Here is a 69,717-nt window from a genome sequence, read left to right on the forward strand (position 1 = left end):
TGCTTATGGGAGCGGGAAGACTCGTTACGTTCTTGTCGTGGGTTCTGGCTCTTTCTAGACCGACTGATTGGAGTCAGGGAAATGGGAGAGTCTAAGCACCATACTGAGACATGGTCTCAAGTGTGGGCTTGGAGTCTAAGTTTGGACAGAGACCTAGACCCTGTGACAGGAGTGAAATGGGTTGGTCTTGTTTGTGCCTGGGGTATAAACGAGACGTGTATTTCAAGGTACCCAGCTGGGATACATTGGTTCGTAAATCGCTGTTTCTATGAGACGGTACGACTTGACTATGGTCTAGCATCGTAGTAAGAACTGGAAGATGAAAGATGGTAAAATGGTTCTGATTGCTTAACCTTTGCTTGAAAGTAGAACATGTGCTTACCTAGAATGGTTAGCTAATGAAGTAATCATGACTGCTAATAAAATTTGACTATAAGTATGAACTATTAGTAATGTTTTTCGTAAACAAAAAGAAATCAACGAACCCATATTGCCTATCATATCCTTGAGAGCCGGGAAACTATTCCCACTAATCGGGTAAGTTTTGCGAGTACATTTAATACTCAGGTTATTTTACCCATGTGGTAGGTGCAGCTTGAGGAGTAGCTCTTGTGGGAGGATTCTCTGATTGGGCACAGACGGATCCATGTATCGTTTCCGCTAGATGTTTTATTTTCATTCCGCTGTTTAATTATCGCACTCTGAACTTTGGTATTGTAATAAATAATTTTCAAGAACTCTTGTTGTATTTAATGAACTAAGTATTTAAGTTTGTACTCATTATTGTATTCTGGATGTAAAACATGGATTGTTCGAGTTCTCCATTGGGTTTTGCTCGACGAAACTGTTCGATGTAGCTCACTTTTAAGGTGCTTAGTTTCTACTTAAGGACGAGCGCCTCTAAAAACGTGTTATTTCACTTCTGCCATATTTTGAATATGTGCCAAAACCGTCATCCTCTACCTTCTTTCATGCCTGTCCTTTGTGATGCTAGCTCCTGTGGAGTGGAGTTTCCTCGTGCCTCTTTCATTCATAAATGTGGTCTCGTTTTACGCTTAACAGCGAGCCATTCATTTCGCTTTTTCCTACTTTTCTTTGTGCTGCTGAATTGCTCCTTTGTTTTCCATTTCCGTCATTCGGTAGTTCCTAGAACAATTTGGACCGTATACATTCATCATCAGGATCGCAATCAAACCTCTAAAAAAAGAATCGCAATCAAATAATTTATCATGAATAGTACATTTACGTTGGCTAACCGATTGTGGGCACTTGCCACCTCGGTTCATTAGCAGCTTCCATTTGTCTGTCAGCAGTCAGCACCTTAACTACGCGCTTCAGAAATCAGACAGGCCAACGACCTTTCCATCGTCTGCACTGCACATGCAATGCAGGCCCTGCTGAAAGATTAAGCTTTTCGTGCTTTTACCCACCTTGATCATTGGCAAAACAAGCTCAGACAACATGCTCGATTTCCTTATGTTATCTCCTACTAGTCGCAAGGCCCCACACACACGCACAGGCACAGAGACGTTGGTTCAGCTATGCCCATCGCCCTTCAACTAAATCTCATCGAATTCGACGCCTTTCTGCAAAAAGATATACGGATCTCACCGAGCACCAATCCACCATGTTTCCCATCCGTCCTGGAAACCGCACAAGAGCAATTAGGCCAGAGTTACGCGCTATACCGCAAATTGCAGAGGAAAAGAGCATCTGAATTCAATCAGGCCGTCTTCCTTCCGTGCTTTCACTTTACTGAAGAAAGCATGATTATACCGGGCGGAAAGGGAGTTAGTAAACTGCCTCCCTTGCGCTATAAGTGTAGTCCAAGAGGGAGTGCTCGGATTCCCCCTCTTCTCTCCACCTCTCTTCTTGATTTCCTGATAGTCGCCGTATTAAATTGTTGTGAGTGGGAAACACTGTTCTGACTGCAGTCGTCTTCTCTACCTTCCTCGCCTATCCTGTGCTCCTCTCTAGCCACTGTACTCAAGCTAGCAGTACCTGAGCGGCACTCCTTCTACTTGTACGATAGCCTGTACCTGTACTGAGCTGACATTATATACAAGCCCTTCTTGCTCGTGCCAATTGCCATTGCCAACCACCTCGTAGAGCTGCATTGCTGTCTTCGAGGCCATGGGAATTGCAACAAGAGTTTGCTTCCTAGTTCTTGTTCTGGTCAGTACATTTCTCAGAGGTAACAATTCGATCGTTGAAGAGTACTTACTGTATTTGGCTGCTTTGGTGATTGTTTGACGGAATTCTTGTAAGGGGCGATGGTGAGAGCTGAATTGACGATGTCTTTGGGTTCTTGGTCGCAGAAGGGAGAGCCGCGACATTCACGTTCGTCAACAGGTGCACGGGGACGGTGTGGCCGGGCATCCAGTCGAACGCCGGGAGCTCTCGGCTGGACCCGACGGGCTTCGTCCTGCCGCCGGGGACGTCGCGCGCGGTACCGGCGCCGTCGGGGTGGTCCGGCCGGGCCTGGGCACGCACCGGCTGCGCGCAGGACGCGAGCGGAAAGGTGGTGTGCGCCACGGGCGACTGCGGGTCGGGCTCCCTGGAGTGCAACGGCCAGAACGCGGCGACGCCGGCGACGCTGGCCGAGTTCACGCTGGCCGGCGGCGGCGGCGACGACTTCTACGACGTGAGCCTCGTGGACGGCTACAACCTCCCGATCCTGGTGGAGCCCGCGGGCGGCGCCACGGGCGCCACGACGTGCGCCGCGGCCGGGTGCAGTGCGGACCTCAACGAGCGGTGCCCCGCGGAGCTGCGCACCGAGGGCGGCGCCGGCTGCCGCAGCGCCTGCGACGCCTTCGGCAAGCCCGAGTACTGCTGCAGCGGCGCGTACGGCAACCCCAACACCTGCCGCTCCACCGCCTACTCGCAGCTCTTCAAGTCGGCGTGCCCCAAGTCGTACAGCTACGCCTACGATGACCCCACCAGCACCTTCACCTGCGCCGGCGGCCGCGACTACACCATCACCTTCTGCCCCGTCGCCACCCCAAGGTACATCTTCGTCTTCGTCTTCATCTTCATCTTCCTTCCGAGCTCACACGCTACCCTCGTAGTAATTGACTTTTCCCATGCTTTGGCGTGCCTTCTTGATTAATGATTAGAACGTGGTTAGTCATAAATGCTCTCGAGATTTGCATGCAGAGTTAGTAGGCCCGCCGGGGCAATGAATTGGCGACGGCACACCATGGCCCGGTACACTTGCTGCACCTAGCAATCGTGCACCGGTAGCGGTTGGTGCATGATCAAGAGTGAGTGACCCAGCACTGAGCGCGCCATATCACCTTATCTGTCTTGTTTAAATGCATAGAAAACGAGTGCAGGTATGCCATATACTTCTAAAACTCTGGAATGGATTAGTACAATGGGACAGTGATGGCGAGAGGTTTGGAAGATTGCCGTGTGATGTAATGATTGGCCTGGATCAAGTACGCTTTGGCCCGTTCGCGTGCCCTTAAACCCGACTTGATCCGCTTCTTTTTTATCCGGAATAGCGTTTTCCTCTCATAAATTCCTCCAGAATTCCTCCAAACTGGCCCTGTTCGGATGGTATGGTTCTGGAGGAATTTGGATGGTTTGGAGGAATTCTGGAGGAATTTGTGAGAGAAAAACACTATTCTATCTTGCCATTTCAGTTGGCGCTTAGTGCTTCTTAACATTAGGATTAGCTTGCTGCAAGAGGTTTGACCCCTCGTGCCCGTGCGGACCTTTTTACCGCTGTCGGTTTACACGTCCACGTCATGGGCGGGCCAGGCCAGTCGGTTTCTTATCTCGTGTTGTCAGCGTACAACAAAGGGAGCGTAAACAACCACCACCCCTGCTAGCCTGCTATACTGTGCTACATCGCGACGTCAGTAGCAGTAAATATTTAACTCAGAAAGGATAGTAAAAAGCAAGCAGAAGGATCGTTTTCATCATTAGATTAATTCACCGGGCGTTCTTTTCACTAATTGCTGGTGTCCTTTTTGTGTGACGGAAAACGGTGCAGCCTGAAATCGTCGAGTGGCCCTGGAGCAACGACGGCGGCACCGACAGGCCCAACGCCGACGCTACCGGGGGCGACGCCGCGGTCGGCAGGTGGGCAAGGCGGCGGCCCCGACGGGCAGGGCGTGATGCTGGGCGACAACTCCTGGCTCGCCAGCCTCGCCACGGGCGACGCGCCGTCGGGGCCGCCGGCGCTCCGGGCCTCGCTCCTCGCGCCGCTCCTGCTCGGCGGCCTGCTGCTGCTGGTGCTATAGTACCAGCGGGAAACCCAGGCAACCGACCCCGTCACAGGTGTGTGAGGCGAAAGTTTCGGTCAAAGAAAGAAGCGGGCGCGCACGGGGCACTGGCGCAAAGCGAAGCGGTGCGCTCGGCTTGCCGCCGTGCCGACGCGGACGCCGACCGAGCTGCCCCGATGGGAAGGGGTGGTGGTTGGTGTTGCGCGCGGTGGGGCTGTCCGTCTGTCCGTGCTGGGTTTGTGCGCGGAGATGATATGATTTGATTTGACCAGGATCGCATCACGCCATTGTAAAATCCGACATTTTCTTCTTCTTCTTCTCCTCCTTATTGGGTTTGTACCGTTGTGTTCATCAACAAAAGAAAGAAATGTACAAGATTGTTTCGCAGATACCGAAAGACTAGAAGCAATGATTATGCACGCACTAAGTAAGTAGTCCGGCCGGCGTCCCGGCCATCAGAACACGCTAGTGGCGAACCAACTACTAACATTTGCGCACAACTTGTCAGGCTAACAAAGTGGAGTGATTAGCTTACATTATTCCGAACGAGCCGAACATATACGTACCTGCTACTGCGTTACAGGGTCTCCCTTCAAACTGCCCTGTCCAACAGACCTACAGTTTGCTCTAATGACCGAACAGCCGCTTTGAGAGACGTGGCAGGTGCACTGTCCTATCTCGGACAGCCTACGGAACGCTCCTGCTGCATTTGAAGCGTCTCCTAGTCATGGTGGTGCAGGCGTGCAGCAGATGATTTTGACGGCTAGCCGGACGCGTGCCCCCAATCAACAGCTAAAGGAAAAGTAAATGGCCTACTCATGGATGACGTGGCTGCAGCATGGACGGAGACACTAGAATACTAGTAGTGCTGATGGTGTAGTACTGCTGCCACTTTAAAGCAGTGTACATACAGACACTGTGCAGCTGATGACGCGTCCTCGGTGATTGTTGGCACATGGGACGGAGGAGAAGATGTCGCCATGCCATCTGATCTGTGCTCGCGGATCAATCAAATACTCCTACGTATATACAGGCGAGGGCGTGGTGGGGAGGACATGGGCGGGCGCGGTGATGAGATGATGCCCACTCATCTGGTCCTCTGCTTTTGAGTGAAGCCAAAGGAAGGAAGGATCGGTGCCGGGCGTTCCTGCCTGCCTGCCTATCATCGCTTCTGAGCTGCGTCGTATCACCCCAGGATCGCCTTTTAGTGCCAATGTAATGGCATGCTTTGTACTAAGGTTAGTTGATGCGATCTGCGGCTGAGCACGGTAGGGACCATACATCTGAATCTATTGCTGCTTCTCAGATTCATCCACATTCACTCGACCTGTCGATCATGCACTAATACACGTATTTCGCTCATTTCTTTCAAATGTCAATGCATCATGCATGTTTTCGGTTAGGTGCAGCGTGTACAGTCCCATCGCGAGATACTGTAGTACGAATGTGATGCGTACCTAGACCGTTTGACCTGCCGAATATATCAAATCACAGTCTCTGCTGGCCTCGTGATCTTGCTTAAGAAGTCAGTTAATGGCAGCTACTAGCTCCAGGGCAGCTCATACCAAACACCCTGTTCCTGCACTCAGGAATCACAAACCAAACGCCATTGCCGAACTCTCGCATAGAAACCTCTCCATCGGCTTTCGGGTCGATGCGACGCGACACGTACAGGATGCCTGCAGAAGAAAAGGATGTGACGGGCACGCGCAGCTTGGGGATCAGCAGTCTTTTCCATCCCAAACTGACCAGTTTCTGCTAGCAGCAGTGTAACAATGACAAGCATGTTCACCGTAACCGCCGGAGATTTGCCAAGTACCTGACGCGACGCCAAAGGGCGCATGTGACTTTCAGGTGATAGGCTCAGTCAATCAGCTAGACATAGATCGAGCTACAACCTTACATATAAGATGAAAACTTCATAGAACATGATCTAGAGAGAGGAAGGAAGATGAGATGTCACCGACTATCCGCGGGCTTGGAGGAAGAGCTCGACGTAGCCATGGCGAAGGTGATGCGGTCCGGGTCAGGGGAGTCGCGGTCAAGGCGTTGAGGTTGGTCGCACTGTAGTGGTGGCGCAGAGGCGGCGGTAAAGACGTCAGTGGAGCTTTCCGTCGCTTCAGCGCCTCCTATAGGTGGGAGAAAGGCGGCTCAGGTTGACCTCGTGACGCGAGCCCCGGCCTCCCACCTCTTTTATATTGCGGGGGCCAACAATCATGGAACGGTTGGGCACCCCCGATCAGAACGCGGAAAGGCCCCGACTCAATCGTTGGACCGAGCCGAGAGAAGATCAACCTATCATCATGCAGGCACCCATCAGGATCAAATGAAATGAGGTAGTAATGCCGGCCTCGGCACATGAGGTCTGTCCAGTCCAGTGACCGACTGACCGCGACGCTGATCGGCCACCCACCGGTCGTTTTCAGTTTTCTCCCTCACAACAGGGGAAGGTCCTGCCAGGGTGCCAATTCTGATACGCGACGGTGCCGCAGCCCTCAGGTCTTTGATTAGAATACAAGCACAGCTATGACAAGCATCTGGGCCTCAGTTAGCTAGTACCTAGTAGAAAAGATACGCCAGGGCACTGCATTGCCTGAAACAAAAGGGGCTTTCTGGTTTACGTATGATTCAGCATTAGTTGTAAGGCAGCAGGATTGTCGCTTTTCTGTTTATGTATGATTCAGCATTAGCTTTCTGGTTTATGTATGTATGCCATTGCTTCTGCTAGTGATTGTCCGTTGGGCACCGCAGTCCTCAGGACTGTGGTTGCCCGCCCGGTTGCACCCTCGTGAACCAAAGGTTTCACCTTTTCGTTGTCTGCTAGTCGCTTAGCAACTGAGGCTCTGGAGGTCGGACAGGTTTAGCTGTGATTTGGGTTGTTAAACCGGATGGAGGAATCTTGAGTCAAAAGTTGAGTGTACTGACAACAATCCTGCGAGAAAAGATGCTAAAAGAAAATCCTTTTAGGAACGCTGAGGGATGCTTGTAAAGAGGAAAGGTGAACCGAGAAGGGCGAAAAGGAATGGAACAGTTGGTACATGCCGACCACAGTTAGCAGAAGCTACCTTCGATTGGTGCATCGTTAAGGAATGGAACATGCCCTGCTGGCCTGCTCTGCATCGGTGTCCCACATGCTTAGCAATAGGCTACTACGGCAACTTTGCTCTTATTATTAGATTATGGATGTAATTAATTGTACTACAATGATAGGCTGATACACATATACGGCCATTTTCAGTGAATTCTGCGTTGCATAAATATGTAGGTTTGGGGGAGAAGAGAACACGAGTTGAAATTCAGAAACAAGACAAGAATCCTTTGTCACAACTTTAGCTGCTCCATGAACATTCTATTCTTTTGTAGAACAGTTCATCTTAAATTTTTATTAAGTTTCAGTTCAGAAAGATAAGGATATTTTACAGAGCATATTGATATATTTTTACAAGAAACAGTGTGATGATCATATTTTGGACAGCTCATATAAGCTCGCACGTGGCGTCAGCAACACACAGAAGAAAACGATTTTGTTGGAGGCTTTTCTTGTATTGGCGTACTCGCAATGGACGAACAAAAAAGGAGCTGCTGCTTTGGATAGTGTGAATATGTTCTTGGAAATATCACACACATACACATTCATCAAGAAAATATCCATTGATCCTACGGTAACCCTACAAGGTTCATAGATGGCGATTGACAAGAGCAATGCACCTAATGAGGTGGTTCATAAAGAAATGAATTAAAGCAAGTGCATACGATAGCATCAATGGAAAATGGACCGGACCACCCATCAAACTGACAAAAGGCTTTACTGGGACAACTACATCTTGGCAACCCTTCTAAAAGTTTATCAATTATCTCACCATATCTGGTATTGCTGATAGTTGTTCATGAGCATTCTGACATGCGCCTAGTTATCTGAACCAAGATAAGGTAGGGAAGTGAAAACTACTGCGCATCCACTCATGAAGAAACTCCAGATGCAGAAGAATATGCGGATCATGCACCTTGTTGGCATAGCAAAGTACAAGAGCATTATCAGCTATGAGTTATCCATGAAACCTTGCTAACATCTCCAAAAAGTGCTTTCATCCAGTCAGCAACCATGAAGATACCCAAACAGCCATTTGATAGGAACCAGTTGAACTAGAAAACTGTGAAGAAATTAGTCATACAGACAACAGTAACATCAGCTAATAAACCAATGTGGGTGCCATGATGCAGCAAACACTAGATTGAGATAACACAAGTCTTCAATCATCGTTTGTCAAGACGTCAGCTTATCAGTCGCTGTTAGTCAAGACGTCAGCCTAGCAGATGCAAAGTCATAGAAAGCGGCAACAAATAACATTACTTTCAACCTGCAACCAGTAATCTACTTAGATAAACAAGCAACGATTAAGCATAGATAGCTGTCAAAGCACCAAAGAAAATCAAATATATCCCACTGCCAACTTATGCATGCTACTCCAGTTGCAGTTGTTGAAACGCCAGATTCAAGGGTGCACTGCAAGCATCAATAGCCAATAGGCACTTGTACTGTGCAAAGCTTGATAGCTAGACAAGCTTGAGTGACAGTTCTATGGAAGGGGGTCTAATAATCAGCTTACTCAAAAGTTTGGCTACTAGAGGGATAGTAAATGATAATGTTTTAAGTTACAAGAAAAACATTTCAAAATTTGAATTATGTACAGCCATTAGTATTCATTGGCACAAGAAGTAAAGGTAATATATGTACCCACATCAGTTAAGACTTAAGATAATATAAACTTGAGTGACCATTTTGGATAAGGCAGCAGAAATGAGGGACCAAAAGTGCTAGTCATTGTCCAATTGCTAAGAAATCCAGGTTTATTCTTTCTGGAACACACATGAGAGATGGGCATCATTTTATTAAGAAGAAAAGGTTTATTAGATTACAAGCTAGCTTGTGAGTGCCCAGCCAATTGTTTGAAGATCATGAATCCCTAGGCCTCCATATTGAATCGGCAGGCAAACACAGGACCAAGAAACCAAACAATCATCCCCATTAGTTTTTCTCTACCTTCCCAAAGAAATCCACGTGTAATTTTGCCTATTTCCTTGATGATCCATTGCAATCATGAGATAGATAAGGGCAGCCTTAACCATAGTTAGTCTTCCAACTTTGTTCATAAGGGCAACCATCCATCTGGAGAGGTAACTACATATCTTATCAAGGAGAGTTCCACGGCTCCTTGGTTAGGCTTCCTAACCGACAATTGGAGTCACAGATAAATGCATGGAAATTCACCACACAAGACGTGTTCAGTGTTCATGAGTGACCGCTATGTCTTCTTCCTGGCATCGAATAGGAGGACCGAGCATTTAGACACATTGTTTTAAGGTCTGAAGCTAAACCAAAACAATGTAGCAACTCCTTAATGAATGCCAGATCCAAAGCTATGGGACAGAGGAACAGCACCATGTCATCCGCATAGATGGAAACCCGATGATTAAAACCAGATGTGTTGGATGGAAATCCGGTATACGTACGACATTCAGGATTTGGAAGAACAATAAAAGAGGTGTTGTAAGATCATCATAAGGAATTGAATACACTGCAACATAATGGCATATCATCTTATGAAAATAATGCATATTGTTCCATGTCACAGATGTGCTGTCATGGAAGCCTGTCAGACGAGGAAAGGCGAGTTTGCAAGTGAATGCCTTTGAACTGCCTAGTTGGTACTTCCATAGAAAAGGGAAGAACTGTCAGAATTGTTTAGCCAAGATCCACCTCCAGGTTTACAGATGGAATAGATAAAAAAAGGATATAGCTAATGCACATTATAAATGGATCATCCAAGATCAAACAGAATGTAAGAAAACTAGAACTCGCTAAAATAGCTAATTCTAACCAGAAGAGGGTAGCAATGCTCCTTGTCATAATTAGGCCAGGTTCTATCCTCACCAGCCACATATTTTTTGTGCAGATTCCATACAGTAGGATCATAATTCTCTATCAACTCACAACGCATACCATTCTCTTTAATAATTCCCAGGAATTTGTCTAGAGAATCACCTCTTTTGGGGCTCAGGAAGATGGCTTGTGAGGTTGCCGAATGCTTCAGCAAGGATTTGACTGTTCGGGCAAGGCCCTCATGGAATTGCTTGAAAAATGTGCTGCAAGGAAGGCAAAATGTGAATAAGAAAGTTCTAATGGAACTTATTGACCTGATGACAACTTTATTACTAGTAAAGATGCATGGTGTAATCAGAGTACATATGAAACCAACCAACAGCCACGAGACCTAGCTTTTGACTAAATAAAAAACACTTGCTGATTAAATGTGTTACTTAATGCCAAATACAAACCTCACAGCATATCATTGACACGTGACAAAACAGTAAGGAGGTACAGGATTGAAAAGATAATCAGTATTCAAGAACAGCAAAGAATCAAGAGGGTCAAACATACCAGTCACTTGCAACAATGATGTCAAAAGTATTCAATATTTCTGAAGCTTGCTCTTTGTCCCAATGCAGTATCATAGATTTAACCTTTGTCTCACCAAAAGTCTCTGCGTTGATGGATATGTTCTTCTGAATGTCTGCGGGTTAATGGTTTACAAAGGCCAAAGAATGTGTTTTTGAAATAATAAAAGTACAAAACAAAGCCATAAAGGGTTAAATTTTGGAATGATCTGATCTGTTTTTTTTCCTATTTACAATATTAGCAAACACTCCATTGTGCATACATTAAATTAAGAAGGATACACCCAGCTACTTGTGGGTTGCCATCAGAAATAACAACCTCGTCAGCATTTGTACTGGCTGCAATAACAAGTCCAGCCAATCCATAACCAGATCCAAGCTCAAGCACTTTCTTGGACCTGTAATGAACTAAATATTCAATTAATCAGATAAACAGAATAGAAACTGAACTTAGTTAGGCCCCCTTTGGAATGTGGGATTTCTTCCTGTTTCCTGTGTTTTTCATGTGAAAATGAACTGATTCTTATACGATTCTTGCATTCCAAGGGGCCCAAAGTAGCAATGAACTACTGTCATGGCAAAAGTTTTCAACGGACTATTATTGTGAAAAGGCTTTGCCTTGAAGGTAATGTGGGCTATGGAATTAGACTATTGACATAGGTTCATATGGCTAACAACAGGTACATGCTGAAAAAGACCATGAACTAATGTAGCACTCATATATCTGTTCATTTTCTGCTTTTGATCACATCAAGAAAATATGATGAAAAATAGCATAGCATGGACAGAAAACTAGTGCAAGAGTGTAACTATAAAACTCAGGTGACATACACAGCTCAAACCTCTCAAGGATTTATTTTCCATACTATAGTAACAGCTTTTGAAAATATTAACAGGAACAAGGACCTATATATCATTATTGTATATTTGTCTTACAGGTTGTACTAGAAGGACACACTACCACTGTATGCTGTGAGCGTGTGACACAATAATGCACCCTATGATCCTGTTTGGTTCAACACACAAGCCAAGCCAGCCTATTTTCTTTCCTAAAATACAATGCTTGTTGAATACGCAATTCACTTAGGTCCTTGAATCCTGATAAAAAGTTTTAAACCAACAATCTAGAGTAGTTAAGTTTGTGTGCTTAAACTGAAGATCCCATGCAAGTTACTCAATCACACAAATGCATGACTCCATAAGGGCGTACCCAGTGCAGAGAGCTCCCGCTCTGTGCGGGGTCTGGGGAAGGGTGTCAGTGGCATGCCTTACCCTCGCCTGAGCAATGCGAGGAGACCGCGACTCGAACCCGGGACCTTACTGTCACAGGCGGTAAGACTCTACCGCTTGCACCAGGCCCGCCCCTTCAGCTAAGGTTCAATAATGTTTCATCTTAGCACAACAATCCATACTGATGCAGCTAGCAGGAATGTCACATGTTTAATAAATCTCACAAGTCACAGGTCACAACAGACCTGAACATATCCGAGTGGTTAATACAGTAGTAGGCAAGGACCTCTTCTGATGGCCAACAACCTTCAGGGAGGAAAACACATGTTAACTTGAAACTGAACTGTCTTTTATTGAAGATACTCCCTCCGTTCCAAATTATAGTTCACTGGCTTTGTCCTAAATCAAACTTTTCTAACTTTGACCAAGTTTATAGAAAAATGCATCAACGTCTACAATATCAAATTTGTTTCATTAAGTTTCCCATGAAATATGTCTTGATAATGCATTTATTATTTTATTTAACTTATAGATGCTAATATTTTTTTCATAAAAACTTGATCAAAGTTAAATAAGTTTGGCTTACAAGTATAAAGTAAACTATAACTTGGAATGGAGAGAGTATCATGGAAGGGTTAAACATGCAAAAGTGGAAGAACAAAATGAAATTCAGAATAGCATATATTATCAGTAGACAGCACTGCACTTTCAACTCTTTTACCGATCTTTCAATTCTATATTGATTTTTTTTTCTACTTCTAAAGGCCATATGCAAGCTTAAGTGATCACTGACTGGAGGGAATAGTCTATGATGCAAGTATAAGAAACTTTGTACTCCCTCTGATCCAAATTATAAGACGGTTTGGCTTTTCTAGATACATTGCTTTAACTATGTATCTAGACATGGTATATATCTAAGTGCATAGCAAAGTCTATGTATCTAGAAAAGCCAAAACGTCATAATTTGGAATGGAGGGAGTATTAGTTAAGTTCAAAGTTCATAGGTCTGCGGGATCACAATTCATAGTCCAAGAAGGAAAAATTGCCACACATAGAAGGCTTGTGTGCCACATTCTGAAAAGTGGCCAAGACACAATAGTATTACACACATGTTTACATTTCTTTTCCACACAAGTGCCTTCCTATTATCATAGCAAAAGGCACAAACAAACCTGGCAGGTACTAACAGACAGCAACTGAAAGATGCCATGAACATGACCATACACATGAACTGATGCAAATAAACTTGCTTGAACAAAACTTACATACTAGTCCAGTAGTGTCGATATTGTATTTGTTCGAAGCCTCAATGTCATTGAGTTCAAGGGAATCCTCTTTTCTATATCTGGAATCATGCACTAAAATAATAACCAACTGAAAAAATAGCATGTCAACCTTTCTAGTTGGTTGAACAATTCATGATGGCTAAATCTGTAGTCACAAACAGAGCTTACTGGAGAGAAAACAACATGATTCCCAATTATATCAGGGACAGAAATAAGGAAAACTATATTCAGTGTGCCAGAGAACTAGGGGCAAATAATAGACTACTTACACCAGATCAAGTTTAGAGGAATCTCTACAAGGCAGCTTGTAACATACATAAACATCCTTCTGGCCAAAATCATTTTCATTTCCATTTAATGAATTCCCAAGTGATTTCGCTAGCTGTGAAATCGGCAATGAATGGCATTCGATCAGGTTAAAGCCACATGAAGCCTTTCTTGAAATGTTGTTGGTACCATCTTTAATCTGGTGGTCACTAGAAATTCCCTCTGCATGGAAATGTAACATAAAAAAAACAAATTAACATGGCATAATTATATAAAAACAATTAGCAAATGTAAACTGTCTGAGCAGTATAAATGTGAAATTTCAAGCTGATTATTACAACTGCCATGTTTAAATAGAAGATACATTAACAAAGATACACGGTTACATTTCTGTACGCCAAATGCGGAAGTAATATTGGGAATGGGAAACTACAATTGCCTTTTACCATAAGAAAACTAATATGATAAAATAAATCAGCAGCCCTGCATTTAATAGTCCGGCAGTGCTGCGATATGGAATGAAGGATCCAAAACAAATCAAACATAGACCGAAGTGGAGTTTTTGTGTGCACATCAGCGGATCAGCACACGCAAGCCTATATACCCACACTCACGGACCACCAAATGGAGTTTGTCCTTGAAGTGGTAAAAATTAAAAGGGACCATATTAGACTGAATTTTGTTGTAATTATAATGAAATTTGGCTGGTTAAATGTTCATGCTCACTTTCATGGTAAACACTGATTTTAAATGTGAACTACCATAATTTCCCAAATTATATATATTGAATCAATAACGCTAAACACATCTCATTGAAGCAAGGTACTCACTCCAAATCAGACTGTACTAACTCCCTAAAGTCTTCAACACAGCTAACCTATCAACATGACATGCCACAATAGGCCTGAGCTTTCAAAACCATTAGATCATAATTGTTCAAGCACAGTGCACAGGAACTAAAGGCTGAAATGGTGCACTACTTCACGGATTTTGCTTTCACCTGCTTGTGCCGAGCTTCTGAAAAGTCAAGCAGGCGGGCTCAAAATGCCAATGTTCTCATTATCATCAGTAGCCCCAAACATCACCAAAGTGTGCAGTAGCGGGCCAACAGCTCAAATCGCAGCACAGAAACTAATCGCCTTGAACTAAAATCCGCAGCACAAGGAGCAGCGTCTGGGCCTTCCTTGTTTGCACGAGCAAGCTGCCTTCTGCCATACCATCTAGGCAGGAGGCCTTCTCGTCTTTTTGAAACGCTCGACGAAGGCAGATGAAGCGGAAACGAATGAACGACAAAACCAAGCGGACGCAAATGATGGCATGGGGTAAATAAGGGAGGGAATCGGCGGAACCTAGGGCGCGCGCGGAGGAGGAACGAGCAAGCAGCGCGCGGCGAAGGATGCTCCACCGCTGGGTGGCTTTGGAGGCGCCACGGGATCCACTGGGTGCTGGCGACGGGGATGGGGGCGAGTCCATCGGAGCTCGAGATGCGTCACGTTTGTTCGTGGCGAAGCACCAGAGAGAGATTCTAGGACTAGTTCGATTTGGTCATTCGGATTTGCAGCTTGCACTGCAGGGATCGATCGTAGAGGTACGCCGCCTTCTTTGGCGGATCGGGCTACCAGGAGTTTTTTGGGCCTATCAATCTTACGGGCTGGGCCCAAAAGTGTTGTGCTAGGTGCCTAAGTTGAATTATGAAAGGGCCCGTAGTCGGTGGCCTGTTAGTTGCTACCACCGGCTTATCTCGCGGTGTCTGCAACCGGAATCGAAGAATCCCCGCCAAATGCCTCGCCATATCCGTGGTTTTGCCGACCGCTCGTAAGGAGAAAAATCGAGGAATGAACTACAGCGTTGATTTCCGTATCGCGGCCACCAAGATGCGGAGGAGCTACCGCACCGCACGCTCGGAGACCGCGGTTCCAAACAGGGCCTATGCCTGAGGACACTTGAAGTGTATACGGTGGGGGGCTTGTATGATTGCAGATAACTAGCAGCATGAAGGAGAGTTGAAGTTGGAGTCTAGAAACCCTTTGTTTGTTTTGTAGGAGTTTATAGACTTCTTGGGGAGGTAATTAAGTGAGAATTATGCTTTTAGTGGAGGTGATGCATCCCCACCAGCCATCATAATTTATCATATAATTTCTCGAAAACTCCATACCGGACAGAGGATTCGAAGACACTAAAAGACGGGCAAGAAACTCGAGGCATCCAAAAAAGAGCCATACAAAAGGACTTGAAAATTTGAACTCGGAAGGGCATAGGAGAGAACATCAGAGAAAGCACCGGAGCTTTCCCGTGGTCACTGAAGTTATTCAGTGGGAGGAGTCCGAGGCAGAATTGGAAGATGCCACAACATACTTCCGGTGGTCAAACCAGAGTTTGGCACTAGAGAGTTGAACAATGCTCGGTGGAGGAGAAGAGACACCAGATGATGTACCAAAGTTTAGGTGTTGGCCTAAGAAGCCAAAACAGTGCATAAGAACCATTCGGTGGGTGTGGCGAAGGAAGCACTAGAGCTCCACTCTAGAGACACCTAAACACGCATTGTGCACTGGAACTATCCAATGGTGCACTAGAGAAACCACAAGAGAGAGGATTCAACGGTCAACAACAGCTGGTTGGAGTAGCAGAGAGCACTGGATTTCTTCGGTGTGGCCACGGGAGAATTCTAGTGCACCTTGCCGAAGGCAACTCTGTGTTCCAATTGTTAGTGGGTTGTGTTGGGACTATATATACCTCCACCTCATTTGAAGTGTGTTAGAGCTTGCTAGAACTACAGTTGAGTTGAGTTGAGTTGAGTCTTATTATTTTATGCTCTAGCCACCATATGTGCTTGAGAGAAGATTAGGCTATTAACAAAAGTGCTAAGATTAGTGCTTATGGTTGTTAAATGTTACTTTAGCCCTTACTCTAGGTTTAGGCATAATGCGTCTCAAAAGAATAGGTTTAGGCATAGTGTTTAGTAAGGTTTACGTATCTCCTTACTATCGGTGCTTGCATGCAATAAGTTTTGTAGTCCTTCAGGCTTATAAGTTCTGTAATACTCTCCAACCAAGCTTGTGGAGTGGCCTTCTTAAAGATTCCTTTCCCCGGTCTACCTTCGGTGGTCCCAAACGGATAACCCAATCTACACCTAGAATCATTGCATCATCCCTCCAATATTCTTACTTTTAACCTTCTAACTTGGCATCACATCTCATGTCAGTCACTGTTATTGTGAACCAAAGTCCACTAGACGACTTTACCCCACCGGGTTGTTTTGCCTAATTCCAGGAATAGTGTAGCATTCCCGGGCACTACCCTCGGTTGCAGGATGGTGTGCGAGGGACATGAGACCCTTTTTTGACCGAAGCTCACGTAGTGGAGACAAATATTATGAGTTTTTAATAATTATGAGTTTTTTTTCTAATGCGTCTCATGAAAATTAATGTGAAGTCTATCCATAATAATAAAGAGGCAAAATTTCTGCCATGCTTTTTTTCTGCCTCTCCTTATTGATCTGGTCACGGTCTCGATCTCCACGGCTTCCTTCGTTGTTGATCTGGGCTCCGCTTCCTCGCATGGACTTCTCATAGAGATCGCGTAGTCTGCCTATGCACCGGCGTTTCATTCGACTGAAAGCTAAGGCCTACAACGCATGAGTCGCGACAGCGCGGGAGGGTCGCCGACGGTGCAGGACTCAACGGCGCATGGTCTCCGAGGCCAGCTGCGCTGCGTGCCTTCTAGGATATTGACATATTATTGTCAATATTAACTTCTACTATATATGCCATGGTCATCCTAACATAAATTATAGATTCCAAATCTATCTACACCTAAAAATTACTATTGTCATCGTCGGACGTCGCCCTGCTCGGCTCCCCTCGCGTCAGCACGGTAAACTTCGCCCCGCTCATCCAGAATCCGTGTCGGCCAGAAAACAGAAACGTCAAGTATAAGGAAACAAAAATAAAGGGCCTGTCTAGTTGACACTCGTGTGTTTTAGCAACAAGCAACACACATGTGTTTTGTAGCTCCAAAACACACGAATTCCATGTCCCAACAAAACCGTGTATTTTTTTTTGAAAGGTAGCACACGTTTTTTGCTGCCCTGGATAACACGCGAGTTGCAGCAGAAAAAAGGAAAACCGTGTGGTTTTCCCTTATTTAGCACATGAATTCCATTAGAGGAAAAACCGTGTGTTTTAGGAGCAAGTAGCATATGGATTTTGTGGCAGTTGTAGTATGTTCCACTTTAGTCTGTCAGAGAAGAAGAAACAAGGCCCACGAAGACAAAAATCTGTTGCTGTTGTTAGATGTAACTTCTGTCCAAATGAAGAATAAGATAGCAGAACCCAGTAACTAGCAAGATAGAGAGACCTACTAAAGATGTAGCAGCCCATAAACCCAGCAACAGAAATCTATATAGTTGGGAAAGAAGCATCAGATGGAAGGAGAGAAAACAGGGGAAATGATCAGATCTCCACTGCGTGGGGGCTGTGCTCTGCTCACGCAAAGCAGGGGAAAGGAGCAAAAACCAACAGATCGAAGAGGAAGCACTAGCCTACATCCATGGAATTTGTGGTCATAAGAGGGCAAAAAGATGGTCTTCAGCATCAACACTTGTGCTTGATCCAACAACTAGGCCTGGTCCTAGTTCCTCACTGTGAACAAGGAGAGGATCCAGCATACATTACGTGAGATAGCATAATCTCATACACACAAAGAGAAAATCACATAGATAACATAATCTCTCACACACCGAGAGAGAAAATCATAATTTTCTTAGCCAATCTCTATAAGTACTTTGCAGGCACACCATACATATTTGTTATGCATTTGCTATATTATTTTTGTAAATAAATTCATGCTAGTCGTTGAGAACTCCCTCTTAATAAAACACTGAACTATCCCATCTTGAGGCCCAGGCTATACACAGAAGAGGAATAGCAGGCATGAAATTGGATGGAAAGGTAGGAATCATGGAAATGGGCAAAAAGGGTAGGAAGTAACTAACGGTTATGAGCCAGGCAAGACATCAAATTCAGAGTGAAAGGCAATTCATTCATGCAGTCCAATACTTGGCAAGGCATGTCATCGAATTCTCCTTCCTGTTACTGCAGAAAATGCAAAACAAACAACCACTTAGATCATGTAGCAGAAAAAATACAAAAAGACAAGGAAAATGGTCCAACACCAGCATATTGCATATACTCAAAACTAAAATTGCGCGGTTGGATACTTGCAATTTACATTGTAGCTTACTGTGATTATGTAACTAAACCTTTTATTTGATTAGTTTTCATGAAAGGTTAATAGGAACAAAGCAACACTACTACTATGTAGAAGAAATAAAGGAACTAAATGAATAAGCACCGAAACATATTGTGCTATCTAACAATAAAAGTTGTGGTGTGTGCTAGAAAAAAATAGGATACAAATTGTTAACTAAGAGAAATTGATAATCCCTGACCGAAACATATAGTGAAGCCTGCTGAGAATAAAGTTGTTTATGGATTGCTACCAGTGGTACTATCACTACAACCCTCCTCCTTTACCAGGGCTTAGCACCTGCTACGATGGTATATATATATAAACAAATTTAAACATGTTTTACCACATATCACAATAAACAGATCACAAGGAAAGATCATAATTTTTTTCTATGGAAACACAATCATAGATCACAAGAAATAATTTTTTTTCTATGGAAGGACATATCATAGTTTTTTTCTATGGAAACACAATCACATATCACAAGAAACAATTTTTTTCTATGGAAGCACAATCACAGATCACAAGAGACAATTTACAATTTTTCCCCATACCAGCACAATCACAGAGAGAGAGAGGGAGGAACAGCACAATCACAAATAACAGATTTCAAGATGTGTTAGCACAAATTACATGATACAATTTTTTTTTATGAAAGGACAAGGACAAATAAGAGGTGTGTGTTGACATAAATCACAATTAATAGATTTCAAGATGTGTTAGCACAAATCACAAGACAATTTTTTCTATGGAAGGATATATCATAATTTTTATCTATGGAAGCACAATCACAGATCATAAGAGACAATCTTTTTCTATGGAAGGACAGATCACAAGTTTTTTTAATAGAAGCACAATTACAGAATACAGAGAAACAATTTTTTCTATGGAAGGACATATCCCAATTTTATCTATGGAAGCACAATCACAGATCACAAGCTCAGCCCATCTAACCAGGGTTCCTGTAGAATTGAAGCAATTCAAGCATCCAACTCACAAGCTCAAAGCTAAAGCCTGAATAAATAAACTCAATCCATGTATGAAATAAGCAGGAGAGGTGATAGGAGAGTACCTGATGCAAAAAGGCGGTGACCGGCTTGTCACCAAAGAGAAGGGTCTTGGAGTCCTTTGAGGGTGATTCACTATGCTTCCAGTAAAATGGTGCTTGAGCCTGAACATATGGTAGATGAAACAATAATATGTACCTGCCAGCCAATATCGAGCTAAGAATAGAGGGTGGGATTGGTGTAGCACTAGCATACCTAGAGACAGCAATGAAGGCCTCGGTGCACTACAAACACAAGGAATAGCCAGTTATTGAGATCATTATTATATCACCATACAAACCCACATAGCAATAATGTGCTGGAATATTTGTTTTTTTCTAAGAGCAGCGAGCTAAACCTCCAAGAGAGCAACAAATGATGCTGCCATCATTGCAAAAGCTTCACCTGCATCAAAAGTTGAAGCACCCCACTCAAAGGGATATTGAACGCAAAATGTGGGGGCATATAACAGATTCAACCATAGAGGCAAACTTCCTGAACATATGTTTTTCCTGCTTAATCAAATATAAAAAGGAAAACAAAATAGTGATAAAGTTATTTATAAAGACTAGATATTGCACATGTTACATACAATAATTGCAGTATTTGAACTGTGCAATTTACTACTAATAAATATGCAATCAAGAAAATGGTGCTTGTACATAAAAGAATAGAATGAAATCACCGTTCAGTAGAATTCTAATGCAGTTTGCAGTATAAATTCATCATCCTCCATGGCTACATAACAAAAAAAATCCACTGCAACCTCACCACAATATATACATGCAGGTCAAACAATTGTTTTGCTCAAAAAACTAATGTTGGACTGCTTGTACATGGTATACAAGTCACATACCCGACCAAGTAAATCCTCAGATACATAGCTGAATCTAGATCTGCATGGCTAATCAACTCATCTTCAGGCATTTTGAAGCAGCAGGCATCCAACTTAAGAATTTCAAGTATGACCCTTTAGTATCAAATGTAGCAATGACAAAATCCATGCTACTTTAGTTCTTGCACCAAATAAAGAACTTCAAAAATCATGTTAATGACCTCATTGCTACCTGCAGCCAGTCAAAGTATAATAGGGAAAAAAAAGAAACAAAAAAAAGTTCTAACTAATTGCAAGCTGGCAAATTAAATCTCACATGTACATAGACAAACACTCTTCAATCAGACATATATGTCTGATTCAACACTCTTGCGCTGATGAGGCCATAGACCAAGACTAAACAAATCTAACTATCTCAGGCATATAGGTCTGCACAATGAAAAATTAATAACTTTTTTATAAAATTGGTTAATGACCTCATTGCTAGCTGCAGCCCATCAAAGTACAAATAGAGAAAAAGAAGAAATAAAAGAACAAGCCCTAACTATTGCAAGCTGGCAAATTAAATCTCACATGTACATAGACAAACATTGGATACTGAACACGGGCATCTCAAAAAGTTCAGGCTGCCTGGACACCAATTCTAGCAATTTAGATGGGCTTCGACCCCAAAACTGAAAATCAATCTGTAAATACATGTAGCCATCCCACCGTTGGACACTAAAATCAGTAGACATAGTACAGAATGATTTCATTTGAACAATGGCTAGGAAGAATTAAAATCAACACCTAGTACTAACAGGCTAGAGCACATAGTTTCAGAGTTTAGTTAATTTCTAAGTAAAGACTGGAGATCCTAGAATTTAGTACTAACAGGAAAGTAATGCACCTCAGAGCAAAAGGATCCCAATCGTTCAACAACACGACATAATATTCAACACAGAGACAATCCTCAATCAAGCTGTAGCTGTGTGTGTGTTTGCGATCTGCACACAGATAGGCAGGCAAGCTGTAGCTGCCCGGCGCCTAAACTGCTCCCGTCGAGCCCCATTTCTAGCTTGCCAGTGAGATAGCTACTGCTGCTACCTAGCTCCGACCACAGCAGCAGTAGCGCAACCGGTCTCAACCCGCTCGCAAGTCGCAACAGCGCGCAGTCGCTCCGCCCTACCCGCTGCCTGCCCGACAACATTCCGCCCCCCCCCCCAGCCTGTGCGCGGTGCAAATCCAAAGCAGCGGCGAGGACACTGCCTGCGCCACTCAGCGATGCGGAAAGGATTGGGCTGCAACCAAATCCACAGTCGCCACAACACAAAAAAATCCCCAAATCCAATCAAAAACCAAATCAGTGAGGGAGGAGACACACACAGAAGGGGAGGGCGCGGAGCACCAAGGTCGCCTCTCGAATCGAAGCGACGGCGAGAGAATCGCCGGGGATGAACACGTTTCCCCTTCCCACAACACAGTACAGAACCACAAAATCTACACCACCAGCACGAAACAGGATCTGAGTACACACCTTCGGCAGGAGTCCACGATGGAGAAGAACGAGTTCGCCGGAGCACGACTTCTGGATCCAAATCGAAGCACAAAATCGCCTCGGGAACGCGTCGGCGGGCAGAGCAAAGTGGGGAAGAAGACGATGCACATCAGTGGGGAAATGGATGGGCTCGACTCCCAATTCAAAACAGTAAAGCCAAAGTGGGCCCCACACCTCAGCTTCACAACGAAACCAGCGAAAGTGGGAACAAACCACACCGTCCATCCTTCATCCAACGCAGAAGAAATTCGTGTGCTGCAGACAAAAGAAACACACGATATAGCAATTCCGAAAATAAACACACCGTCAAGTATATAAGGAAACAAAAAATAAATGCCGTGCACGTCGGTTCCAACAAGAAAATCTATTGAAAAAATAAACGCGCGAGGACTCTCTGTGTGGCGCCATGTGGCGGCGGCGGCCACGAGCAGCGCATCGCCTCGATCCACCTCCTCCTCCTCCTCGACGCCGTGGCCGCCTCCGCTGGTGCCGATGATGATGACGCGGGCGCGCCGACGATCCTAGACACGGCCACGAGCAGCGCACCGCCTCGATCCACCTCCTCCTCAACGCCGTGGCCGCCGCCGCCGGTGCCGATGATGATGACGCGGGCACGCCGACGATCCTGGACACTGTGTGTGCGGCGACGCAGGCCGAGGACTCAGAGGCCTTCGACGTGCTGAGCTTCGTCACCACCCTGGAGATGATCTACCAGAACGTGACACGCTGGGGTTTCGGCGCTGCTGGCTCCGGCCGTCTGCCGACGGCAAAAACACCATGTTCTCACGTAGTGCATGAGCTACCTCTCCCCAACCCATTGCCAGCTCTGTTATGCCTACGCGCAGAGCCGTGTGAAGGCGTGAAGCTGCCGCGCTTCTCGCATCTTCCTCGAAGCCATCTATTGCGAAGTTTCTTGTGGCTGCAGGTAATGCCGGTCGCATACCATCAAGTTCAGGCTTCGGGATCGCTTGCCAGCCAAGGCGTGATCTGAATACAGTTCCAACAAGCCAGATTAGAGTGATGAAACTATGGTCATCCAACCACAATAAAGTAATAGTACTTTGGGTGGGGTATGCATGAATTTCTTAACGGTTGTCATTCATCTAATGCATTATTTCATTGTACGAATTTTTTTAAAAAAATCCAAACCATCTGTATAGAACGACCAAATTAGTTATTTCTGGTAAAAAATAGCCAGCAAAAAAGTGCACAGTACGTATAAAAAAATTGAGAGGAGGATCAAAATTGCATTCTACAAGCAACCAGCACAAAGTTGGCACCCAAAATTAGCAGCCCGGATGGCCGAGCTCCAGCGGAGCGAGGTCGGAGTCGGACGACGCCCACGGCCAGCCCCAGCTCAGACCCCTCGAGTGAGCTCGCAGACCTGAGGCAGAGATCATACGAACACTTGTTTCAGGTTTGGTGCAAATCAACAATAGATAATCATGCAACTCTCACTATACTCAAGGTTCATCGCTTCTACAATCTGCTAGAAGAGCCACCATTTTGCACGGATCAATCTCTGCAAAGAATACAGTACCAGGAGTAGCAGGACTAAATAGAGTAATAAGTACTCAAGCTAGAAATAGAAAAAGTGATGATTCAATTATATTCAAAACTCAAATTGACTCATAAACATTTTTCTCTAAAATCTGCTCTTGGTGATGTTTATATCTACACATAGAAATAAAAATGTTTACTTGCTCAAATGAAGAACTCTACAAGTGACTACTTGACTGCTGTGGTGCTTGCCGAGTCTGCAATATCATTACAATGCCATATATTGTGAAGGTGTAATATTTAGTTAGGTCAGATGATACACTTAGGATACAATTGCTCATCTTAGTTTTAGCCATGCACAAACATCATGTTTGAATATCAATTTTAGGGTAACAGTACAACACACATTTCTAATTATGTTTTCATGACATTATTTTTTGTCCCGTGCAACGCACGAGCATTTATCTAGTTTTATAAAACGAATCAATAAAATATAAATAGATATGTATCACTCCGGTTATCATTCCCATTAATGTTAAATATTCTTTTTTTTTCGTTGTAACGCACGGGCATGTTTGCTAGTCTTATCTTATTTAAAATCTCTTGTTAGTAATAGTAAGATGGATCATTAAATATGGCCATATATTACATGCCAGCTGTTGGACGCCAGATTTTACACTAAATTTCACGCAGGACAGTAAGAAACATAGATTGACTGTGCAATCTTCTTCCACAGCAACCACTTACAGCCACTACATCAGCTAGTAATAGTATAAGCAGTAGCAAGCACGCTACGACCCGTATGTGACAAGGGAGTCAGGAGAGGAGCCCAATGCAAAACAACACAAGGGCACTAGTTATACCACCCATCGATCGTCGCGGACTCGCGGTCACATCTGGACGTTGATGTGCCTGGTCTCGTCTCCCGGCGACAGTGAGAAGGTGGCCTGCGTAGTCCTGTTGTTGTAGCTCACCGTGAGGACGTACTCCCCCAGGTAGCCGCTGAAGCTGTAGGCGCCGTGCGCGTCGGTCTGCCCGCCCGCCTGCAGCGTCCGCCACTCGTTCAGCAGGCGGTCGATCACGTCCCCCGTGGGCAGGTTGCTGAGGTTCCAGTCCGTGAGGCACATCTGGTAGCACCCGCTGGGGTGCAGCGCCGTCCACAGCATGACGCCGCTGACGGCCGGGTGCGAGTAGGCCTCCCGCAGCACCTGCTCCAGGTACGCGGCCTGCGTCTGCGCGTCGAACTTGTTGCTGATGTCGATCTCGGTGAACCAGATGGGCAGCCCCAGGGTGGCGAGCTTGTCGAGTATGGCCCGCATCAGCGGGATGTTGGGCTTGGAGAAGTGGCCCTCCAGGCCGATCCCCTCCAGGATGGCGCCGCCGGACCGGAGCTCCTTGAGCTTGTCCACGTACGTGTCGACGGTGGAGAACGGGTCGTCGCAGGTCTCAATGACGTTGTACTCGTTCATGAACAGCGTGGCGAGCGGGTCGGCGTCCTGCGCCACGCTGAAGAACTCCATGGACGCGTTGGGCCCCAGCCGCTGCTCGTAGAAGTCGTAGTGCAGCATCTCGTTGTTGACGTCCCAGTGCGCGAACTCGCCGCGGTAGCGGGTCATGAGGCTCTGGATGCGCGTGTTGACGGCGGCGCGGAGGTCGTCCGCCGTTAGGTTCTTCACCCACCGGGGCGTCGCGTCCTGGTTCTCCCAGAAGATGTTGTGGCCGCGCACCATCACGCGGTGCGACCGCACGAACGCCAGCATCTGGTCGGGCACGTCGAAGCGGAGCAGCCCCGACATGGGCTCCGTGGAGTACCACTTGAGCTCGTCCTCGAACACCGCCGCGTTGAACCGGTCCACGAACCACTGCTGGTACGCCTGGTTCCCCAGGATGGTGGAGGCGATCGCCGACCCGATCGGGAAATCCTTGGCCGTCTGCTGCACCGACACGGACGCGCCGACCACGCGGGCGCCTTGCGGGTCGGCGACGTGGATGGTCGCCGCACGCTTCCTCCTCTGTTCCGGCCAAACGCCCAAACAAGATGAAGATTATTCAGCCGCATCGCACGCAACAACACTTTTTTAAGGACACACCACGTAGGCCTCGACGAAACGTCGTTACCTTGCGGATGGTATCCTGCTGGTGCATTGCCCACTGGTCTGTCGTGAACGGCTGCAACGACCCACTCGCGACGGTGATCTTCATGGGGGTCTTGTCAGCATTCTGCGGGCGCGCATGAACAGTGAGCACTACTTCTGAATAAAACTTTGCGAAGCGCATCCGGACGTACCTGAAAGAAGATGACAGAGGTCTGCGTTGGCCAGTCCAGGACGAAGCCGCCCTTGACGAAGGCCCAGCAGTCGCTCCTGGCAAGAACCGTGGCGATGCACCTCGCGCCGGTGTTGTCCGGCGCCAGCCTCGCAGTGATCAAAGCCGAGTACGCGCCTTCCAGCTTCACCCAGCCTGCATGACATGACATACAACGAGAGTTATTGAAGCTCACATGAGTGCAGTCGTCGGCCTCGCATAGTCACATGACAGGAAACGGGAGGGATCGGAGGGCAGGGGCGGTCTCGAGAGCTCACATGAGAAGGTGTACATGGTGGTCTTGTTGAGGTTGTACACCACGAACGCCGGGGAGAAGACGCCGGTCTCCGTCGTGCGGTACCCATCCGGGTCGTCGCCGCTGTTGCCGAACTTGAGAATGCCTCCATTGTACAGCGCCGGCTCCGGCTGGCCTCTGCACTGGACGCCATGCAAATTCGCAGTTAGCTAGCACACACGGCTCTACTGCATGCGCAGATACTCCGCCTCGCCCATAATTAATTTATTCTATCAAAGCTTATTTAAGCGGCATATGATAACTGTGGAGGTGACAGCGACTGATGACACGCGACACACACAAAAAGCGCATCTAATAAGCGTACAACTAATTCGCCGTAAGCAAAGGCTCGCTATTGCCGCGTTAGTTGGTCACTTGGTCGGCCCAAAAAACGCATGCATGTTAGCCGCGTGCAGAGTTTGGCCCTGCCGCTTGGCGCCTTGCAGAGCTTAGCCTTCCAAGAAGAGCATCAAATAAACATGATGAACCGATGCATGATCACGATAATTCCAACCATTTCAGAGCTTAGTGGAGGTCGATGCTATAATACTATCGAGAAGTGTAGTATAGTATTTGTCACTTGTTCCATGTGATAAGGCTATCTCCAAGAGCAACACTCAAAATACAAGACATATTCGCCATTTGGGTAGCGCTACAGGCAAAAGGTTCAATATGTATACCTATTCGGTATTTTCTCCAACAACAAGACCCAAAAGAGAATTCTTTTTACAAATGAGTTTTCAGGAGAGATGATGCTTATATTTGGGTTGTGTCTCTCACACAGCCTAAAATAGGTCTCCCGTATATGTACTCTGTTGTAGGCTGATTTTGGATCTCTTGCTACTCATTTTAGGTTTGGATGTCAATATGGGTTCCTCGTTGAAGACGTGTAATGTCTATTGGCTGCTAGCAGCTGGTAGGTACTGGTGTGGGGCCGTTGAGGTGTCCCAGCGCACGCATGGGAACAAAACTGGAGTAACCGGCCGGAGAGACTGAGGGAGGGAGGATCATGTGCATTGTGGCCTTGTGGGGAGGAAGCATTTGTGGTCCAACAATGGTTTTGAGTTTCGTCATCTTCCCCGGCTCCTATTCGATCCTCTATGTAGTTCTCTGCCGCATTGGTTATTTGGTGGTCACCCAGGTGAAAAAATGGTCTTTGATAAAGATGCAAGGACCACCAAACACGCCACAGATATATAGTAAAACCGTTACTAATTAACGAACTTGCATTTTTGTTAGTTGTTACTCATGCATGACGCGCAGATAAAAGCTTGCTAATTCTGGAAGAAAGGATGCTTCAGTGGAGACTTACGTCGGTGTGGGCGGAGTAATCGTACCAGCCATCTGCATGTCACCAGCAGCAGGAAGCTCAAAACGATGTCACATGCATACTCGTAGGAAAGAAAGCCAAGTAGCTAGGAGGGATAGAAAGGGAAGAATAAGCGCAACACTGACCTGGAGGCACCGCCGCGGCGAGCTCACTTCCGCAATGCAGCAGCATCCACAGCACGAGAAACTCGAGGCCAGGCAGAGCGAAGCGATGCATCTTCATCGCCGCAACTAGGCGAGCTTCAGCCGCTTCCTCTGCTCAAGCTCCTCTCGCGGCCTAGCTCCCACTGTAGTGTCACCTGTGTGTGCACTGTGTAGAGAATAGAGAGGCGGCAGACGGGTATGGAGGGGAAACTGGCAGCTAAAGCTAGTGGGCGCAATGAAGAGAGTGCTAGCTACACGCAGGTCGTGATCAGAGGAAGGGAGCTGTGCATCGCTATATATAGCCGATCACATGGCACCATTCGTTCCCGCACTTCAGAGCGAGAGCGCGCCTTTTCGCACTTGGCAAGGCGCCACTGGCCGGCGAGTCACGGGCCGCCGTGGGCGCCCACCACGTAATCACGTACACCTGGTCCTCGGAGAGGCTGCTGCCGCCGCAAGTAAGCGCTGGCTGTTCGTTTGGTGTGGTGGGCTAGTGGCCTTCTGCCCTTCTGGTGCTCCTGCACCGGGCCTAGCCAACACTAGCGCCTGTTCCCCCCAGTTCACATGCGATGCGTTGCGAGCGACGGAGTGATAGGCAGGCAGGCACGGGGTGAGGTACTGAAGTGGAGTGACTGCTGCAGTGTAGCATAGCATGGCATGGTGGTCCTGTGAATAACCGTCGCCTTATTCTGTGGTCTCGTGTGCATGGGTCGCCCGCGCGCGTCACGCCATGGGAACTGTACCGCGGACCTCGAAGTTTCTTCTGTTGTTTTCTTCCTGGCTCCGGCATTGAATCGTGTCCGACTGTCCGGTAGAGTGAATGATGCCCGGCAAGTGCACAGTACAATGGCTTGAGGCCGTTCATCAACGAGGATAATCACCTTCCATGAATGAAGGTGTGCAAAGTTGATCGATCAGTGATGACGAAGCGTTCGACGGGTTTCTGCGCAGCTGATGTTGTTTCATTGTGAGAGGAAAACACTATATCATGAATGATAAACCGGATTGATAAGTTCAAGTAAACAGGGCCGATGTCACGAGTTTTCTTTTTTTTCCTCGCTTGCTCGTACTCGTACAGCTGTCGATGTTTGACCACCGATAGCCTGCCATGGGGATCCCCGGGGCAGTATGTTCGGGCTTCAGCGTATGCAGAACTCGATGGTTAACGCAAGAGACAGTCGATTTATCCTGGTTCGGACCCTCGATCTTCGATCTGAGTAATAGCCCTACGTCCAGTCGGCGTTAGCCTTTGCGTTGGATTGATTGTAAAGTGTTGTGTTGTACAATTGTTCTCTATACTCCCGATCCAAGGAGCCCTGCCCTCCTTTATATAGTCAGGAGGCCAGAGTCCTAGTCGGTTTACAATGAGAGTTCCTAGTAGGATTACAGAATAATACTACTACTAAGATTACAGGGGAAGAATCCTAGTTAGACTAGTTCTTCTCCCTTCCTTATGGGGTATCCCGTGGGTCCCGCACCGATAAGCCCCCGAGCACTTCATGGTTGAGTTCTGGAAGCCTCGTCTTGTTCCTTCAAGTCTTGTCGAGCAGGAACAAGCGTCGTCCAAGTGCTTTCTTGAGCGAAACCGTGTAGCGCTTCGTGAGATCTTCGCGTGGTGTGTACCTTTTTGAAGAAAAAAGTACTCCTATTTGGATGTAGCCCCCGAGCCTCTTACTGTTTGGCACAAGGAGCTTGAGGGTCTTTTCTTGAAATTGCCTTGATTCTTCATCGAAGGGCTCCCGAGCATATACCCGGGTTCTTTGTCGAAAAGAGCTCGGAATTAGCTCTGTCCGGGTTCTTTTTGTCGAAAAGAGCTCGAATATAGCTATGTCCGGGTTCTTTTTATCGTGTGGCCTTGAAGTCGTCTGTCTTGAAGAAGTCTTCTGAGTGACGTGCGTTTTTTGAAGGAAAAAGTGCACTCACTGAGTGTAGCCCCCGAGCCTCTTGCTATTTGGAAAAAAAGTTGAAGGGTCTTGAATCTTATGTCGTTTGAAAAATTGTTGTCTTGAAGTAGTCCTCTTGGTGACGTGCGCTTTTTTGAAGGAAAAAGTGCACTCACTGAGTGTAGCCCCCGAGACTATTGCTATTTGGAACAAAAAGTTGGAGTGTCTTGAATCTGAGTAATTCGAAAGAACTGAGAACTTCTCCTGTTGCAGCCCCCGAGCATATATCCGGGTTGTTTTGTTCAGGAAGAACTCGGATGCAGGGTCTTGACATATTCTCTGGTAGTCTGCTGTTGTCAGATGTAGTTGTATGGTGGTGGTTGAGTGTGAATGATGTTTGTTCATGAGTTGTACAGTGTTGGTATATCTTTTCGAATATGCTTGTCCTTGAGTACTGTTCCTTCATGCCTGAGTCCTCTTTCAATGAATTCTGTCTTTTCACTGTGTCATTTGTTAGGCTTATTTCGTTGATGCTCTTGGTCCATGTGCACCGCTCCTTCGGTCTATAAATATCCTCCTGGAGTGCTGTTTTGATTTATTGAGCGTTTTGTTGCTTGTTCTGAAGTCTCTGTAGTCATGAATATGGTAGTTTGTGAAGTAGAGCAGCCTCCGGGCGTATTTTGCAGTTGGTGTGTGTCTTGCTATAGCTGGAGGGAGTCTTGTGATAGGGATTAGAGGTAGGCTAATCCCGCAGCAACATTGTACTTAGAAGTACGTGGCGGTAGTTGGAGGGAGTCTTGTGATGTGGGATGCGATCCTTCATCTGGCAGTTCTGGGTTGATCCTCGTCGCCTGCCCTGAGACTGTCCGGTGCAGATCAGCATCATATCCAGCATCACATCGGACTTGGGTAGACAGATGCCTGCCAGCCTTCTCTGCTCCATGTTGTCCCGCCGTGCTGTTGATTTCCGCCTTGGATGCGCTGCGCCCGTCCTTTGAAGAAAACGGTGTAGCCGAGGGCGGTTTGTCCAGCCGAGTAGCAATTTGGAACACGTAGTCGTTCCAGAGCCTAGCCGTGTCCGGATTCCTCTTTGCTACTTTGCTTTTCGTGGTACCGAGTTCGTTGGGCCTTGTAAGATGTGTAATCTTCTATTTTTAAAACTAGTTATAATGGAAAGAATCTTGTCTTCTGAGTTGCAATTCTTTATTTTCCTGGTGTCCCGGTTGTTGATGAGATTTCCGAGTTCTTTCTGTAAGGACTGGGTTGTTGCGCTCCTTGTGAGATAACCCTTCTTTGCTTTATTGTTGATGAGTTTTTTTTGTGGTGATATGATAATTCTGCCGTGGTGCTAGATGGATAAGTCTGAAATCTGCCCGTTAAACTGTACTGTTGTGTGGATTTGAGCCGTCCGTCATTTTCGCTGCGTTGGTAAATGGACCGTTGCGTCCTCATGCCGTGTTAAAACGGGCCTGGTGGGCCGCGTTTTTTCCGATGTAAAATCTATTTAAAGGCCTTTCTCCTCCTTTTCTTTGGTACCCTGCCTTTGCCTTGAAAACCCTAGCCTTCGCAACTCCGCCGTCGCCATTGCTGCTGCTATCTGAGCGCCGCCTTCCGAGCCTTCTCTTTCCCTAGTGCCTTTTTGCCCCTGTTAGTACATGGGTAGGAAGAAAGCCGCGAGCAAGTCCTAGGCAGCCTTTGCGGACGAGGAATCATCACTTTCCGTGATCGAGAACCAAGAGTTCATGGCCATGAGGGCTGCCCAGAAGGTTTGGCCGGCTCCGACAACGACTGAAGACTAGCTTCGCGAGCTTGTTGGCGATGGCCTGGTCCAGAGCAAGGACATTGCTGAATGGAGGGCTCCGGGCGAGCATCGGGTCCCTGCTCCAGGTCATGGTGAGATCATTCTCTTCGTTTCCTTTGTTTGCGCTGGACTTTGCCTCCCAGCTTCTGCTTTTCTTCATCGGTTTCTCGGCTATTTTGGGATTAGTCTAAATCATCTTGCTCCCAATGCCGTTCTCCATCTTTCTGTCTTTGTTCATCTCTGCGAAACCTTCCTTGGAATTCCTCATTCTCTTTTCCTCTTTCGTTACTTCTTTCGTCTGAAGCCCCAACCTCGCTGCGATGACACCAGCGTTCTTGGTGGCTGTGGGATTCAGTTTCGCCAGGGTTTTAGAAGTAAATTCTCTGACTATGACCTGGTTGATTCTGTAAGAGATTGGTGTGCTGACTGGTTTTATGCTGCCAACTTGATTCCTCCTCTTTCTGTTCACTCCGGGTCTGGTCCCTTGGTTAATGACCGATGGGAAAAGAACCCGGTGACAACTGCTGAGCTCCAGACGATCAAGCCCTTTCTCGAGAAGATTTGCACTCTGAAGCAGCAAGGTTTGACCGGCTTTGGTATTATTTCAAGTTTTCTTCGCCGCCGAGTTCAACCTTTGAAGGAGCGCGAACATTACGGTTTCGAGTACTCTGGGGCGGAGGACTCTTCTCGTATGGTCCCTGCCCTTGAGTTGATCGACAAGGAAGTGCTCGAGCGTCTCCAGAAGATGCTGAAAGGAGTAAGCGTTGTTCCGCTTGCTGTCCTTGAGTACAGCGCAAAGAACCCGCCCCCTGCTGTGAGTTGTTCTTTTCTTTATTCAGGTACTTTTGATTTTCTTTCGTTGTATCCACTTTTGTTTAATCTTCTTTGTCTCGTTGTTTTATACTTTTATAGGAATTAGGGCATAATTTCGCTGATCCGATTCCCCTTGATGATCTCCCTACAAATGTGGATGCTGGGGGTAGTCTTGCTGGGGCGTCCTTGACCAGTAAGTTTCAAACTGCTATTATGTTTCCTGGTGTTTCTTCCACATTTTCTGACGTATATGAAGAGTATGTTCCTCGTCTAGTTCCTCGAGGCCTTCGCAGTGTCGGAAAGAGGGGTCAAGCTGAAAGTTCTTCTGGTTTGTCTTCTGCCAAGAAGTCTCGCCAGTCAAGTACTCGTCCAGGTACTCCAGTTATAGCTAGCATGCTCTTAGGTGAGCATATTAATACGCTATGTCCCTTTGTTTTTTGGTTTTTGTCTTGAACCGAGTACTTTTGTCCTTTTTCAGCTGGTGTTTTGGCAACCTTGGTCGAGAGTGAGGAGGAAGAGGACGATGATGCTGCCCATCTTACTCGTCGGTGAGTTGTTTTCTTGCTTTCCTGTAGTTGAAACCTTCTTTTTGTTCTAACTTTGGTCTTGATCTCTTTGTAGTAAGCGGTCGTCGGGTACAAGTTCTTCTAGGGCACCGGCACCGAGTTCCTCTAGGATTTCGGTACCGAGTTCCTCTGGGGCTCCGGTGCTGAGTTCTTCTGGGGTTCCGGTACCGGCTACGCCGTCCCTGCCGCAGAGTGGTGGTGACGTCTTTGCTGCCAAAGTCCCACCTTTAAAGTCTTTCTTTTAGTCTTATGAAGAAGAAGATAGCTGAGTAAGTGATTCCTTGTTATGCTTCTTTGTTTCTCTCTCTGTTTTTCCCTAACTCATATTCTTATCATCGATTTTTCTTATGATTTTGCAGACCCTCGCCTTCCCTTAACCCTCTGTCGACTTCTTCTCAGTCCTCTGACCCGCCTCTGTGCGTTGAGTCTCGGGGCTTGGAATGTTCGGTCGGCGAGGTAGCTATGGGGGAAGCCAGGTCCCCTGCCGCTGCTGATCCTATTGCTCCAGAGGTGACTGTGGCCATGGCGGTGGGTACTTCTAGGGAGTTAGTCGGGGCTTCCCAGGATACAGCCCAGGTTTTGCCTTCTTTGCCTGCGCCAGCTTCTCCCTCTGCTCCCCCCGAAACCAGTAGTCAGTGTTTGGACGACGATGTGTTACTGCAGTTCGACGCCACCCATCGTCTGTCAGAGTTGACTGCTGCCTAGGGGGCCCTTTCGACTTCCTTTAGTGAAAAGCTTCAGGTGAGTTTTTCTGGAGTTCTTTCTTTGGATGTTCGATCTTCGTTTTCTTCTTATGCCTTTTCTTTCTCTCTCTTTTTGTTCAGTCTTTCTCTCGAGATCATACCGGCTTCTTTTTCTCGTCTGAAAACGAGAAGAAGTTGTCTTCTAAGGTAAGCGCCCTAAAGGCCGAGCTTGACCTCCTCTGGGCTGAGTTGGAGACTGAGCGTCAGACGCACCAAAAGGAGGAGAAAACTCTTTGTGCTCGGGTGGTAGAGGTAGAGAAGCAGAAGGATGCTGCGAAGAATGAGTGCAAAGGTATTGCGGGTTCTTTTTGTTTCCTTTTGTATTCTAGCTTCCCTTTCTGCTAACTTTTTGTTTTTTCTTTTGTACTCTGATTTTCCTTTTTGCTGACTTGTTTCTGCTGCCTGGTCTAGCTCTCCGAGTTGAAAAGCAGAAGCTCTCGGAGGGTCTTGAGGAAATGAAGACCACTGCTCGCAATAGTCACAACAGGGCTGAGGAGGTAATTGCTCGTGCTGAGGAAGAACTTGCGCTTGCCAAACTGATTAGGCGTGGGGCTGACAGAGATCTTGTGTAGGCTCAAAAGACTATTCAAGACTTGTCTGGTAAGTTGGCGACGGCTACTGAAAACTAGAATGCTTTGTGGAAATCATTTCGGTTAGTAGCCAGTCTCCTCCGGACTTCAGCGAATGATGGTCATTCTTGGGCTCAATTCATTCCCCAAGTGCCGACCCGTTTCCAGGAGTTCGTGAAGAGGTGTGCCCATCTTTGCACTAGGAACGTTCTTGCCCAGGTCCGGGTTCTTTCTCCGGATTTTCCTTTGTCCAAGGTTGCCGATGAAGCCGAGAGCCAAGAGTACCTCGATGCTGTTGAGAGGTTAGAGCCTGAGGTCGATGACTTAGCCAGGAAGATTGTAGATAATCTTAATATTGATGTTTCTACTCCTGATGACAATGCTTGAATGTAATCAACCTTTGCACTCTGGCTTTTGTAACAGAATACTTATACTCTTTCTTGAATGAAGATCCTTTATCTTTGTTGATGTCTTCTTTGTTTGTATTTCTTTGTCTCATAAACAACTTGGGTTGGGTAAATCATTGTCTTAACAAACCTTCTTGATCTGTCGAGTGCCTTTCTGGCTTTCGTTTGTGACTTGTAAACAACTTGGTATATGTAGATTGATGTCTTGACAGACTTCCTTGACTTGTCGAGTGCTTGTCTGGCTTTCGTTAGTGACTTGTAAACAACTCGGTATAGACTGTTGTGTCGACAAACTTTGTGTTCTTGTTAGTACTGAAAAGACTTAGGATATCTCCAGCTTCTTCTTCTTCTTGGCTTAGCTTGTAGTGTGGTCAGCATCTGGTCCTATCGCTGGTTGCAAAAGTATCCTAGGACCGGCAAGCCCCCGAGCACTTCATGGTAGAGCTCTAGAAGCCTCATCTTGTTTTCTTCAAGTCTTGTTGAGCAGGAACAAGCGTTGTCCGAGTGCTTTCTTGAGCAAAACCGTGTAGCGCTTCTTGGGATCTTCTGAGTGTAGCCCCCGAGCTTCTTGCTATTTGGCATAAGGAGCTGGAGGGTCTTGTCTTGAAGTCGCTTTGATTTATGTTCAGGCTTAGTTTCTGTCATTTTGCTTTTTTGGTTCAGGTGTTAGCTTATTAGCTACCCTCATCGGTGGGCTCAAGCATCTTTCCAGCTCTTTTGCTCTCGACCGGTATGCTCAGGCGTCTTTTCAGCCATTTTGCTTTTTGGTTCGGGTGTCAGCTTATTAGCTACCCTCATCGGCGGGCTTAATCATGTTTTCAGCTCTTTTGCTCTCGGCCGGTATGCTCAGGCGTCTTTTCAGCCATTTTGCTTTTTGGTTTGGGTGTTAGCTTATTAGCTACCCTCATCGGCGGGCTCAAGCATGTTTTCAGCTCTTTTGCTCTCGATCGGAATGCTCAGGCGTCTTTTCAGCCATTTTGCTTTTTTGGTTCGGGTGTTAGCTTATTAGCTACCCTCATCGGCGGGCTCAAGCATGTTTTTAGCTCTTTTGCTCTCGGCCGGTATGCTCAGGCGTCTTTTTAGCTATTTTGCTTTTTGGTTCGGGTGTTAGCTTATTAGCTACCCCCATCGGTGGGCTCAAGCGTGTTTTCAGCTCTTTTGCTCTCGGCCGGTATGCTCAGGCGTCTTTTCAGCCATTTTGCTTTTTGGTTCGGGTGTTAGCTTATTAGCTACCCTCATCGACGGGCTCAAGCATGTTTTCAGCTCTTTTGCTCTCGGCCGGTATGCTCAGGCGTCTTTTCAGCCATTTTGCTTTTTTGTTCTTAATGGAAACAACTCGGGAAAAGCCATAATGAGACATATGTTTGTCAAGAAAAAACCATCTTTATTGATCATGAATATTAATAGGTCACAATAGTACATATGTTGTTGATGAGCGCTATCTTTGTTGATCATGAACGTTGATCTCTTGTGGTTTGTATATATATTTTCCCTTGAGTTGTTTTCATGCATAGAATCTTCGTAGCTGACTGATATGCCATGTATTGTTGACTACTTTTCTGTCTTCGGTTATCAACTTGTATGTACCCGGTCCGATGACCTTTGTGACGATAGAAGGACCTTCCCATGGACTGAGTAGTTTATGGCGTCCGTCGGTTTTTTGTATTCTTCTTAGTACTAGGTCTCCGACTTGTAATGATCAAGACTGGGTATTCTTGTTGTAGTGGCGTCTTAGTTCTTGGAGGTATCTTGCTGATTGAAGGGTAGCGTTTACTCTGACTTCTTCTATACTGTCGAGTTCTAATCTTCGGGTGTGTTCTGCTTCTCCTTCGTCGTATTGTTCTATCCTTGGTGACGTCCAGATCAAGTCTATAGGTAGTACGGCTTCTGATTCGTAAACCAGGAAGAAAGGTGAGTATCTGATGGCTCTGCTTATTTGAGTCCGTAGCCCCCATATGACCTTGGGTAATTCTTCAACCCATTTTGATCCATAGTCTACTAGTTCTTCATACAATCTTGGTTTTAATCTAGCTAGTATGAGTCCGTTTGCCCTTTCGACCTGTCTATTGGCCTCTGGATGTGCGACTGATCGTAATCTATTATGAAGCCGCAGTCCTGTGCCCAACTTTGGAATTCTATGGCTATAAAGGGAGAACCCAAATCCGTGATGATTCGATTGGGCATGCCGAAGCAGTGCATAATGTCTTGGATGAACTCGACTGCTTTGGCTGCGCTGTATTTTGCGAGTGGTTTGAATTCAATCCACTTGGTGAACTTGTCAATTGCTATGAAGATGTACTCGAAGCCGCCTTTTGCTTTCTTGAGGGGTCCTACTTGATCCAGCCCCCAGCAGGAGAAAGGCCAAGCAGGTGGGATGCAGATGAGGTTGTGAGCTAGCACATGAGCGTGTCTTGCGAACATTTGACAACCTTTGCATCTTCTGACGAGTTCTTCTACGTCTTTCAAAGCAGTTGGCCAGTAGTAACCGGTGCGGAATGCTTTTCTGACTAGTGTTCTTGAAGCAGCGTGATTTCCACAGCAACCTGAGTGTATTTCGTCTAGGATCTCTTTGCCCTCTTCAAATGAGATGCATTTTAGGAGTACTCCTGATGATGCGGCTCTTCTGTAGAGCTTGTCTCCCACTAGGACGTAATTCTTGCTTCTGCGAACAACTCTGGTAGCTTCCTCCTTTTCCGCTGGTAACTTATTCTCTTTTATGTAATTAATAAAAACCTGGGTCCATGAAGTGGTGATTACCAAGATCTGGGTGTCTTTGGCTGAGATTTCAGGGGTTATCTCACTGGATTGTTTGATAGAGGGGGCTGATAACTCCTCTATAAAAACACCGGGTGGGACCTTCGCCCTGTCTAATCCTAGCTTGGCGAGGATGTCTGCCGCAATATTAGAATCACGCAGGACGTGTAGAATTTCTAATCCTTGAAAATGTTTTTCGAGTTTTCGTATTTCAGCACAGTAAGCGCCCATGTTTTCTTTGGTGCAGTCCCAATCTTTGTTGACTTGATTGATTACCACTGCTGAATCGTCGTAAACGAGTAAACGCTTGATTCCGAGGGTAATTGTCACTCGTAGCCCGTGGATGAGGGCTTCGTATTCTGCTTCATTATTTGTAGCTTGCCATCGAATCTGAAGGACATACTTGAGTTGCTTTCTATCTGGAGAAATTAGAAGGACGCCTACACCGGCTCCGCCTAGCTTGAGTGATCCATCAAAGTACATCTTCCAATGACCAAGGATGGTACATGACACAGGCTGTTGAATTTCTGTCCAATCGGCAACAAAATCAGCTAGGGCTTGAGATTTAATTGCCTTTCGTGGGATGAAATCGATATTGAGAGCACCAAGTTCAACTATCCACTTAGATATGCGCCCTGTTGCGTCTCTGTTGTGTAAAATGTCTCCGAGTGGGAAATCTGTCACCATGGTAATCTTGCGGCTTTTAAAATAGTGGCGAAGCTTGCATGAAGTGATCAGGAGGGCGTAGAGTAGTTTTTGCACATGCGGGTACAGGATTTTTTATTCTGATAGTACTTTGCTGATGTAGTATACGGGGTGTTGTACTTTATATACATGCCCTTCTTCTTCTCTTTCTATGACAATCGCAGTGCTGATCACCGTAGAAGTTGCCGCAATGTACAGCATCATGTCTTCGTATTTTTCGGAGGTGTGAGAACGGGTGAGGATGTGAGATATGCCTTGAGCTTCTTGAAAGCTTCGTTGGCTTCTTCTGTCCACTCAAACTTGTATGTCTTCTTTATTAATTTAAAGAAAGGTAACCCTTTTTCGCCTAGTCTTGATATGAAATGATTGAGTGCCGCCATGCAGCCTGTTAGTTTCTGCACATCTTTGACACTTCAAGGAGGGCCCATCTCCGTTATGGCTCGAATCTGCTTGGCGCTTACTTTGATTCCGCGATGACTGACTAGGAATCCGAGTAGTTGTCCTGGAGGAACTCCGAACACACATTTGTTTGGATTCAATTTCCACCTCCATCTTTTCAGGTTTTCGAAGGTTTGCTTTAGGTCTTCAATTAGTGTATCCGGGTTCTTTGTCTTTACCACTACGTCATCTACGTATGCTTCTATGTTTTTGCTGATCTGATCACCACGGCATGTTTGGATAGCTCTTTGGTAAGTCGCACCAGCATTTTTGAGTCCAAATGACATGGTTTTGTAGCAGTAGGCACCGAATGGAGTGATGAAAGATGTCTTGCTCTGGTCTTTTTCCTTTAATGCAATCTGGTGATATCATGAATAGCAATCAAGGAAGGATAATAGGGCAGATCCTGCTATTGAATCAACTATCTGATCAATGCGTGGTAGTCCAAACGGATCTTTCAGGCAGTGTTTGTTGAGATCTGTGTAGTCGACACACATGCGCCACTCGTCCGTATTCTTTTTCTGTACCAGAACTGGGTTTGCTAGCCAATCTGAATGGAGGATTTCTCTGATGAATTCGGCTGCCATTAGTTTTGTAATTTCCTTTTTAATTGCTGCCTTCTTGTCTGGTGAGAACCATCGTAGTCGTTGCTTCACAGGCTTGGAGCCTTCATTGATATCAATTCTGTGCTCAACCAACTCTCTTGGGACCCTAGCATGTCGGCCGGCTTCCAAGCAAAGATATCTTTGTTGTCCCGAAGAAAGTTGGTGAGCGCGAGTTCCTATTTTGCCGACAGGTGGGCGCTGATGGTTGTCGTTTTTGAGGGATCACCGGTGCCCAGGTTGATTTGCTTGACGTCGGCTTCTTTTGGTGGTGCTAGGATGCTGGGTTTTTTAGCCGGTATCTCTAGCTCTTCTGGGCTCATTTCTGCTGCAACAGTGGTTATTTCTTTTCTTCCATCGTTGGCCTATGCTTTTGCTGCAATTTGGATTACCTGAACATCACAGTCAAATGCGCGCTTCAAATCACTCCAAAGAGAGAGGACACCGTTAGGCCCTGGCATCTTAAGCAACAGGTATGGATAATGCGGTATTGCCATGAATTTTGCTAGTGCTGGGCGTCCGAGGATTGCGTGATATGATGAATCAAAGTCCGCGACTTCAAACTTGATGAACTCTGTACGGTAGTTCGAGGGAGTCCCAAAAGTAACCGGTATAGTGATTTGTCCAAGTAGCATTGCTGCCTTGCCGGGTACTATGCCATAAAAAGGCATGCTTATTGGTGTGATCATCCCGGCGAGTTGTAGTCCCATCTTCCTTAGAGTTTCTGAAAAAATGATGTTGAGTCTAGCTCCTCCGTCGATTAGTACTTTTGTAACAGTCATTCCAGTAATGGTTGGATCTAGAACCAGTGGGTAATGGCCTACGTTTCCTACGCTGGTCCATTGGTCTCCTCTTGAAAATTGGATTGGATACTCTAACCAATTGAGATATCTTGGTGTAGCAGGTTCTGCTGCCATGATGGTTCATAACGCTAGCTTTTCTTGATGTTTGCTTTTGGAATTTGGAACCCCGGCAAAGATTACTGCCCCTGTCCCCCTGGGTTTGTGGAATCCCTTATCTTCGTGGTTGTCATCTTCTTTTTTCTAATTGCCTTCTTTGGTATTCTTCTTACTATCTTTCCTTGTGTATCGATCTTTGAAGGTGTAGCAATCTCTGATGGTGTGATTTCCTTTGGGGTGCAAGGAGCAACGTATGTTCTCAATGTCATCATATCTTCTGGGTTTGGAAAACTTCCTTGATTTGTCAGTCACTGCTACGGTGTTGTCTGGTCCACGTTTTCTTTCCTGTTGTCTGTTGTTTCGAGAATTTTGTCTGTCCGAGTTGTCTCTGTTGTTTCTATCCGAGAATCTTTCTCATGTCTTTTCCTTTGTGGTAATCATCTTTTCCACTGTTCGTTTGAATTCTTCATTGTTTCTTGGGTTTTCTTTGCAGAAATCTTGAAATTGCCACCTAGCCATGATTCCGTAAGAGAAAGCTTTGATTACTTCTCGTTGTGTGATGTCATGAACTTGAGCTCATAGTTCGCCAAATCATCGATAGTAATTTCTAAGACTTTCACCCCCTTTCTGCTTGAGTCCTTTTAACTCTGCGTAGGTGATTGGGTGTGTAATGATACTCGCGAAATTTTCATAGAAAGCTCTTTGCAAGTCCTCCCAATTTCTGATCGATCCTGGATTTAATTTGTCAAACCATTACAGTGGCATGGTTTCTAGGGCCATAGGAAAGAACAAGGTCTTGATGTCATCGTCTCCTCCGGCCAATTCAATCGATTGCGAGTAAATCCTGAGTCATTGCTTTGGTTTGGTCTTGCCGTCATACTTGGAATGGTTGGATGGCTTGAACTTGTGAGGCAGTCGTATCGAAGCAAGTCTGTTTGCAAAATAGGGGAATCTATCGTACGTTCTGGCTTCTGTGTATTCTGATTCTGCGCCCCCTTCTTGCCAACTGTTGTCTTGGTGAGAGTAGTTCTGCGTGGCTGTCCGAGTAGGTGCTTTGCTTCTGGCCTTTCTTGGTTGTTCGACTCGGTCGTTTTGACTATGATTTCTTGTACTTTCTCTGTTGTGACTTCCACTTGGTCCAAGTCTCTCGAAAGCGGACTTCCTTTGATTTTGATCTTCCTGCTCATGAGATGTTGACCTGTCAGGTAGTCTTGAACGGGCTCTTCCATCGTGCGTCCTTAGGACTGTTGATCGGAGGAAGTCCTGGAGATGTTCTTGTTTTTCATTGGGATGTGAAGTCGCTCTGAGTTTTTCTAGTGCTTCTCGGATTTTATCGTAGGGTGTATTCGCTGCTCGTCCTTCTTCGACCTCTTGCTCTGATTTTCTTCTATTGTACTCGGCTAGGTCTGACTCATATTTGATCTAAGTTTCCTTTCGCTGCTTAGCACGACATTGACGCCCTTGTTTTAATTTGTTCTCTCTCTCTCGCTTGCCTCTGACTCTCAGTCTCACCATCGTGCCCCTGGATAAATGGTGATATGTTGGATTGGGATTCATCTGAAGACCTGACGTCGGATGCTTCTGGGGGGACCAATGGTGATCGAGGACGGTGGATCATGAATACTTCTCTAGCGTGAGTTGTTCTGTCATCGTCTTTGGTTTCCGTACTGCCAGAGTTGTTGATAACTTCAGTAGAGGCTTCAAGGTCACAGATCGAGTCTCCTTCTTGGTAGGGTAGAGCTGTTGTTGTCGCGTTGTCGACTAGTTGAGTGCCGCTATCCTTAGGAACGGAACCCGGCCAGTGGATGATGCAGTCTTAAGATGTTATAGTTAGGACAAGACCTTCCTGGGCTCCTTTCAGCGGCATTCTAAGCACGAGATAGGTGGATCCTTCGGGCCATGTCTGATAAGATGTTGCCATGTTGTGGAGTCCGAACGGAAGAGGATCCGACTTCTTTGAAGTACTCTGAATGTACTCCGAGTAGTATTCTTGATAGGTTGACGTCGTGTTCCGGAGCTTTGTCGGAAAAGAACTCGATTTTCTGAAAGAACTCGGATAAGACTCCGTCTCGGAAGCGGAACCTGAATTTGAATCGGATGCGTGAAGTCGTGAAATCCGAGTTAGATTAGACATCACGAGCTGCGCGAATCTTCTGACAAGCTGATCTGTCGTTGTCGCCGAAGTGAAAAAGTCCTGATGATGATCTTAATCTTCGAGGAGACGGCCTTAGAGCTTGCCATCGTCGCTAGCCTCACAGATCCACGAACCGAAGATGAAGATTGATCCCTTTGAGAAAATCATGTTGTCGAGGTCCATCGAGCTCCCGGATGCAAAGTCGCCGAAAGCCCCTACCTGGCGCGCCAGCTGTCGATGTTTGACCACCGATAGCCTGCCACGGCCCACGGGGATCCCCGGGGCAGTATGTTCGGGCTTCAGCGTATGCAGAACTCGATGGTTAACGCAAGAGATAGTCGATTTATCCTGGTTCGGACCCTCGATCTTTGATCGAGTAATAGCCCTACGTCCAGTCGACGTTAGCCTTTGCGTTGGATTGATTGTAAAGTGTTGTGTTGTACAATTATTCTCTGTACTCCCGATCTAAGGAGTCATGCCCTCCTTTATATAGTCAGGAGGCCAGAGTCCTAGTCGGTTTACAATGAGAGTTTATAGTAAGATTACAGAATAATACTACTACTAAGATTATATGGGAAGAATCCTAGTTAGACTAGTTCTTCTCCCTTCCTTGCAGGGTATCCCGTGGGTCCCGCACCGACAACAGCTAAACAGTAAAAAAAACTCGGGGTGGCTAGATAGCCCCGGGTATTCCGGTTTAAGAAGAAGATTTTCTCACGCAGATCGAAAAAACCCTTGAACCCCTGTCCCACTCATACACAGCGACACCGTGGCTCCGTGAGATGAGCTGACCACAGACCTGTCCTTTGGATGTGAGGTGTACACCCAACGTTTTTTGGGTAGTGGCGGTAGTAGTGTTTAATACGGGGGGGTGCTACATGGCCTACCGCATTGCGAAACATAATAACATAGATTATTGCATGCATCACTTGGTTTGCTAAAGCCTGTTCGTTTGGCTGTGGCTTGTCGTAAACGATCGTAAATTTTCAGCCGGAACAATATTTTTCCCTCACACAAATCAGTCAGCAGTACTTCTTCACGAACCAGCAACGATACGAACCAGCCAACCGAACAGGCTCCTAGTTGCTTCCACTTACGTCATTGCTATGTAGGAGCAGAGCCCCAATTTGCCAAAAGCAGCCACTTTTATAAAGGCAAAATAGCCGAATTCGTCCTGAACTATCGTGCTCGGCTCAATTTCGTCCCTCAACTATAAAAATATCCGATTCAGTCCCTGAACTATCGTGCTGGGCTCAATTTCGTCCCTCAACTATAAAAACGTCCGATTCAGTCCCTGAACTATCGTGCTGGGCTCAGTTTCGTCCTTCAACTATAAAAATGTCCGATTCAGTCCCTGAACTATCCAAATCGGGGCAACTTCGTCCGTTCGCCGACGTGGCACGCCACGTTGGCTCGCGCTAATCACTGCTCAGTCAGGCCGAACCCAAATACGAGACGCTGGAACCTGCGAGCGCACGCGCTCGAGCGCTCTGACTGAGCCCGGCGCTAAACGAACAGAGGGAAAAAGGAAGAACGAGCGGATAGAGAAGAACTGAGCACGAGCGCTGACGGGCAGTAAGGAGAGGGACGAACGCTGCTTCTAGGAAGCAAGCACGGCACCTATGCACTAGCTCTGGTAACGCTCCTGTAAGAATCCCATGCGCCTGCACCTCAATCAACGAAGAACAGAGCTACGTACAGAAGAGAAAGTGACCATGAAATTCAAAGGAAAACCGACCAAATCAAAAGGAAATGCTCCCAAATTTTGCAGAGATGCAATTCAACTTGCAACGAATCTATCCCCAAGAAATCATTGTCTGAAATTGATTCAAACTCCGGGGCTGCTCGATTTGGGGCAAGAACGGGAGAACAACGACGAACGCAAAACTGCAAACACAAAATCGCGAAAATCAAAATCAGAGACCTCATGCACAGTGCATAGAAAGTTGGCCCGATTTGGATAGTTCAGGGATTGAATTAGACGTTTTTATAGTTGGGGGACGAAATTGAGCCCAGCACGATAGTTCAGGGACTGAATCGGATGTTTTTATAGTTGAGGAATGAAATTGAGCCCAGCACGATAGTTCAGGGACGAATTCGGCTATTTTGCCTTTTATAAACTTACAACCTTGTACTTATGCAGCTACAACCTACCGCTGCCTTTCGCGTATCGATAAATCTATGCGACCGGAGCATCTTCTTATTATCTTCCCTTCGCTTTCTTCACCAAACGAAAAGGAGAGTTTAAACCCAACTTTTCCACAGGGAAATTGGTCCAAACTCCAAAAGGCACCGCACGCCGCAGCGGTTGGTACACTAGAATTCGACCATAACGGGCCAAAGTATTGCGTGCATTCTCTCCTCTGGAAGCCGGAATTATTGTCTGCCTTTCGGAAGTGGGTTTCTAAAGCCGCTTGCCTTGCCGGCCAAAAAGGAACCCCCTTTGCAAACACGGGCCATGCAATGCATGCATGCGGTTGCTAGAACGTTCAGTCCTTTGCCCCAAAATACACACAAACACTAGGCACTCGTGGAGAGCATCTTTTGTTCCGTAGCCGTGTACAGGGCTACAAGCTACACAAATCCGGGGAGTGGGACGCTCGCACGCGCGCTAATCCCACGTTCACAAAATCATTCTACTCTATTGTATTGTAGGCGCCACCACCACAGGGTCTCAGGGAAAAGCGCATCGATCGCCGCTCGCCGTGGCGGGCAGCAGCGGCCTCTCGATGCTGGCTCACGTTTGGGCGGTAGCCGAGACGCGCTGCCCGCTTGGTTTGGCGCGGCCCGCCGGCCTCGGTAGCCGGTAGGCGAGGGGTACGCCTCGGCGGATTCACGGGCGTGCACGAGCCCGAGCCCGGCCAGGCGGCCACGGGGTATGTTTGACTAGCGGTGGAAAGACGACGCCGGATAAGGCTGGGCGCCGGGGGGCGGGGACCGTGCTCGCGCGCGGGCGGACGGACACTTGCTGCAGGATTTGCAGCCGCGGGCGTTGGACAATTACAGCTCGGCTACCGTGCCCGTGCTCTTGTGGGTCATGTGACTCGGGCAATTCGTGGCCGAGATTTCATCGGGCCTTTCTGTCCCAGAACGTAGTACTCCACCGGCTGTGTCATCGGACGACCCGTGCCAAGTATATTTCTCTGGTGGAGCCTACGTGTGTGCACTTTTTGCTCGTCTCTCTCCATGGCGCGGCTGGCGCTGTTCTGATGCCAGGCGTCCTGCCAAGCCTCGGAGCTTTTCTGGCCCCACGAGTCCATTCTGCTCCGGAAAATGGCAGGATGAGACGACCGCGACATGTAAAGTGCATTGTCACTTTACCAGTGTCACGGTGACAGCCTCAAGAATCTGAAGTGTTCCTGATTCCTCAACCATTCAGATGAAGATAATAGCTTGAGAAGTTTTTTCGATAACAGCAGCCCTACAATGCAACTCCAAATCGGACGAATTTACCTGAACCGCTTAAATTCTTCGTTCCAAACTACGTGGTAACAAATACAATTACCACTTATCAGTTACCAGAGGTAACGTTAGTATTGACCACAACCGATGACAAGTCTGCAACTGGCCAAATATACAGGCAGCAGCAGTTACAATATATACAGTCATATACATACACGAACCAACATCATCATAGCACTACCATTAGCACAACCACCACAACTGTACAAATCTAATTTTATGACGAAGGCATCGATAATGATCTCAGCAATGGGCTGGAATCATTGATGCAAGAATATTTTATCAGTATCGCCTTCATTCAGCAGGGATATCAGAGCTCTGGCCTGAAAATTTACGGGGATGTCAGAATCGAATGAAGGTGAAAATTGCAACAGCCCATCTGCAAGCTAAGGGGGCTTTCAAATACCGACCTGCATCACAATTCTTTATCGTGTCTCATAAAAAATCCTTTATCGTGTAATGCCTGTAAGTTTATATGTTTTTATTGTGTTTTATATGTTTTTAAATACCCTGTATGCACGTCGACGAAGAATCAATATATATAGTTATCACATAGTCTCACTGCTGAGTTGCCTTATCCCCAACAGGAATTCCAAAATGTTTTTGTAGGCTTTGGAGCATCTACCGACTACATTTTTTCTGAGTTTGGGTTCCATCATTGTCATTTATAATTCTCCCAGTTGAGAAAGCTTTAGCAAAAGTATTAATGTGAGAAACATATCTAGCACCTCTTCATGGTATGTGGGACAACACGGGCGTGGGCCATGCTAGAGGCCAAAGATTAATTATACCGGCTTTTCAACAGTCACGAGAGGGGAATATGAAGACAGATCAAAATTGCAGGTGCTAGAACGTAACGATTGAGATGTACATGGGGTTCCCACCCTAACTTGCAAGTGGGGTCCCAATTTCCCTCGAATAAATCATAAAACATATTAAAGGAGCAGTCAAACACAAACACAAACCCAAGAAAAAAAATACTACAATTTCTAAAACCATTGACTTAGGAATAAGGATAATTTTATTTACTGTGATGAATTAAACTAAAACACTGCAACCAATATTAACCTAAGGAAAGAAAATACTATATGTCTGGCATGAGAATTATAATCAGCAACTTTCCAGATAAATACTGATAGCAAATAGAAAAAAAATAGGTTGCAATTGTTGATCCAATCCATCCAATAGTAATAGCGGCACGATAAATATGTTTTCCTTTCTCTAGGATCAAGATTCAAGAAAAATCCTGCCAGTGTCAAATATATGTGAAGTTACATACCTTTATCTGGGTTAGGGGAAGTTATTGGACGACCTTCACCTATGCTAGAACTATCTTCATTCCTGTAAGAAATTCATCCACAGCAGAAAGTAACGCACAAACCTTTGTATATGCACTTGTTCTAAAAATATTATCGTACTATGTCACATCAGAGCTACCATTCATGACTGGAACATTTTACCTTGACCATAATGTATACCTGGATGGACAATGTAAGATATATGTAGCTAGATTTATCATAAGTTCTTCCAAAATATCGAATTAACTTTCTCTGAAATCGCATATTTTCATAGAAATTGTTGGTTAAAGCTTCACACTGTACAAAGTGTTGATGTCCTAAATGAGACACGTATTTTGATCGAAGGGAGTAGTAAATTACCCTTGATTGTTCCGTTGATCACTTGTAGCAGTCACCGTTGTTAAGATAGTCTCCACAGATAAACTGCCAGCGTTCTCTGTGTCCTAGAGTATAACATGCATACACTGTTAACCTTTAAGCACTCTTCTCCAATCGAAGAAGCAGAAAATACGTGTACGGAAACCAAAGTCTACATTTCAAGGGTAGCATATAATAATAAATTACCAAGGTTTCACTCCTCATCCACCCTGGAATTGTTTCTGATAAAAGATTCATGTATTTCTCCATAGCAATCTCAGGGTTCAGATTCCCTAACTTCTGCCAAGCAGCCCTGAGAAAACAATAAATGATCATTGGTAGTAATCATTATGTATTACCACTCTTTGTGCGTATCTTTACAGAATATCTAGGCACAGATCAAACCTAGCAGATAATTTCTACAATGTACTATTTCACCATTTCTTTTATGCTTTAAGACACTCAGAATGGTGACAACTGACAACATATGTCCAAAAAATAGAAGGATTGCCAAATTTTTTCTCTTATAGGATATCTCATGTCTTTCCTTAACTCTATTTCAGACTTCTATATTCCCTGGATTGTTGGGAATAAAAACACATACACATAGCCATTATACACTTATCGCAAGGTTAACTCTAGCTCTACTTGTGGGCATACAAAAATATAATTAGTGGAACATTGACAGCTCCCAAGACGTAAAGAGATACACATCAGTCTACCAGAAATAGGCGCAAGATATCTGTCATGTTACATCATGTAGACCGGTTAGGTATGTTAAATTTTTTATTCAATACTTCTGACCATCAGTCCATAGTTTATAGCACATATATTATTCTTCTCACTCCAAGGGATAACTTCGGTAGTTAGATGTATAACAGGTTGGTTGGAGCCACTTAATTGGTCCAACAAAAAATAAGAATTGGAAATAAGAGAAGCTGTATTAATTGGTGTCCATGTGCAAAACATATTAGTGCGTCTTTCTATGCTCGTTGCTCCAGTTCGGTGGCTCATAGCAGAATTTTCTGACACGTCACAACAACAATCCATTCTGAACTCTGAAGCAAACCAACAGTTAGTGGTTTCTTTGACCAAGATGTCTTATTTTTTTACCTCTAAATGCTATGCTATCTTTGGCAAAAAAAAAAAAAAAAGGTACTGTACAGATTGCTCATAAAGTGATGATTAGCTGGATAAAGCATATCTAAATATAGTGCTCTCATGCACAACAATTGGCACAGGATATTATCTGGAGTGGCCTCAGAATTCGGCCGGACAAAAACTATTGCAAAACCAGAACAAGGCGCTGCATCAAACAACAACCCTATCTTGAAATGGAATGCGTCACATCAATACATTGCAAGCTCAATATAGAGAAGCATGTTTATATGGACAAACAAGCTTTAACATGTTGATGACACACTGAAGAGATGACTGCTGGGGTAACTGGATGGGAGGCTTTACCTTGGTTACCTATTATATGCAAACTCGTATAGGGACAATTTTTTCCCCGACTACATAAAGGGCAAAACTTGCTCAGACAGAGGTTGGCAGTGACTAGTTGCTGTCAATTATGCCTAAACTAAACAAATCAACACAATTCAGTTGATTCAGGATTGTAATTTCACCCAATCATTGCACCAGATCCACCTACATGATTTTGACTTCTATATTTTGTTTTTACATTTTATTCATTACACTTACCTTCATTCGTAGTTTATTGGAAATTCAAAACATAATCCTATCAACCATGCAGCATCATGGACAAATATTTTTTAAGACATAAGACATTCAAAATTTAAAAGGTACTACCATGACCAAATTTGAGAAGGAAGCGTGGATTCTCGTTGTCTCATGCAGGGAAGTGCAATATTCTCTTTGCCACAAAGGAGGCAAGGTATATATAGCTCCAACTTTATATGCTTCCTTTGCTCTTCTGTAAAGGAGCTATATGCTTCTCTGAAGCTGATGAACCCAATTTCAAGAACCAAGAAGAAAAGAGGAAACCCAAAACTTGAAGCGCAGAATTGTCATAAATCCTATTCCAACCAGGTACCCCAAGCTCTTAAACATAGACGCCGCATAACCTAATCATGTCAAATTATACATATCACAGCTTTCGTATTGGCATAAACCTCACATCTGATGAAATCAATAGTCAATAACACTCCAAAATGCAAGTCCTTCAGACCAAAATGATATTGCACTTATTCATTTCAGGCTTACTTCAGTAAACATGATTTATCAGCAATGGAAACAGATCAATTGCTATTTACTTCAGTAAGCTTCAGTGATTTGAACTTGTTTCCTCAGCTTAGCATCTGGTGGCTTATAAGCAGAAAGCCAGAGCCTGATGTGCGGTTCACATTGGTCTACCTAAATAGCTAAAACGATGCTGAAGCTGGTGCAAAGGTTGCTTTTGGCCTTCCAAGCAGAGTCATTAACAGACAAGTCTACAAGTGATCTCTGAACTAGAAAAAAAAATATACTAACAGTATTGAAGAATTTGATGCCTATTATACTGTAGCCACTTAAACTGTACCAGATCTCCTGGATACAACTTTTGACAGCTTTGAGATAATGAAGCACAAACTAGTTTTCAATAGGGTTTTTTTATGTGTTGTGATTCATTCCTACTGAAAAATACTAGTATGCTACTCTTGCTCTGCCTTGATACAAATATAGAAGAGGATCGGTACTCCAGTGTTGATGACATCCAGGCCAGGGTTTGCTTATCGTTAAGCTATAACCTAACACAGTGTAACATTGATAAATGTAGCCAGGGTCATAGAAAGAAGAGATGAATACCATTTCGCACGAGATGAAGGTCTCAATGTAAGTGGCTGCGCAGAATCATAACAGGGACCGTCAATGGCAACCTTGAGGAGACCTTGAAGCTGCAGCTGCACATCACTATCGAGCTTTGACAGGGCAGCCGCCCCAGCCCCACTAGCAGCAAATGCTGCAGCCGCACCAAACCTCTTCTCCACTTCACTCCTCTCGATCCCTTCCCACTCCTCAAACTCCATGTCTGCCTCAGGGTCATCCTTCAGCAGCCCTTGCAATGTCACTGCCTCTGCAGGCAACTCGGTAACCACTTTATCAATAAAGCTACATTCATGGCTAACATTCACATCATCAATTGTCCTTGCCACCGATTCCTCTTCAGGAACCAGTTCTTCTTGTTGATCACCTGGATGGGCCTCACATTTAGCTTCCTCCTTGAACTGCACTTCCTCATGTACCTCAGCAACTTCTTCAACGGGCTGATGATGTTTAAGCTCGTTTTTCTCTGCCAATGGCACATCGAGAACTGGTTGTGGAGCAGCCCCTGCAGGCAATTCGTGCTCCTTCACTTCAACTGCTTGCTCTCCCTTCTTCTCCAATACGACATCAAGAATCTCTTCAAGAGCAGTCTCAGAATCCAATTCATCCGGCCTCACTTCGATAGCTTGTACACTCTTGTCCACCAATCCCACGTCAAGAACATCTTCAGCAGGAGCAACTTCGGCAACTAGATGGTGCTGTCTCACTTCAACAGCTTCTGTTTCCAAGGGAAGCACTTGCGCAACTCCAATAACTTCTACTCCCTGCTTGTCCGGTCCTGCTTCGAGAACTTCAACGGGAGCAAGAGCAACCTCAGCGCCCAGATCATGCTGCTTCACTGCAACATCCTGCACGGTCCGTTCCTCCAACCCCACCACATCAAAAACCTCCCTAGGCGCGCCCGACACCTGCAGGCTCGCCTCAGCACCCGCCGCCGCCACAACAGCTGCGGAGGTCAAATCAGGCCGCTTCACGCCGCCACCGGCGTCCTCCCCGTCCTCCAGTCCAGCATCAAGGCGCACCTGCTGAACAGCCTTCACGGGAACCCCCTCCTCCTCGGGCAAGCTCTCCGGCTCCTTCACCTCCGCGACGACCACCGCCGGCGCCTTCTCCGCCTCGACCCACCCCTCCGGCGGCGCCACCGCCGCCCTCCCTTCGCTACGCATCATCACCTCGTCGACCTCGATGATCCTGTCCTCCTCCGCCGCCACCTCCTCGGCGATCGCGGCTGCGGCGCGATCGGTCCGGCGCGGGGGATCATTGGCGGCGAAGAGCGTGGCGAGCAGGAAGGCGGCGAGGAGGGTGGCCGCCGCCGTGAGGAGCAGCTCGTAGAACAGCTCCATCTCTCCGGGTGGTGGAAAAGGAAGCCGGTGCGGCTTTTTTTGGCCCCTTCGCTTTCTCGCTCGGCTGGGGACGGAGCGGAGGGGGGGAGGGGACAGGGGAGAGAGGAGGGGGAAAAGGCGAAGCAGAAGGGGAGAGACGAGGTCGAACGAATCGGTGGGTGGGCGTGGGGGAGTAAAGGGGGATGGTGGGGCGCCAAAGCCAAAGCAAGGCATATTCGGACGGATACGATCGCCACGAGGGCCGCGGGGGTGAGATGGGCGATGGCGAGGGCGGGCGACGCCGAAAAAGTCATTTCGTCTGGGAGCTGCTGCTAGGAGTTGGAAATGAGGATGCCGACGCCGTCAGGCGTAAGGGGATTTCGTGTCATCGTGTGCTCCATGTAGCACGCTTCCCCTCGGGCCTGCCGGCCTCGCGGCGTAGGGACGAGCTACCGGCACCGAGCAAGGCAGATGGGGCCATGGAGGCACCGCTCGCTTTGCATAGGAGCGGCAATGGTTGGGCCTCTGCTTGTCGGTGACGCCGCCTTTCCCTTCGAGCACAAGATGAGTTGCACAAGATACCTCTATGCGGAATTTACACCAGCTGCGCCTGAGTGCACTCATAGGTCACCGCTAACTTGTTAACGAAGAAAACAGTTCAGTACCAACAGCCATATATCGCTGTCTTCGTCGTTAGGGTCAATGGCTATGTATTATGTACCGTACCGTGTAGAAGTACTTCCATGATAAGTTAAGTCCTAATACACGAGCTAAATTCGTGAAGGGCGCTTATAGATGATAATGGGACATTAATGGCATGTTTGGTTTGCGGCGTGAGGTATTCCGAAATGATCCGAAACTACTACGGAAGCTGTCGATGCTGTTTGGTTTCTGGCATGGAAGTGCCTTGTCCGTCATCTGTTGATTCCCCGTAGAATAAATTGCAAGTGATCGCAGAGGACCGGCTCGCTCCGCAAAAAATGTCGGATGAACCTATTCTATTGTCAACGGGTCCACCTGATGCTGGATGGAACGAATCGGCAAACCAAACACGCTATGAACTATTCATCGCATAGTAGCAAATAGGAGGCAACCACGTATTTCTTTGTCCTCCTCGAGCCATGTGCCTAGAGACGACCTCTTTCATAGACCATGCTACAATGGCACCACAAATTTGATCCCAACAATGATGCGTGTTTAGGCCTTGTTTAGTTGGACCCCAAAGTCTAAAAAGTTGCTACAGTACCTGTCACATCGAATGTTTGCGGCCCGTGCATGGAGCATTAAATGTAGACGAAAAGAAAAAACTAATTGCACAGTTTGGTGGGAAATTGCGAGACGAACGTTTTAAGCCTAATTAGTCAATGTTTGGACACTATTTGCCAAATAAAAACGAAGGTGCTACAGTAGCCCCAAATTCCAAATTTCGCGAACTAAACAAGGGCTTAGAGATTACGGGCATGCATGTTTGGATCTTGGACAAAGGGTTTGATTGCCCAGCTAGCATGTCTTGTTTTTTGTTCTTCAATTTTTTCTTGCTCACCTGAGCTACCCAATTCGGAGGCAAGGCTAGCCCAGCATGATGAGGCAAGGCAAGTTGGCAATAAATAAATCCAAACGCCCTAAACCTATAGCCTGTTCGTTTGGCCGTGGCTTGTCGTAAACGATCGTAAATTTCCAGCCGGAACAGTATTTTTCTCTCACACAAACAAGCCAGCAGTACTTCTTCACGAACCAGCAACGATACGAACCAGCCAACCGAACAGGCCGAACTTCTAAAGTCTCTAGCCCATTTAGGATTGTATAAAATTTCTAAGGCCATGTTCGCTTCTCTTATAATCCGTACTTTTTAACTGGTTTTTTTAACTGGAACAATGTTTTCCTCTCACAACAAATCAGCTGTAACAGTGTTTCGGCTTATTTTTTCAACGAAGCGAACGGGGCTTAAAGGAGAAGTACAAGAATCAAAGATTCCTCCATTTATGTACTGTTCATGACGTTTGGAACATAGGATCGAGCATATCCTTTCCTACGTAGAAGCACTAAGAGCATGTTGCGATTTTTTTCAAAAAAAAAATCAGTGTCCATGGGCCTAGAAAAAATGGAAAATACAGAAATAAATAACGGGCCACAATTGCTTAGTGGGCCAAAAGGCCCGATTTATACAGTAACCTTACTGGACTACCATCGGCCAACTAAGCCCAGCCGGACTCCGTGCACGGAGTAGTACGTAGTAGGCCTAGTACTGCCGAACCACGTGGAGGTCAATGCACGCTGGCAGCGAGTGCCGAAACTTTTCCGTGTCTTGCATGTGTGGTGTGCAAGATGTTATCAACATCTGGATAAACATGATGCTAATAATAGTTCATTTACTTAAAAAGTTACTAAGTTGTAAGTCTACGCAACCTCCGTATCCTGGTGCGAAACTTCCGCAACGCGGAACCTCCGCAACGGAACCTCTACAAACCGTGCAATCAACAGAAACAAACAAATGCATAGGCATGAATATAAGACACTAGAGCTCCATTCGACTTACCTCATATTCGACTTGTTCAACTTCTTTTTTTAGCCGAAACAGTGTTTTTCTCTCACAACAATTCAGCCAGAACAGTGTTTTTAGCCAGTTTCAACCAAAATTCTACCAGCTAAACGGGGCCTAGTATAAAAGTTCCTTATTAAGAGCATCAATTTAATCTATCCTTATACACACCACGCAATAAAAAAATTGTATGCCTCTCTTTTACCCCTTTAGGTCCACATATCACTCTCTCCTCCCTTACACTCTCCTAGTATTTCTCCTCCTTTGACATCAATCTCTAAAGAGCATTTCTCCACCAAAAAAGAAGAAATCATGGTAGACAAGTGAGAGTAAAAGGAAGGTAAAAGTCCAACATACAAAATTTCTCTCTATTTTGTTCTACCAAACAAAGCACGCAACATTTTAAGTCAATATTTTTGAGAAGTTAGCACATTTTGCTCATACCTCATTTAGATGACACTCTAAACATCTAAACAAATCATGCCATCATCACAAAGAGGTACCAACCAAATATCTAACTAATTCTCTAATCGTCACCACAAGAACAAGCTCATGGTGTGACTCGAAATATTGCATACACATATAGATTAACATTGGTATGTTTCTAAATATCTTGTAAAGGGAAGTATATTAGTTAAAACATGATGTCGATACATATGGATTAGTTTCGAGTATTGACTGCTCTCTCTCGGTTTCTAAAAAAAGTCGTCTTGTATAGCAACACAGATTTCAAAGCATAACTTTGGCGTCTTATTTTTTATAAAAAAAATTAAAAATAATATATGTATATTTTATAAAAGTATTTTTTAAGATAAATCTATTCATATGGGTTACATATTTTTAAACTCGACAACTTAAAAGTTATTCATAAATTATATTCCAATGTTTAACTCAAACTTTGTTCAAAATGATTTCTTTTAGCAACCCGGAGGGAGTACATGTTTCGGAGAGCACCACTCCCTGATTTAGTGATTACAGGAGAACATGTGAAGAAATGATTCAAAACTAATATTATTGGAGTACTCCTTTCATCCCAAAACAAGTGTTTATCTCGCATCCCGAGAAGTTAATGAATCATAAATTTAACTAAATATATACAAAAATATATTCAGCATGTTCGGCAGGCCGTAAACGATCGTAAACGATTATGGATTATAAGTTAGAACAATATTTTTCTCTCACACCAAACCAGCCAAATCAGTCAGCAGTAAATAATCCACGGTCCAGCCCAGCCACCCGAACAGACTGATTAATGTTTATGATACCAAATAAACATCATTGAATTAATTTGATACACACTTTTATAGTAAATATATTCAGAGATACGAATGTCTATGCTTTTTTCTATAAATTTTGTCAAACTTGAATTTGCTTGACTCGGGATGCGAGATGTATATATATATATATATATATATATATATATATATATATATATATATATATATATATATATATATATATATATATATATTATGTAGGGAGCAGTGAGAAGCATGTTTTATTTAGCTCTCAGCTCCTAATATATAGTGAAATAATTCTTGTCTGATTCCTTTAAATCAAAATACCTATAAATATTACCACCGTGGATATGCAGCATATTCGTTTGGCTGTGGCTTGTTGTAAACGATCGTAAATTTTCAACCGAAACAATATTTTTCTCTCACACAAACCAACCAGCGGTACTTCCTCGTGAACCAGGGAAACGAACCCGCCAACCGAGCTTACGAGTGTTTTTTCACATCGGCGCTGGTTCACCCGGAATCACAAATTCGCGATCCGACGGCCGCCAGTAGCGCAGGCCAAGTCGGGCTCGAGTAATACTGGGTTCGGACTCAGAATCCAATCTACGCCCGTAGCCCCGACTCCAAATAAGGACGAACGCACCCGCCCCTTCTACTCCTACTACTAGTAAAGTTTCTATCTTGTACCGCAAACCAGCGCAAACCCTCCCCTGACAGCGGCGGCGACACCCTCGGCGGCGGCGCCATGGTGCTCGAGGTACGACATGCGCCCTGCTGCCGTTTCTCGGTCCGCGAACTCCGATCCCCAACTAATTTCCTCCCCTCGGTTTCGCTTTCCCCTGCAGGCGACGATGATCTGCATAGACAACTCGGAGTGGATGCGGAACGGCGACTACGCCCCGTCGCGGTTCCAGGCGCAGGCCGATGCCGTCAACCTCATCTGCGGTGCCAAGACCCAGGTACCCACGCCGGTCTCCCCGTCCACCGATCCAATCTCCAGTTTCGTGTGGGTTAGGGTTTCTGGGATTCCGGATCTGATTGCTTCTGTTTGCTGGTGGGTTCAGTCGAACCCGGAGAACACGGTAGGCGTGATGACGATGGCCGGGAAGGGCGTCCGCGTGCTTGTCACTCCCACCAGCGACCTCGGGAAGATTCTCGCCTGTATGCACGGTAAGCTCACATCGATCCCAAAACCTTTGCTTTACTATCGCGTGAGAGGATTTTGCCAATTAGTTTAGAGATTCAGTGCAACTGCCTAAGCTATCTCATAAGTTGTTAGATCATGGTACTTTGCTACTTGTAGTTTCCTGACCAAGTGATGCACAACAATGTACTGTATAGGGTTGGAAGTTGGTGCTGAGGCAAACTTGGCTGCGGCAATCCAGGTTGCTCAGCTTGCGCTTAAGCATCGCCAGAACAAGAGGCAGCAGCAGAGGATTATAGCTTTCATCGGAAGGTATGCAGGAGTGGCATAACTTATATGGCCATTATTAATTTTGTCTGAATTTGGGTTAATGAGTCCTGTCATGTGTATCAGTCCTGTGAAGTACGACAAGAAAGTTTTGGAGACAATCGGGAAGAAGCTGAAAAAGAACAATGTTGCTCTTGACATTGTTGACTTTGGTGAATCCGATGATGAAAAACCTGAGAAACTCGAAGCATTGATTGCTGCTGTTAAAAGCAGTGATAGCAGTCACATTGTTCATGTCCCTCCTGGTGATAATGCCCTCTCTGATGTCCTCTTAAGGTAATTTTGTGCCATGTTACTGGGTTCTAAGTTTTCTTATGCTGCATATATGTTAACCTTATTTTTGTATCTTTACCCAGCACTCCTATATTTACCGGTGAAGAAGGCGGAAGCGGTTTTGCTGCTTCCGCAGCAGCTGCCGCAGCTACTGGAGCATCTGGATTTGAATTTGGTGTGGACCCAAATGTAGATCCAGAATTGGCACTTGCCCTGCGGTTGTCTATGGAAGAAGAGCGGGCAAGGCAAGAGGCTATTGCAAAAAATGCTGCAGAAGATACTTCTAATACCGAAAATAACAATGACTCAAGCTCAAACAGCGATTCTGTTATGGCTGAAGCAGAACCTGCCTCAAATGCTGCTGCTGGCGACAAGAAAGAACAGCCAAAGGTATTATCACTGCCCATCAGTTACAAACTAAAACTGCTCTGACCTGCCTCAAATGCTTCAAGTTTTGGTAGTTGTATGTACTCTCATGAACTCTTTTCTCCGATTTTTCATTTAAAATTGAGAGTGCATTTGCTTACATACTTTCTGTAACGACCATTAAAACTTAGATGATGATCTGCTAGTGATTGTTGACAGAGCAGACACTACACTAGCATATGGTGAAACCTTATAGGTATCCCTGTATATGCCAGTGCATTAATTAATTAATGCTAAAGTAGCTTGGTACATGCGCTGCCTCCTTTCCCCCCCTTACATAATCTATTTTTGTCCGTGCTTAAGAAAAATATGGAAGATATTGGCCAGGTGCATCTTTTCTTGGCACATATGTACATAATTTCTAGTGTTCCTTGCTTAACTTTTTAACTAACAAGGTTTCCAATCACAAGTTTTACTTAATTTGTACTAGTTTAAACTACGATTATATGCAGTACAGTTTGTCTTCTGTTGCAATATTGATTATAAAGGTTGCAAGTAGCAAAGACCCTTTTCAATTAAAGTGCCTGACTCTGTATCTTCCATTTGTACTATTTGTATTGTATATTATTTATATTAATAGTTAATGTAATCCAAGTGGACATCAGAAGGCTAACATAGCTGTGATCACAGGATGATGACGATCTACTACAGCAGGCACTTGCAATGTCAATGGAGGGTGGTGCTTCAGGATCTGCAGCTGTGACTGACTCTGCTATGGCAGAAGCTGGTGCAGTTGACCCTGACTTGGCATTGGGTGTGTTTTCTCGTCTTATATTTTCAGCCTCAACAATTCTATTACATACGGTATTTGTTGCTATCAATTAATTCTGGTAGTGACAAATGAAAAACCACTGCTTTCTAGTGTGTACATGAAAACTTGGATGTTAACACTTCTTGCTCCAATAGGAAACATATAATAACCAACATCTTCAATTATTCCTCCCAGCATTAACTTAAACATCAGCATTTTCATCATGGGTAGTATTGATTAGTAATTCAGTGTAGTCATCAGAAATCACCAAGTTGAAAAAGCCACCATCTAGCGGATTAGTGATATGTTCCCAGGGTCCACACCTCATCCTAATATAAGATGATCCCCAAACACTTCTCTCTTTTTGTGGCACCAAACTATTTTTCCTTTGTGAGTTCATTTCATTCCTATATATTTGTAAGTTCTATTAATGTGCACCCAGTCTGCCTTTTGCCCATAGACAAGCCCTCTTGAACAGTTAAACTGTACATAACTCATTAAGGAACATACTTTGTTATATATATTCTGGCTGTCCAATAGATCGTATCATTCAACATCACATCTTCACATTACTTAAAAAATGTTGCTTAGATTTTCTTCGTTTCACTTGTTTTCTTTTCTATTGATACCTATAGTATTACAATCTCATTTCTTTTATCAACCTCATTCTCTAATATTCCCATACTCTGATTGTTTATATGCAGCTCTTCAAATGTCTGTCCAGGATGCAAACATGTCCAGTCACACTGATATGAGTAAGGTGTTTGAAGACAGAACGTTTGTGTCATCTATCCTTAATTCGGTACGTATTATTCTTATAAACTAATGACATACAGGTACATTTTGAGCTGCTGTTTCAATAATTTATTGGTCCTTTTTTTATGTGTGGAATAACAGCTTCCTGGTGTTGATCCCAATGATCCATCTGTTAAAGATTTGCTGGCATCATTGCACAGCCAGGGGGAGGTATGTTCTTTTTTGGGTTACATTACACTGAAGGTCTGCCAGTATTGTGATGCAATGAAATTCATGTTGCCTCTACATGATAGTATTGTTCAGGACCTTGACTAAATAAGAATATATATTGCAAGATTTAAGTAACTAAGCCCCTGTTTGGATCCATAGAGCTAATAGTTAGCTGCTAATAATTAGCTCCTTGGATCCAAACAGGTCTAGCTAATTGTTAGCTGAATACCCAGCTAACAACTATTTCACTAGATGGGCCAAACTATCTAATATTAGCTATGAACTGTTAGCTAGCTAACTATTACCAGCTAATGGATCCACCTTATCTGGAGTTTGTATGCTCCAAATATGTGCTGTCTTCTGTGTAGAATAGAAAGAAAACAGTTCATCTAAACAACCCACGTGTAACCATAGCTCTAGGATTCGCAGATTTCTGAGCTCTGCCAGTAGTGGCTCTGCTGTTTAAGATAGCATGTGGAGTTCTTTATAGCAGAATTGGTCTTATGGAATGGAAATAGTAGCACATTACCAGGTGACAGCACACGAATACCTTAGACAGCGGTACTGGGTCAAATTGTTGTGTACCCATTTGTGGTCTGCATACACTGTTTTGGTGAAAATAAAATATGCCCAAAGCAGTAAACCCCCGGTTCACATGAACTGCTATCCTGTAATGTTACGAATCTTGACTAGTCTGGTAATGTATGTATGTGGAAATATGATGGTTTCTTTATTTCTCTTTTTAAACAGCAAGAGAAGAAGGAAGACAAGTCAGACAAAACAGAAGATGAGAAGAACTGATGTAGCCATGTTCATGCTTCCATGTAAGAGTTCATTATTCCATACATATTTCTATCTATCCAGTATCCACATCCACTGTTGAAATGCATATTCAGCATAGCTTGTTCAGCTCTTATCTGCTGTTTCAACGCTGACTTAAAAGAAGAGCTGGTGTGCCTACTGCCTAGCCATTCTCAGGCTTTAGATGCTGTTTGATTTGATGTAAAGTAAAAGTACTTTAGGTAATATATGAATACGGACAACAACAACAACAACAAAGCCTTTAAGTCCCAAACAAGTTGGGGTAGGCTAGAGTTGAAACCCAGCAGAAGCAATCAAGGTTTAGGCACGTGAATAGCTGTTTTCCAAGCACTCCTATCTAAGGCTAAGTCTTTGGGTATATTCCATCCTTTCAAGTCTCCTTTTATTGTCTCTACCCAAGTCAACTTTTGTCTTCCTCTGCCTCTCTTCACGTTACTATCCTGGCTTAGGATTCCACTACGCACCGGTGCCTCTGGAGGTCTCCGTTGGACATGTCCAAACCATCTCAACCGGTGTTGGACAAGCTTTTCTTTAATTGGTGCTACCCCTAATCTATCCTGTATATCATTGTTCCGAACTCGATCCCTTCTTGTATGACCGTAAATCCAACGCAACATACGCATTTCCGCGACACTTATCTGTTGAACATGTCGTCTTTTCATAGGCCAACATTCTGCATCATACAGCATAGCAGGTCTAATCGTCGTACTATAAAACTTGCCTTTTAGCTTCTGTGGTACCCTTTTGTCACATAGGACACCAGATGCTTGGCGCCACTTCATCCACCCTGCTTTGATTCTATGGCTAACATCTTCATCAATATCCCCGTCTCTCTGTAGCATTGATCATAAATATCCAAAGATATCCTTTCTAGGCACTACTTGACCTTCCAAATTAAATATTCCTCCTCCCGAGTAGTAGTGCCGAAGTCACATCTCATATACTCAGTTTTAGTTCTACTGAGTCTTGGACTCCAAAGTCTCCCGCCATAATTCCAGTTTCTGATTCACTCCTGTCCGACTTTCATCAACTAGCACTACATCGTCCGCGAAAAGCATACACCAAGGGATATCCCCTTGTATGTCCCTTGTGACCTCATCCATCACTAAGGCAAACAGATAAGGGCTCAAAGCTGACCCTTGATGTAGTCCTATCCTAATCGGGAAGTCATCCGTGTCTCCATCACTTGTTCGAACACTAGTCACAACATTGTTGTACATGTCCTTAATGAGCCCGACGTACTTCATTGGGACTTTATGTTTGTCCAAAGCCCACCACATAACATTCCTTGTTATTTTATCATAAGCCTTCTCCAAGTCAATAAAAACCATGTGTATATCCTTATTCTTCTCCCTATACCGCTCCATAACTTGTCTTATTAAGAAAATGACTTCCATGGTTGACCTTTCGGGTATGAAACCAAATTGGTTCATAGAGACCTGCGTTATTGCTTTCAAGCGATGCTCGATAACTCTCTCCCATAGCTTCATAGTATTCATAGTATGGCTCATCAACTTAATTTTCCGTTAATTAGTACAACTTTGAATATCCCCTTTATTCTTGTAGATCGGTACCGATATACTTCTCCACTCGTCACTCGTCAGGCATCTTGTTCGATCAGAAAATATGGTTAAACAGCTTGGTTAGCCATACTATAGCTATGTCCCCAAGATTGGGATACCATCCGGTCCCATCGCCTTACCTCCTTTCAACCTTTTCAACGCCTCTTTGACCTCAGATTCTTGGAATCTCCGCACAAAGCGCCTATTGATGTCATCAAAAGAGTCATCCAACTAAAATGTTGTGCCCGTATTCTCACCATTGAATAATTTGTCAAAATATTCTTGCCATCGATGTCGGATCTCATCGTCCTTCACCAAGAGATGCTCCCTTTCATCCTTAATGCACTTAACTTGGTTGAAGTCCCTTGTCTTTCTCTCACGAACCCTAGCCATCCTATAAATGTCATTCTCTCCTTCCTTCGTACTCAAATGTTGGTAAAGATCCTTGTACGCTTTACCCTTTGCCACACTTACAACTCGCTTTGCAGTCTTCTTTGTCATCTTGTACTTCTCTATGTTGTCCACACTCCTGTCATGATACAAGCGCCTATAACATTCTTTCTTCTCTTTAATAGCCCTTTGGACTTCCTCATTTCACCACCAAGTATCTTTAGCCTCGCCTCCACTTCCTTTGGTTACTCCACACACCTCTGAGGCCACCTTCCGAATGTTGATTGCCATCTTCTCCCATATGTTGTTTATGTCCTCTTCTTTCCAAGAGCCCTCTTTGATAACCCTTTCCCTGAATACCTCTGACGTCTCCCCTTTCAGTTTCCACCACTTTGTTCTTTCAATTTTAGCTTGTTTATCCCTACGGGCACGCACCTGAAAACAAAAGTCTGCCACCAAAAGCTTATGTTGAGAAACAACACACTCTCCTGGTATCACCTTGTAACCTAAGCATGCTCGTTTGTCCTTTCTTTTTGTGAGGACAAAGTCAATCTAGCTCGAGTGTTGTCCGCTACTGAAGGTCACTAGATGAGATTCTCTCTTTCTAAAGAAAGTGTTGGCTATCATCAGGTCAAAAGCTACTGCGAAGTCCAGAACTTCCTCCCCTCTGATTTCTACTACCATACCCAAAACCTCCATGAACTGCCTCGAAACCTGCGCTTGTAGTACATGCATGCCCATTAAGATCTCCTCCTATAAAAAGCTTCTCACTACTAGGTACAGCTCTAATCAGGCCATCTAAGTCTTCCCAGAACTGTCTCTTAGAACTCTCGTCGATGCCTACTTGGGGGGCATACGCACTAATTACGTTCAAGACCATATCACCAATGACAAGCTTAACTAAGATAATCCTATCTCCTTGTCTTCTCACTCCCACCACACTATTCTTGAGGCTCTTATCAATCAAAACTTCTACTCTATTTTTATTCGCGACTGTCCCTGTGTACCAAAGCTTGAAACCTGTATTGTCCACCTCCTTTGCCTTCTGACCCTTCCATTTAGTCTCTTGAACGCATAATATATTTACACGTCTCCTAGTCGCGGTATCAATTAATTCCCTTAACTTACCTGTAAGCGACCCTACATTCCAACTACCTAAACGGATCCTAGTTGGTTTGACTAGCTTCCTTACCCTTCGCACCCGTCGACTCATATGTGAAGACCTTTGCTCATTTTTCACTACACCTGGACGCCGATGTAGTGCGCCACTAAGGATGCGACAACCCGATCCTTGCTCACTTGACACCGTGCCCAGATCGTGACACGACGCATCACGGGGGTGACGACCTGGCCCTTGTTCATTTAACACCATACCCAGGTTCCGATATGGCGCGTCGCTAAGAGGGTTACGTCCCAACGGTTTTCTTTCGGGTTTCATCTACATTAGAATGGCTAGATTTAACGTTGGCTCGCCACGCTTATCACAACCCTTCCTTCTTTACCAGGGCTTGAGACTTGCTACGTTGAGACAATATAGGCGGAGTTACACTGTGCAGTGCCATGATTCCTTCAAATCCGCATTCTTTGGGTAGTGGAGGCACATAAGTCAATTCATGGTTAACTTTAATGATTGTGACCACTGGCTATCATTCCTCTTGCTCTAGCCTCCGCTGTAAGCATGAAATTAACATCTCTTTCTGACTTTGAAGGCGCACAAAGAAATTGAAGATCAGTCTCCATTGGCTGCGTTTACGTGGAATTTGCTTATCCTCATGTAACAGTGCTTTGATTATAACTTAATGCCGAGGGAATTTGTATTATGACTGCAACAATCTTCTCTCCATATATGTTCAAGTGATTTTCGTGTTTTAAGTTCTCTTTGCCTTGTGTTTATTTTGATGAGATAAACCGGCCATTCACTCGTGTAAACCGATCTGGTTGGTTATAAGCGGTTGCCCTAGAACTTTACAGCGACTAGGAGGCGACTGGCATATAAAATATCTGGAGTTTATGCGCTAGCCATTTGCATTCACGTACAGTGATACCCAGTGGCACTTGGGTAGAAGATGCTAGATGCCTAAGAGCAACTGAGACTATATTCTTCCTAATTGTTATATCCTTCCTGATGCTAGATGCCTAAGAGCAACTGAGACTTATTCTTCCTAATTGTTATATCCTTCCTAAAATAGTGATTTTAGTGATTTTTTCCCCAACAGCCTGTCTAATTGGATATCTGGGTATCTGAATATAGCATTACTCCATTCTAGATTTTTTGTTAGCCAAAGATGGACATTAATTCTCTAGAGGGCGCATAAGATAAAGAAAAGCCATCTGTTGGAGAGTAGAAAGATATAAGCAATTTTTATTCAAATGACTCTTCAGATGATGATTCAGATAATAAGTTTTAGAAAGACTCTTGGAGATGCTCTATGCTTGAGGTATCGAATCAAACTTAGGTTAGGTTGAGTAGTATTGCCAAATAGATGATGGCAGTGTTTTAGTTCTAATGATTTGTTCTTTCAATTGATTCAACTACTTCCTATTGTGGCGGCTGAGTGGATATGGTGACGGTCGTTTCAGCTGTCGGGATACACCGCACACGCATTCATAAATAATATACATCTATCTCGTGAGGAGAGGTTAGATTTTGGGCTAACAGCGGCGAGATCTTATAACGACGATTTGCTTTTGGTGGAACACCACGGTGCAAAGACGAGTCACGGGAGGCTGAAATAAAATATGATACTTTCGATCTTGAATTTCTTTAGGTCCCGTTCGTTTCACGGGGAATGGCTATCAGGAAAAATTCCGGCCAGGATTGATAGTTAATTTATACAAGCTTTTATTAATGATTTCTGGCAACATTAACCTCTAACTGAACGGGCCCTTGCATAATTTCGGTTTATCTGTACAACTGAGTGTTTCGGCACGATCACAGACCTGTTTCGTGACTCCGCAATCTCGAGCTCTCAATTGTGAGCCAAAGACGGACCTTTTCTGAGCTTGCCGCTGCTGATCTTCGGGCGGTGGACAATACTAGTTCTTGAAAGTTGGGACTAGGGAGTGGAGACTGGGGAGACGCCCTTCGCAATCGTCATTCAGCCATGGCACATAGCAGCCACACACCTGCCCTCCGACTTCAATGTCCTTTTGTTGTAAAAAAAGTCCTTTGATTCCCTTGTGATCACTGGAGTCTCTCCACGGGTGCGCCACTGACAGGAAGGTTTGTCGCATATCCCTTGTCAAGATTGTAGTCTCCTCCCCGGCGCGGATCCACGCGACGATGTGCTGCGCCTGTCAGCCACTCAGCCTCTCTTCCATCGCTTTCTGGTGCGTGGTGCTGGTCCACTGGCGTTGTGATCCTCGTCGGCTCGCGCGTGCAGACGGGCGTGTCGCCCCATGACTCCACGAGGCCATGGAACTCTAGTCGTTGGCGCGAGGACGAGAACAGGTCGGGGATAAGCTGTCGTGTTTGGCGGGGTTTCCTCGTCGGCAGATATCGCTCGCACGTCGGGTGCTGATCACCCGTTCACTGCTGTCGATAAAATTCTTCAGCGACACTTTTTTTTCCCCGACAGACAGATGTCGACGTCGTCGTTGTGTAGATAATGGGGCCTACCCACCCGGCAGGCTACAGCTATTGATGTATTGAAGCTTGAAGCGACGCGGCGCTCTGTTTGCGTGGAAGGAGTGTACATCGTCGCTCAATCATTGCCGAACTGAGGGCAGCAAATTGCAAAGGGGAGTTATGATAGCAAGTTTAAGCTAGAGAAGTTGGTAGCGAGACGGAGAGAAAACAGTACTGGTTGATGTCGATCTCAACTTATAAAAGCTCAGCAAAATTGTGTTTGTAGGATGCGTTTCCCTTTTATTTTTATTTCCCACCGGTGAACCACCTCCATTTATTTTTAGGCCTCCTTTGAAACAAATAAGGGTTTGTTTGGACACAGGAATATTGCATAAATAAATGAGTTCAATTCAATCTTACAGGAATAAACATAGACAACATGTTCGTTTGGCTGTGGCTTGTCGTAAACGATCGTAAATTTTTAGTCGAAACAATATTTTTCTCTCACACAAACCAGCCAACAGTACTTCTTCACGAACCAGCAACGATACGAACCAGTCAACCGAACAGGCCGAGAATTCAGGGAAGAAAAATCCCCATGTTCAAACCGGAGCCTTATTTTGGAGGAATGTTATCCTACAGAAAATTTCTATGAAGCTTTTTGAAACAAATGATTGAGTTCCTGCAAATCCTATAGGAATTGTGTATTATTACTAAGCTCTATCCAAACATTCATCCTACAGTTCTTTTGTTTTCTTTTTCTCGAACACTCAAAAGATTTACATGTCTTTGTATTAAGGTAGATAATGTTTGGAGTACAATACGCTTGGACAACGCCCTAGGGGGGATTTAATCCTATTACAATCACGCTCATACCCTCCCTAGTGAACAAGGACGCTAGGCTATTACGCTGGACAAGAGACAACCTCTTTTGTTTTCTCAATCATATGAATCTAGATGTTAGTGTATTCTATTTATATGTTTTTTTATGGGTAAAGTATAATTTATACCCTCCAACTATCGCCAAAGTATAGATTTCAACCTCGAACTTCAAAACCGGATAACTTTGGTCCTCCAACTCTTGAAAAAGTTCAACTTTCATCCTTCTGGATGGATTTGCATATAAACAGTACTTTTGATATTTCCAAGAGGCGTCAAAATTTTATATTATTTTTTTAAGCATCTTAACGTCCTCAAATGAAAAAACTCAAAACTATAAAGTTGTAGATCTCATTGAGAGCTACAACTTTGGTATAAAAAGTATTTTCATTTAACTCCATACAAATAATATATTAGTGCTCTAATGTGGCAAGCGCTAGTTGACGATTATTATGGTGCTGAAATTTTATATTATTTTTTCGAGCATCTTACTGTCCTCAAATGAAAAAACTCAAAACTATAAAGTTGTAGATCTCATCGAGGTCTACAATTTACATATAAAAATTATCTTCATCCGCCATCGTATTGAAGAGTTTTTTATTTTTTGAAATTAGAGTCTCATCACGCGACTTGTATCGACTTGTCGCGTGATGAGACTCTAATTTCAAAAAATAGAAAACCCTTCAATACGATGGCGGATGAAGATAATTTTTATATGTAAATTGTAGACCTCGATGAGATCTATAACTTTATAGTTTTGAGTTTTTTCATTCGAGGACAGTAAGATGCTTGAAAAAATAATATAAAATTTCAGCACCATAATAATCGTCAACTAGCGCTTGCCGTATTAGAGCACTAATATATTATTTGTATGGAGTTAAATAAAAATACTTTTTATACCAAAGTTATAGCTCTCAATGAGATCTATAACTTTGTAGTTTTGAGTTTTTTCATTTGAGAACGCTAAGATGCTTAAACAAATAATATAAAATTTCGGCGCCTCCTGAAAATATCAAAAGTATTGATCATACGCAAAACCACCCACAAGGATGAAAGTTGAACTTTTTCAAGAGTTGGAGGGCCAAAGTTATCCGGTTTTGAAGTTCGAGGTTGAAATCTATACTTTGGCGATAGTTGGAGGGTGTAAATTATACTTTACCCTTTTTTTATTATTCCTGCATTTGTACAATCAGAGGTTCTTATGTTTTTATCATGTGGACTTTTACTATCACTCGGGTTTCTGTGTGCTAGGTGCTCTTGTTTTTTACCATTCCTCTTCTGTATCATCAACATACTCCTAAATGCTTCCACGTTCCAGGAATGAAAACATTTACGTTCCCATGTTGTAAAATAACACCCCAAGTTTTCAATCTCATTTCACGTTTCCGTTCCCATTCCCTTATCGGAACATGTCTGCTAAGGCTGTCTACTAGCCTACAGCGGATGGGCGAGGGCTCATGATCACTCTTCTGTGAACCGCTTGTAACTGCACAGCCTCGGCCCTCAGTCTCCGAAAGCATGAGCACGTCTACGGGCTAAAAAGAAGTGGTCAGGACACCGGCTCTAGTCCTATGGTAATTTGGGCTATTTACCCTAGGGTCATCATGCGCCCGATTTTATGACTTCTATCGTGCTTATCTTCACAGGGGGAAAACGCATATTCTCCGGGCAATCTCCAGACGCTAAAATGCTTGCCAAATCTCAATGGGGACTACAATGCTACGCAATCTAGTCGCCCATAATGCCCTGTTTTCTTTCGATGAGCAACGTATTGCAATTTGCAACGTCCCATAAAGCTTCTCAATTATCCGGTGCGTGGTCATGTCCGTTTGCTTTTGGCTTGCGACCTCTCTCTCTTTCCCCCACAGTACGACCATCTTGCATAACAAGCAAGCAAGTCATCATCATCATCATCATCATCCTCACCCTCACCCTCACCCTCACCAACTCTCTCGAGAAAAAAAAAAAGAAGAAGAGGGCGTTGGAATTCAACAGAGCGTGCAAGAGAATCAAAAGAGACGGCCTGCCGCCCGCAGCTCTCAAACTCGCACGGACGAGTTTCCTCGTCACACCAAGAAATCCACGTACACGCTGACACGCGAAGACAAAACTGCCCGAAAAAGAAGAAGCACCCCGATCTGCGGCCTGCCGCGAAAGGCCTGCCCGCGCGTCCGTCCCACCGACACACGCTCGTGATCGTGAATGAAAACGTGAAGCAGCGAGCGACTGACTGCTCAGGCGAGACGGGGGGAACCGGGAAAGGGTTGGAATTTGGAAAAAAAGGGGCCACGGCCCCCCACGTCCGCCCCACCGCCGTGCCGTGCATGCGCGCTTTCTCCTCCCTTTTTTCGCCAGTGGGTGGAGGGTGGCTGCCGTGCCGGTGCTCGTCTCCGATTGGCAAACGGCCACCGCATCCTCTTCCTCCCTTACCTTGCAAGCAAAGGATGGACTGCAACGGGCACGGCTCATGAGTCGTAAGTGATGACGAGCCTCGGCGAGGGTGGCCGCTGGCCGGGGAGGCGGGGACGTTTTACATCCTAGGCGAGGCATGTGCTAGCGCCATGTTCGTTTATGATTGTTTGGCTTATAAGCCATGGCTGAAAGCACTGTTGGCTGGTTTGTTATGAAAGCACTGTTGGCTGGTTTGGTATGAGAGAAAAATAATGTTCGTTGGCTGATAAGTTATGACTTATAAGCCAAATACGATCCGGCGAACAGGTTGAGGTTACTGGGCCGTGTCCAATGTCGCAAGTCCGGTAATGACCGGTGCAAATCTTGGGAGATCGCAATGCCTCCTGCGTGGTCATCGGGATGATTATGAGAACGAGGACTAGATGATGCAATGTGCCATGTGCCTTTCCAAGTGGATGTAAAATTGGATCTATCTAGTTTAAATTCTTATAGATAGCTCAGATAAACTCACCTTCAAATAGCCCATTTTTCGTAATGTGTATCCTCAAATAGTGGGCCATGCCACAAACCCGTCCTCATCACAGAGCCAACGATGACGAGCTTTTGCTCTCTGACAATTGTCTCCATTTGTTCTATATATATGCCTGTTGTCATTAAGGAGTGGCAGCAGAATTATCTGGTATACTGATATGTACCAAACTCTTTTTTCTTGATCACCGCTTAGTGGCTTCCCTTATTGTCTCTGCGATATTGCTGTCCACCTACTAATTTATGGTTCAAGCTTAATGTAACCCGCAACCTTAATTATAAACCTAATTGTAATTATGTTGTAGAATATTTTTTATTCTAGGTTCGCTCGTAAGCAAACACAGCACAAAAAAAACAGGGGATAGTACGTGCCTATTGCATTATTGCTTTTTCCATTCGATGAGAGAGAGAGAGAGAGGAGAGAAGGGAATTTTGGGCTGCTTTGCCGCACTCTTTTTATAAAGTCGACCCACCCTCACCTAATGTCAAAAGAACCCGCTTTTTCCATTCCTGAAAGAGAACCCAAACCCGAGCAGAGAGAATACCACCGTTCCCTCTCCAGGGCGTCCATCCGCAACGATCCGCAGCCATGGCGATGG

The 69,717-nt window shown here is 45.1% G+C and overlaps 6 protein-coding genes across 12 annotated transcripts in view; 3 read left to right on the top strand and 3 right to left on the bottom strand.

The window, feature by feature from the left end:
* Positions 1–1,292: 1,292 nt before the first annotated feature.
* LOC136534688 (thaumatin-like protein 1) lies at positions 1,293–4,619 on the top strand. Its single transcript, XM_066527076.1, has 3 exons — positions 1,293–2,194; positions 2,319–3,006; positions 4,001–4,619. Exons 1-3 carry the CDS (start codon positions 2,134–2,136, stop codon positions 4,248–4,250), a joined length of 999 nt encoding a protein of 332 aa, XP_066383173.1. The 5' UTR covers positions 1,293–2,133; the 3' UTR covers positions 4,251–4,619.
* Positions 4,620–7,864: 3,245 nt separating this feature from the next.
* Positions 7,865–15,004, bottom strand: LOC136534698 (calmodulin-lysine N-methyltransferase-like). Of its 6 annotated transcripts, XR_010778796.1 has the most exons (9): positions 14,821–15,004; positions 13,474–13,693; positions 13,188–13,263; positions 12,164–12,224; positions 10,971–11,096; positions 10,672–10,804; positions 10,276–10,376; positions 8,237–8,383; positions 7,865–8,147 (listed from the first exon to the last, which is right to left on the bottom strand). XR_010778796.1 is itself a non-coding variant. In XM_066527094.1 (8 exons), exons 1-8 carry the CDS (start codon positions 14,942–14,944, stop codon positions 8,326–8,328), a joined length of 891 nt encoding a protein of 296 aa, XP_066383191.1. In that variant the 5' UTR covers positions 14,945–15,004; the 3' UTR covers positions 7,865–8,325. The 6 variants fall into 6 exon arrangements, 5 of the variants coding, with proteins under 5 accessions (XP_066383191.1, XP_066383206.1, XP_066383198.1 ...); XM_066527094.1 differs by having other exon boundaries at positions 7,865–8,375; XM_066527109.1 differs by having other exon boundaries at positions 7,865–8,383.
* Positions 15,005–24,310: 9,306 nt separating this feature from the next.
* Positions 24,311–27,958, bottom strand: LOC136540319 (endo-1,4-beta-xylanase 5-like). Its single transcript, XM_066532319.1, has 6 exons — positions 27,694–27,958; positions 27,551–27,582; positions 26,222–26,381; positions 25,927–26,099; positions 25,758–25,859; positions 24,311–25,651 (listed from the first exon to the last, which is right to left on the bottom strand). Exons 1-6 carry the CDS (start codon positions 27,788–27,790, stop codon positions 24,530–24,532), a joined length of 1,686 nt encoding a protein of 561 aa, XP_066388416.1. The 5' UTR covers positions 27,791–27,958; the 3' UTR covers positions 24,311–24,529.
* A 17,515-nt stretch (positions 27,959–45,473) lies between these two features.
* LOC136534731 (acyl-CoA-binding domain-containing protein 5-like) lies at positions 45,474–51,460 on the bottom strand. The gene is made up of 5 exons (XM_066527117.1): positions 49,951–51,460; positions 47,350–47,455; positions 47,146–47,228; positions 46,767–46,828; positions 45,474–45,810 (listed from the first exon to the last, which is right to left on the bottom strand). The coding sequence occupies exons 1-5, from the start codon at positions 51,309–51,311 to the stop codon at positions 45,782–45,784; spliced, it is 1,641 nt and encodes a 546-aa protein (XP_066383214.1). The 5' UTR covers positions 51,312–51,460; the 3' UTR covers positions 45,474–45,781.
* A 4,232-nt stretch (positions 51,461–55,692) lies between these two features.
* On the top strand, positions 55,693–63,603 carry LOC136534741 (26S proteasome non-ATPase regulatory subunit 4 homolog). 2 transcript variants are annotated; one of them, XM_066527122.1, is made up of 11 exons: positions 55,693–55,827; positions 55,916–56,029; positions 56,135–56,240; positions 56,412–56,526; positions 56,608–56,817; positions 56,898–57,204; positions 57,871–57,994; positions 58,696–58,793; positions 58,889–58,957; positions 59,708–59,781; positions 63,441–63,603. In XM_066527122.1, exons 1-10 carry the CDS (start codon positions 55,816–55,818, stop codon positions 59,756–59,758), a joined length of 1,206 nt encoding a protein of 401 aa, XP_066383219.1. In that variant the 5' UTR covers positions 55,693–55,815; the 3' UTR covers positions 59,759–59,781; positions 63,441–63,603. The 2 variants fall into 2 exon arrangements, with proteins under 2 accessions (XP_066383219.1, XP_066383226.1); XM_066527129.1 differs by lacking the exon at positions 63,441–63,603 and adding an exon at positions 63,237–63,434.
* A 5,983-nt stretch (positions 63,604–69,586) lies between these two features.
* Positions 69,587–69,717, top strand: part of LOC136534759 (actin-depolymerizing factor 5) — a 3,026-nt gene continuing 2,895 nt past the window's right edge. Inside the window, exon 1 of the mRNA XM_066527134.1 lies at positions 69,587–69,717. This exon is cut by the window's right edge and continues 11 nt beyond it. Coding sequence (XP_066383231.1) covers positions 69,708–69,717 — 10 coding nt within the window. The 5' untranslated portion in view covers positions 69,587–69,707.

The sequence above is a fragment of the Miscanthus floridulus genome, chromosome 2, assembly GCF_019320115.1.
Source record: "Miscanthus floridulus cultivar M001 chromosome 2, ASM1932011v1, whole genome shotgun sequence".
NCBI classification, from domain to species: Eukaryota; Viridiplantae; Streptophyta; class Magnoliopsida; order Poales; family Poaceae; genus Miscanthus; species Miscanthus floridulus.

Coding starts and splice junctions, on each gene's coding strand:
- LOC136534688 (XM_066527076.1), top strand. CDS start 2,134: ATGGGAATTGCAACAAGAGTTTGCTTCCTAGTTCTTGTTCTGGTCAGT. Junction 2,195..2,318: donor GGTCAGTACATTTCTCAGAG/GTAACAATTCGA, acceptor TCTTGGTCGCAG/AAGGGAGAGCCGCGACATTC. Junction 3,007..4,000: donor TGCCCCGTCGCCACCCCAAG/GTACATCTTCGT, acceptor AAAACGGTGCAG/CCTGAAATCGTCGAGTGGCC.
- LOC136534731 (XM_066527117.1), bottom strand. CDS start 51,311: ATGGAGCTGTTCTACGAGCTGCTCCTCACGGCGGCGGCCACCCTCCTC. Junction 47,229..47,349: donor GGATGAGGAGTGAAACCTTG/GTAATTTATTAT, acceptor GTTATACTCTAG/GACACAGAGAACGCTGGCAG. Junction 46,829..47,145: donor GATCAACGGAACAATCAAGG/GTAATTTACTAC, acceptor AATTTCTTACAG/GAATGAAGATAGTTCTAGCA.
- LOC136534741 (XM_066527122.1), top strand. Junction 56,030..56,134: donor TCTGCGGTGCCAAGACCCAG/GTACCCACGCCG, acceptor TGGTGGGTTCAG/TCGAACCCGGAGAACACGGT. Junction 56,241..56,411: donor GATTCTCGCCTGTATGCACG/GTAAGCTCACAT, acceptor TGTACTGTATAG/GGTTGGAAGTTGGTGCTGAG.
- LOC136534698 (XM_066527083.1), bottom strand. CDS start 14,944: ATGGACTCGCCCCCATCCCCGTCGCCAGCACCCAGTGGATCCCGTGGC. Junction 13,694..14,820: donor CTCCTCCGCGCGCGCCCTAG/GTTCCGCCGATT, acceptor ATTTCCATGCAG/AGGGAATTTCTAGTGACCAC. Junction 11,097..12,163: donor AACCACTCGGATATGTTCAG/GTCTGTTGTGAC, acceptor TTGAATATTTAG/TTCATTACAGGTCCAAGAAA.
- LOC136540319 (XM_066532319.1), bottom strand. CDS start 27,790: ATGAAGATGCATCGCTTCGCTCTGCCTGGCCTCGAGTTTCTCGTGCTG. Junction 27,583..27,693: donor CGCCGCGGCGGTGCCTCCAG/GTCAGTGTTGCG, acceptor GGTGACATGCAG/ATGGCTGGTACGATTACTCC. Junction 25,860..25,926: donor CCTCTGTCATCTTCTTTCAG/GTACGTCCGGAT, acceptor GCGCGCCCGCAG/AATGCTGACAAGACCCCCAT.